The sequence below is a fragment of the Anabrus simplex genome, chromosome 2, assembly GCF_040414725.1.
Source record: "Anabrus simplex isolate iqAnaSimp1 chromosome 2, ASM4041472v1, whole genome shotgun sequence".
Lineage (NCBI taxonomy): Eukaryota > Metazoa > Arthropoda > Insecta > Orthoptera > Tettigoniidae > Anabrus > Anabrus simplex.
The window spans coordinates 197,470,334-197,542,422 of record NC_090266.1 but is presented as its reverse complement, the minus strand read 5'-3'; positions in this window follow the sequence as shown (position 1 = coordinate 197,542,422).

The window sequence follows — 72,089 nt, the reverse complement described above, 5'->3', positions numbered from 1 at the left end:
TAACGTAAGACCCCATCTGATCAAGTGTTGTTGATTCCATCTGAACATCTGTTTGAGGCGATGCATGTTTCAGCATCGTAATTTTCTGTAACTTAAGGGTGTCACGAGATGACAATACATGGTGGAATTTTATTTTTGATTGTGACAATTGCTGTTAACTTGTAACGAATATAATGCTTTCTAGTAATATCTTGCAGGCTATCCAAAGCAACTGATAATCGATTTGGTTCGATTTAGGGTATATTCGGGGGATGTTCCAATATCCGATAGGATAGTAGTCTGGTGGATAACCTTCATTAAATATAAACCTGGAATTCTACTTGTTGAATGTCAGATTTTCCACGGATCGTGTGGATTAACTCTCAGTTACCGTTTGGATCAATGGTGCCGGATGTTCAGGTTTTAATTTCGTTTTCTGGTTTTTGCTCTCCACAATTTTACACTACGTTTTCATTTTTCGAAATATAATGTTAAACAATAATAAAAAGATAAGACTCACGTTATATATTGTGACTGCGTTAAAACATGTTGTAAAAATGTTAAGTGATTTTTCTGGCTAATTTAATAAATATTTTTATCGTGATTTAAATTGAATAAATATTTTAGTAAGCACATTATTGCTCCTCATTTAAATTAGTTATGCTCTCCTCTGAACCCTATCGTTTGGTCGATGAAATGTCAGAAAAAGAACCCGCAACGACCCCAAGATCTAAGAGTACGTTATTGCTCTATTGAAGCAACCGAGCCAGACGACCAACGATGGAAATGTAAGTTGAAGGGTTCAGTACATTTTCTGCTAAACCTGAACTTTAGTATATTAAATCTACCGAAACTACTTCATTGCCCTCCTTGAAAGGGCCTATGAATTCAGGGGCTTCTTCTAATATAGTCTTCATTAAGTGCCAAAATATACAGTACATTGACTTTATCCCAAGAAATAGTATTTGTACTTTTAGATTTAATAGATTGAAAATCTTTTGCATCTGATCACCATGTGTGTCTCACCGACGAAGATACCTTGAGAAGACCTGACTACATGAAAGTGCTGTTGTACGTCAGAGTGTCAACTACTGCGATAAATTTGCGGTAATGTACAGTACATCGACTGCTGTAGACACATTAGTGTGAAGTTGTACAGCAAGATGTACATACCTCGATTGATGGACTCCATAGTGCTATGTAAGAGCAAACAAAGCAGTCTCCGTACAGTTCGTGGAGATTTCTGGAAGAGTAGGAGGTAAAGGTTTCCATTGTCCGTAATCTCGGCCCTAAATGGGATAGAGTTGTCAACGTTCAGCCCGGTTATCTCCGCCCCTCATTTTGGTGCAGGCTTAGTGATCTCTCATTACTCTTACTACATTTGCGGTTCTGTGAGACGCCAAGATACCGGAATTTTGTCCCTTAGGATTAATTTTAAGTGCCAGTAAAACTACCTACATGAGTCTGATGTATTTGAGAGTACCACCAGACTGCATCAGGATCGAACCAGTCAATTTGGACTCAGAAAATCAGTGATCTATTGTCTGATACTCTTCACCCGACGCTCTTCCTGTCTCTCCTTTTAGGCTTTTCAGCTGAGGCAACTACCTAGGCCTCAAATAATTTTTGGAGAGAAATTTTGCAATTTTTAAATCAGAAAACGTCGCTTGGGAGCAAAATGTGGTTGATATTCAAAGAGAGTTCGTACGTAGGGGTCGAAATCTAGATTCATGTATGATTATACTACTAGCTCAAAAAGTGAAATCCATTCACTAGATGATCCTTCAACTTGCACTAGAATTAAAGTAATTTCCAACTCGGCAGGGGAATAGATTCCTTATTAGACAATCAATATTATACATTTTGTTCAAGGAGGAGCTATGAAGTCACGAAATTTAAGGGAATCATATCTTAAAATGGCTGCGGATAATAAATAACTCCCTTTGCTTCTGCTCAAGAGTTAACGTCGCACTAACACACACAGGGTTTCGACGATAGTTGGACGGAAAAGCCTAGGATTGGAAAAGTGGTGGCCGTGGTCTTAATTAAGGTACAGTCCACGCACAATTTGCCTGGTATGTAAATGGGAAAGCACGGGAAGCCTCAAGGCTGCCGGCGTTGAGAATACTTACTTCTATTCCTCATGTTCAATGATTTTCGGAATGAAATGTGACCGGGAGGTTATTTGAGCTTAGGAATAATTTAAAAGCATAACGGTCTATAATGGCGTATGAATGGAAATTGTAAGAAAACAGCTGAACGGTTTTCAATTATTGCTCCCTAATTTACCAAGGGAGATGTTCAACAAATTTACAAATTCTTTGAAATTATTTCCGGGAAGTACCGAAGGGGGCTAATACATGGCTGGCTCATATTATTATTAATAATAATATATGTAACTTGATAAACTGTTTCCCGGAATGGAAATTGTAAGAAAGCAGCTAAAGAGATTTCAATGATTGCTCCCTAATTTTAAAGCGTGCAGTCTGAAAGTCGTTGGAAAATTAGTAGTTTTTATACGATTTGCGATTTTTCTACTTAATTTTCTTACTTTCTGCAAGTAGCTGAAAGGTGTTCGACTACGTGTCTTGTGGTTACTTGTTTAGTTCCAAGTCCCTTCTTAACGTACCCTGTTGCAGTTGTTATCATAGATAATTGCGGTATAGCGGGAGAATCTCCAGCTTAGGGCAATAGCGTGCAAGCATACTGTTAAGAAGGTAGCGTGAAGTTACTATGAGCTATGGCTTGAAGCTTTGTTGTTAGGAAAATCACTATATGAAATACAATGTATTAATCAATATACTGCCATATCTGCAAGGGGATCTCCACGTACATGTGACCAATCTTGCAGATACGCATCTTAGAGAAACTGAGTACAGAGAGATTCAACGGCAACAATTAGATCACAAAGACGGGCTACAGTTTTGCCCAGCTAGCTTGGAACCATGATTGTTTCTTTTCTTGCAGCATTTTCTGTTGAAGTCCATAATAATAACTGTACCGGGCGGTACACCTCCGCTCCGCTAATTCAAACATTCCGCCAGTTGAAACTCCTCTACTGGAGGAAACCTGAACTTTAACTACCAGGTTAATTCTCAAGTTTATCAGAAGATGTCACTACTTGTAAATTTTGAAGTGTTCTGAACTATGTCAATTTCGATTCAATGTTGTTTTCTCTGTAGCAAGAAGTGTGAACATTCTCTTCTAGATGACACTACTTACGAACTACAATTATGCACCCTAGTGCGAAGTGAAAGAACTGTGTTTTTGGAGAAATTTTGTGTTCATAAGTTTGTTCTTTGTTAAATTTCTTTCAGTCATTGTTTAGGTTGGCTGTATAACCCTTCACTTTCCGCCAGTTTTGAATTCGACCAATGAGTAATTTTTGTAATTAATTTCCCACCAATCCTGGGTTTCTTCTTCAGTTCTGACATGTAATCTTTTGGTCGTCCAATAAAAGGCTTGTAGGCGGGTGTTTTCATTCATGAAAGTTCTCGAATGTTCCGCGAGGGTATATAAACTGCTGATTTTCGGGTCTCCCGGCCACTTCAGTAACATCTTTCAGTGTGTAAATTATGTAGCAGGGGGCGGGTAGCGCCTCTTTCTTCGGGCAGCGGTTCACCAATAAGGTAATGGCCTTTTAATAACTTCTTTTCTTGCTAGCTCAGCAGTTTAACTCTCGGGGCAGGTCCGATACCTTTTACCATGTAACCTTCCTCTAAAATCTAAAAGACTCTTGGTATAAATTCTGTCTTTTTAATTTACAAATTGGGATAGAGAGTGCCTAACCCTCTCGAGCTCCCATGCATTTTGTTTTGAGGTGACTACGTTTTCTTAACAGTTTCCCTTCTACTCGTAATGTCATAAAGTTTTCTATGGTGTCACCTCCGTAGAATGGGATTAGCCCATGCATAAGTGGCCTAGGGCTAAATTAGGTTTTAATAAAGTATATTCGGAGTGCCAGTTTCGCCTCCACTCAAGTTTGTATTTTGGGGCCTTGTAATTTTCCTGTTTATTTACTAAATCGGCCTCAGTAGATTGGGTATTTTTACCCCTGTGTTTATGTCCTTAGAGGACAACTTGAAGGTGGAGTTTGGTGTGGCCTTTGATAGGCTGGAACTTTGAGAGCGGGTTGCTCTTCCCAAAAAATGTGTTTCTGTGTGCCTCGAGCAGGCTTTACTGTGTAATTGGGGGCAAGAGCTCCTGGGCATGATTGGGGTTTTCTGCCCCTTTGTTGAATCTTGTATATCGGTAAAGTTGGGCTTATAGCTCAAGAATTGTGTGTCTGGCTCTCGGAGCCCAAATCCTGTAACCACTGTAATTGTACATTATCGCTTTGTTGCTAGGCTACTAAGTACCTGTTATATTTGTTATTTCTTGATCTTGAAAAGAAATATAACCTTGTTAAATTTTTAAATTAACTGTAATTTCATATATTGAGACCTGTTCATCCCAGCACCTTCTTTCACCTCTAACTACCACGAAAAACTCCGTAGTAATAATAATAATAATAATAATAATAATAATAATAATAATAATAATAATAATAATAATAATAATAATAATAATTTGATAAGTATGTGTTGTATATATGTGAATGATTTTGAGGCAACTCAAGTCATGGAATATCATAACACCATAAATTACGGTGTTTTGTTCTATAATTAGCATTGCTGAATAATCGCTCTACGGTGCATTTTCCATTTTGGGAGACTACACCAGAAATGGATCAAAGACATTGTCCTCCACGCATCCTTGCAAAATTTCCGGAGACTGTGTACTGTTCGTACACTGCAAGGGTTGTGGCGTTATTTGAGGAGTTCAAAATCACACAAATCCATGGGACTGTCATCAAAGGTTTCACTCGTGTGTCTGTAAATGTCTGTTTCGATATTCATGTGTATTTAATGTTTGTGGGTTACTGTAGTCACGTCCTAGTTCGTGAACCATGGGCAACGGCTGAGTGGCCTAGTAAGTGGTCCTCAGAGTCGTGATACCAGTTGCTATGGAATGAGAGTGGGCATCTCGGACATATTCTGAGTCGTGGTCCTCCTTGTGCTCAGGCGGCTAGGACTATACAATTCACTGGTGGTCCATAACCCGTTAGAGGAGAGATCCTCACTTGGACTATGTGCAAGTAGGGCAGCATCCTGCTTCATGAATTTACCGAGCTCAGAACATTTTAAGCAAGCCTCGGAAGTAACGGAGTCCCACTCCCATTTGACAGGCGAGGGACTCCTTTGAAACAACTTGGCGAACGAAATGGAATTCGATGGGAGCTATCAATATTAATGGGGCTTATGGAAGAAAGAAATTATAACTGGCTGAGTCAGCATAGAGGATGCATCTGGATGTGCTAGGAGTAAGTGATATTCGGATAAGGGGAGATAACGAGGAAGAAATAGGAGATTATAAAGTGTACTTGACGGGTGTTCAAAAGGGAAGGCCAGAGTCTGGGTTAGGGCTTTTTATCAAGAATACCATTTCACGCAACATAGTTTCTGTTAGGCACGTAAATGAGCGAATGATGTGGGTAGATTTGTCAGTTGGAGGAATTAAGACAAGAATTGTGTCCGTGTATTCACCATGTGAGGGTGCAGATGAGGATAAAGTTGACAAGTTTTATGAAGCATTGAGTGACATCGTGGTCAGGGTCAACAGCAAGGATAGAATAGTGCTAATGGACGATTTCAATGCGAGAGTTGGGAATAGAACTGAAGGATATGAAAGGGTGATTGGTAAATGTGGGGAAGATATGGAAGCTAATGGGAATGGGAAGCGTTTGCTGGACTTCTGTGCTAGTATGGGTTTAACTGTTACGAATACATTCTTCAAGCATAAGGCTATTCACCTCTACACATGGAAGGCTAGGGGTACCAGATCCATAATAGACTATATCTTAACAGACTTTGAATTCAGGAAATCTGTTAGGAATGTACGAGTTTTTCGCGGATTTTTCGATGATACAGACCACTATCTGATCTGTAGTGAACTAAGTATCTCTAGGCCTAGGGCAGAGAAAGTGAAATCTGTCTGCAAACGAATAAGGGTAGAAAATATCCAGGACGAGGAAATTAGACAGAAGTACATGGATATGATTAGTGAGAAGTTTCGAACAGTAGACAGTAAGCAGGTTCAGGATATAGAAAGTGAATGGGTGGCATACAGGGATGCTGTAGTAGAAACAGCAAGGGAATGCCTAGGAACAACTGTGTGTAATGATGGGAAAAGGCGAACATCTTGGTGGAATGGTGAAGTGAGAGCAGCCTGTAAACGTGAAAAGGAGGCTTATCAGAAATGGCTCCAAACAAGGGCCGAGGCAGACAGGGAGTTGTACGTAGATGAAAGAAACAGAGCGAAACAAATAGTTGTTGAATCCAAAAAGAAGTCGTGGGAAAGATTTTGGTAATAACCTGGAAAGGCTAGGTCAAGCAGCAGGGAAACCTCTCTGGACAGTAATAAAGAATCTTAGGAAGGGAGGGAAAAGGAAATTGAGTAATTCAGGTGAACTCATAAAGGATCCCAGGGAATCACTGGAGAGGTGGAGGGAATATTTTGAACATCTTCTCAATGTAAAAGGAAATCATCCTGGTGGTGTTGTGAACAGCCAAGCTCATGGGGAGAAGGAAAATGATGTCGGTGAAATTATGCTTGAGGAAGTGGAAAGGATGGTAAATAAACTCCAATGTCATAAGGCAGCAGGAATAGATGAAATTAGACCTGAAATAGTGAAGTATAGTGGGAAGGCAGGGATGAAATGGCTTCATAGAGTAGTAAAATTAGCGTGGAGTGTTGGTAAGGTACCTTCAGATTGGACAAAAGCAGTAATTGCACCTATCTATAAGCAAGGGAACAGGAAGGATTGCAACAACTATCGGGGTATCTCATTGATTAGTATACCAGGCAAAGTATTCACTGGCATCTTGGAAGGGAGGGTGCGATCGGTCGTTGAGAGGAAGTTGGATGAAAACCAGTGTGGTTTCAGACCACAGAGAGACCGTCAGGATCAGATTTTCAGTATACGCCAGGTAATTGCAAAAAGCTACGAGAGGAATAGGCAGTTGTGTTTCTGTTTCGTATATCTAGAGGAAGCATATGACAGGGTACCGAGGGAAAAGATGTTCACTATACTGGGGGACTATGGAATTAAAGGTAGATTATTAAAATAAATGAAAGGCATTTATGTTGACAATTGGGCTTCAGTGAGAATTGATGGTAGAATGAGTTCTTGGTTCAGGGGACTTACAGGAGTTAGAGAAGGCTGTAATCTTTCACCTTTGCTGTTCGTAGTTTTCATGGATAATCTGCTGAAAGGTATAAAATGGCAGGGAGGGATTCAGTTAGGTGGAAATGTAGTAATCAGTTTGGTCTATCCTGACGATTTGGTCTTAATGGCAGATTGTGCCGAAAGCCTGCAGTCTAATATCTTGGAACTTGAAAGCAGGTGCAATGAATATGGTATGAAAATTAGCCTCTCGAAGACTAAATTGATGTCAGTAGGTAAGAAATTCAACAGAATTGAATGTCAGATTGGTGATACAAAAAGCTAGAACAGGTCGATAATTTCAAGTATTTAGGTTGTGTGTTCTCCCAGGATGGTAATATAGTAAGTGAGATTGAATCAAAGTGTAGTAAAGCTAATGCAGTGAGCTCGCAGTTGCGATCAGCAGTATTCTGTAAGAAGGAAGTCAGCTCCCAGACGAAACTATCTTTACATCGGTCTGTTTTCAGACCAACTTTGCTTTACGGGAACGAAAGCTGGGTGGACTCAGGATATCTTATTCATAAGTTAGAAGTAACAGACATGAACGTAGCAAGAATGATTGCTGGTACAAACATGTGGGAACAATGGCAGAAGGGTACTCGGAATGAGGAGATAAAGGCTAATTTAGGAATGAACTCGATGGATGAAGCTGTACGCATAATCCGGCTTCGGTGGTGGGGTCATTTGACGCGAATGGAGGAGGATAGGTTACCTAGGAGAATAATGGACTCTGCTGCGGAGGGTAAGAGAGGTAGAGGGAGACCAAGACGACGGTGGTTAGACTCGGTTTCTAACGATTTAAAGATAAGCGGTATAGAACTAAATGAGGCCACAACACTAGTTGCAAATCGAGGATTGTGGCGACGTTTAATAAATTCTCAGAGGCTTGGGGACTGAACGCTGAAAGACATAACAGTCTATAATGTTAATGTATGTATGTATGTTTAAGAAATCAAGTCCACCTCTGTGGTGTAGGGAATAGCGTGATTAGCTGCCACCCCCTGAGGCCCGGGTTCAATTCCCGGCTCTGCCATGAAATTTCAAAAGTGGTACGAGGGCTGAAACGCGATCCACTCAGCCTCGAGAGGTCAACTGTCTAGAGGTGGGTTCGATTCCCACCTCTGCCATCCTCGAAGTGGTTTTCCGTGGTTTCTCACTTCTCCTCCAGGCAAATGACGGAATGGTACCTAACTTAAGGCCACGGCCGCTTCCTTCCCTCTTCCTTGCCTATCCCATCCAATCCGCCCATCCCCTCACAAGGCCCCTGTTCAACATAGCGGGTGAGGCCACCTGGTAGAGGTACTGGTCCTCCTCACCAGTTATATACCCCGACTCAAAGTCTCACGCTCCAGGACACTGGCCTTGACACGGTAGAGGTGGGATCTCTCTCTGAGGCCGAGGGAAAACCCAAACCTGGAGGGTAAACAAATTAAGAAAGAAATAAAGATGATAGGGATCAAAATATTCAGCTGGAGTTACGTGGCATTCATTTTTATGTTCTAGCTCTTCTACTAATCAGCAAATTCACAATATAACGGAATTCTACAACAACCACGAACCCGAGAGAAAGGTGTTATTGTCTGCACACTTAGGTCGACAAAACTGGAGAGATGGCCATCGCTCGTTTCCGTGAAATAGAGAAACACTGCAACAAATTCAACTGCAGGGAAGAAGACCTACGCTCTAATAGAGTCTGGTTACCAGTATTGAAGGAACAGGGAGCAGTTTGGCTGTGGTATAGTTTCTCAAAATTTCGGACGGCGTAGTGAATTCTCATACTTGAAGAGCGTGGCGCACTTAAAATTTTCACCTCTAATATCTTCTGAGCAGATTAGATAGCGATGGGCGATTTTCACCTATGTTAATAACAATAAGAGGCACATGAAGGAACCACTTCGAGGATGGCTGAGGTGGGAATTGAACCCTCCTCTAATCAGTTGATCATTGAGGTCGAGTGTACCGCATTCCAGCCCTCGTACCACTTTTCAAGTTCCGTGGCAGTGTGTGTCCCGTGTTTTATTAAACATCGAGGCAACAATATCAATTTTGTAAGAGTTGAATTCGATCCATTTATGTCACATACAGAGTCGATCGTAGGCAGCCACGTTTAGCGGTACAACGTTTTCCACATTCAAACATGTAGCGCTGGCGAAAATCAGTGATGAATTATGCACATTACAAAAGTGACGCTGTCAGGAGTTAGTGTCTTGAAGGTGATGACGACAAAGTCTAGGTACGGCTCATACCTCGTATTGATGTCACCGGGCTGAGTGAACATACCCTCACAATATGTTCCTCGTTGATATTGAACACGAAGGTGGAATGTATACACATTTGATTTCATTAGGTATAAAAGACCATACTACCACTGCCTATGCTGCGATAACTCCCAGAAGCATTGACAACAGTGAGCAGATTGTTGATGGTGCTTCCAGAGTTGTGTTGCACTGCAGTACGGTCATCTCTTTGATACCGCTCTCTAAATATAATATATTTCCTACCACTCGCCATACACAGATCGAAAATACACACACGTTGGCAACACTTCTCTCCTCCATATCATACATGGTGGCCACTGTAATGTCTTTCTGGATTTCGTGTGTAAGAAAATGTACTAAGGCGGCCGGGTGGTTGGTGTTCAGGGTTCAAACGAGACATATCTCCTCCCTTGATTATCCTAGAATCCAATTCAGGGATTACTTTCCAATATTAGAAGCATTATTTTCCTGCAGATTTTGGATCCATGGTTTGGAAGTTCTATCACTCTCCAAAGGTAATGTTAATGGGACACGTTATGGTACTGAATTTGTTGTCGAATTATTTAACTCTTAGCTTATGAGATGCGGCCTGCTAGACTCTCAAGTTGAAATTCAATCCCTTCTGTCGTCGGTTTTTGTAGATTTATTATGTGTACCGTCCTAGCTTGTGCTCTGCTCAGCACTGCTTCATCGGTGTAAAGTCGCAAAATTGTCGTTCGGCATCTCACACTGAACACTTCTGTTTAAGCTCCACATTTACCATGAACACGAATTATTATACCGGGCGAGTCGGCTGCGCCTGAAGTTTTCTGTTGTATCCCAACGAACGTCAGTGGTGTGATGGTCGATTATTCTTTGCCATCGCCTTTAGCGTCCATTTCATACCTTAATGAGAGCTTATAATTGACATGTACTTTTTACGTAATTGTATGACTGTTTGATGCATTGTGTAAATACACGTCGCATAAATGTGTCTGCAGAGGTCTTGCCGTGACGGTGCAGTAAGTGGTTATAGGTAACTGTGGCTTGGTGAAGGGAAAAGAGAAATCGACCATTTCACCTCCACTGACGTTCGTTGTGTTGCCTAACAGCAGAAAACGCCAGGCGCAACGGAGTAACGCGGTATAATACAGTGGAAGATAAACTACTGATGCACAGAATCTTATTTAGCTACTGGTTAGTAAGGCGGTCAGTAAGAATTATACATTGACTATCACCGTGACGTTATCTGACGATATACGTCCTGGAAATAACATCTCAGGAACTCTTCCAACGTATGTTTAGAGCAAGAATAGTGTTCTGTAAAGCTGCATTTACTGTACGCATCTAGAATCTCCTGGGCAATATCTCGTCCAAAAAGTAGCAGTTCATGGTTTCTGGAATAGATTTGTCCTATCAGGACGAGAAGCCATAGAATGGAAAGCCACACTTCATCTGGCCACGGACGCTGTAGATTATAACGGATTGTGCTGAGTGTAGTAACAGATAAATCAAAGGGAAGAGAAACCCACACATTCTACAAAAATCTTTTCAAAAAACTAAGCCTCCATCGAATTGTTTGCTACAAATGTGTCACCAAGGTGTGGAAGTGCCTGAATTCTATACAAACTTGAAGGAATAAATGACGTGATGTAAGGTAGATAGCACTAACAAGTTAACGACAGAAACTGCATATTATGTCCAAGTTATTATGGAGTTAGCGAACAAACAGAGGAGAGAGTATGAAGATTGAACTGTAGGGATACCAGCGGAAAGGGAATTGGGGCGGTCGTTGGGAGCTAACTAGAGTTGGTCTTTGTTCCTATCATGAATGAACTTCTAACATGAATTGAACTTCGCTTCTCTATTCTCTTAGGGAGAGAGAAAGGCGACTGTGGAGTAGGTGAGAGATGTTAGGTCCAGAATCATGAAAAGAGAAAATGTGGCAGGGAACTCCCTTTATGAAAATATGAAATGAGAGCACGATATATATAGATGCAAATACTTGTACATAAAAGTTGATCACCCTAGTGTCGAAATTTAGAACATATGTAATGTCTGGACCAATTTGAATGGGATGTGAATATATAACTATATTTATATAAAATAACATGTCCTGACCAACTGACTGACTGACTGACTGACTGACTGACTGACTGACTGACTGACTGACTAATAGACTCATCATCGCCAAGCCAAGACTACTGGACATAAAGAAATGAAATTTTGGAGATACATTTATATTACAATGTAGGTGTTAACTAAGGGAGAATTTTTGGATATTCCGTCGCTAAGGGAGTGAAAATGGGGGTGAATTTTTAAAATGAATGTATCTATATCTCAACAACTTAAAAGTTTACAGATGTAAAATTTGGTACTTAGAATCTGATTCAAAAGTAAAGAATCACGTATTTTTTTCGAAACGTCCCATTAGGAGGGTTGAAAAAGGATGAAAAGTGGGCTGATTGCCTTTTATGAGGATACTTATATCTCAAGAACTGAAGATATTATAGTCTTGGAAATTTGTATTTGGTATCTCCTTTAAAAATAAAGAAACACGTACTTTCTTGTTTTTGGAAAATCCAATTAATGGGTGTAAACAGGAGTGACAAAATGGGTTAATTTTTAGAAAGAATATATCTACAATATATCTTAGAAACGCAACATGTTACAGACATAAAATTGGTATTTGGAATCTCCTATAAAAAATAAAGAAACAGAGGTAATTTGTTCTCAGAAAATTCAGTTAAGGGGAACTAAAAAGGATGTGAAATTTAAAATGAGCATATGTGCAGTATCTAAAAAACTTAGCACGTTACAGAAGTGAAAATTTGTATTTTTAATCTCTATAAAAGTAAAGAAACATGTATTTTTTGTTTTCGGAAAAGCAACTGGGTTGGGGCGGTTGAAATTGACTGAAAGGGGGGTTGAATGCTTTTTATAAGGATACTGATATCTCGAAAGCTAAAGATGTTACAGACGTGGAAATTGGTACGTGGAATATCCTTTAGAAATGAAAGAATACGCATTTTTTGTTTTCGGAAAAACCACTTAAGGGTGGGTGAATGAATTGAAAAATTAGTTGAACTATTTGTATGCATATAATCACATCTCAGAAACGAAATATGTTGCAGACGTGAAAATTGGTATTTGAAAACTCCTTTAAAAGTAAGGAAACACGCATTTTTGGGGAAAATCAACTTGGGGGTGGGGGCGAAAAGGAGTTGAATTCCTTTTATGAGAACACATATATCTCAAGATCGGAAGATGTTACAGTCGTGATAATTGGTATTTCTAAGCTCTTTTATTATTAAAAAAACACGTATTTTTTGTTTTCGAAAAATTCACTTAACGGGGGAGTGTGTACGGAAGTGAAGAGAGTGAAATTTTTTGAAGAGGATACTTATATCTCAAAAACGGAAAGTTACAGAAGTGAAAATTTGTATTTAGAATCTCCATTAAACATAAATAAACACACCTTCTTTTTTTCAGGCGGGAGGAATCAATGGGGGTGGTGTGAAAAAGGAGTTGAATTCTTTTTATGAGGATACGCATAACTAAAAACTGAAAATGTTACAAACATGAAAATTTGTATTTGGTATTCTCTTCTTTCGAAGTAAAAAAACACGTATTCTTCTGTTTTCAGAAAATCCACCTAAGGGGGGGGGGTGAATGAATTGAAGAATTAGTTGAATTCTTTGTATGAGGATACATATATCTCAAAAAGTAAATATGTTACAGACGTGAAAATTGTTATTTGGAACCACTTTTGAAAATAAATAAACACCTATTCTTTTCTTTTCTGAAAATCCACATAAATGGGGGGGGGGTGAGTGAAAAAATTAGTTGAATTAGTTATATGAGGATACTTATATCTACAAAAGCTTAAGTTGTAACAGATGTTGCGCCCTGGTGGGGGTGTGATAAGCGTCATGCAATTATGATGAATTATTGAGGAATATATATTTCATTTTCAGAATAAAGAATATCTTACTGTACATACAGTAAGAGCAGGCCAGGCCGAGATGGAATGGTGAAACATGCCATAGACTGTTGTTTCCAATAAGATTAAGAAACACAATGAGTGACAGAATTAGAATTCTTAGAAATTGTGACGACGAGGAAAGAGAGAGGATAATTTGTTGCCAAAGTTTTCATAGCCTCGGGCAGAATAGGTAGTGGCAACAGCGCAAAGAGCCGGGTGCAGATTTCTCAGAAATGACGTAGGGGTACCTCCATGTACTAGCGGGTGTTAAACGCGAGGTTGGCACTTGAAGAAGAAAATATTAGCTTTCCCGGTCCCGTGGTTTATGTGGACCAATAGTAAAATTCATCGACCAGTCGCAGATACGCCAACTTCGTATAGTAAGAAGCACGAGAAACCTGAACTCCACGGATTAAATTTATAAACGTGAGTTATACATTCGGAATAAGGTGGAATTTATAAGCCTAACCAAGCAATAAAAGTTATTAAAATCACTAACTGAGGGAGATTGATTGGCGAAATTCTGAGAATTAATGAATGCTATCCGCTGATTGGCTGGAGGCAAAGGACGCCACAATATAGCGCGAAATCCCAGGCCAGGATACGGCAGCTAAATTCGCAAATATATCACTTACCAGCGAACGATATTAGTTGAGAATTGGTATAGAGCCTTTGAGAACATAATTACATCATTGAATCCCATATTTAAGCCACTGGCAAAGGCGCAAATAGTCATATGAGGATATCGGGACTGCGCGTCCTAAAATGACCTCCCGTGAACTCGGAAGAGAGGGGATACAAGTATAAATATGAGGTAGTGGACAAGGACTGACAGCTACTTCCGACAAAGTGTCGGAGCTGATACCACGCAAGGGGTGCGTAACTTACTTGTGAATATTCCGTGCCGTTACTACGACAGGGAGCATATGTATATGTACTCGTGGAGAAGTGTTCGAAGTATTAGAATGTTACGTAGCACAGTAATTCGTGACGTGTAGTGGTTCATATTACAGTCTTGAACAGTCTACTATCAGGAAGAGTTCCCATATTCAGAACTCGTTAAATTAAAACCTACGAATAGGAGTGTGAGATTCTACAAAATAAATTAGGGAGTACGTGGTGTGAGAACGATCACGAGTGTTTGATGTATTTCACCTAGTAAACAGTCGATTATAAAATGATACCTGGTCAGCTGTGTGAACGCGTGACGGAAATTCAAGTGCGCGCACGGGCCGTTGTAAAGGGGATCCCGAGGTATCCCATGTTCCTAGTGTCCGGGAAAAGAATGAAGAATGTATATCTACATTAAGTGGGCTAGATACAAGGCCGAGAGGGTAAGATTTGTGAGTAGAATTTAGGGTGGAAATTATTCCAGAGTGCAACAGTTATTTTATTTGTTTTTATTCAAAATGTGTAAAGTTGAAAAGGATCAAGGATTAATTCTTCAAGCTGGCATGAAATCCAGTAGAATGCAGTGCTAAAAACCGGAGGGGCTAGGCTCCTTGTCCGGTTTTAGCAGACTACAAGGCAGACATGAGTAACCTTTTGAGATATTTGTAGATTGCTATCGTTAGGGGGAGGAAATCATATTAATTTATCATGTAACTTAATTGTGAAACGAGCCGTTTCCGGCTCGTATAAAGTCAAAGATAGACAAAGGGACAAATTAATATGTACATAATTAGATCAAGCACTCATCATAATTTTGATTATTAAATAGAGTAGAGTAGGGTTTATTTGTTCATTCAAGTGCTTGAGTTGTTTGATATGATATGGAGCACGTTTCACGTAATGTTAATATTAATATAGAAGAGCTTCCAAAGTGTTTTTCCGTTATCGAAAATTTTATAGATATTGAGGCATGTTGTTAAGATAATCCAGAGGTGGGGTTGCCAAGTGATTTAAATTGTTGTGGGACGGAATGAAGTCCATTGATTTGTTTGTAAATATCGCGAAGTTCGTCAGTGGACGAAATAATAATAATCTGTACAAGTGTTGAAGTATTACATTAATATTGGGTAATGTGTAAATGCGTGTTTAATAATAATCTTTGAGAATAAAGGCACGGGCCTAGTTGGATAGAATGATTGCAAATTAAAATAATTTAAATGTGGAGATATTATGTGGCATGAATAATTTATTTGGGCAGTGAATCCGATTTTAACACTAATTGTTGATTTAAAGTTTTTGGACTCTATAATAATCATAAATAATTTTGGTAGAAACGAGATAGGCATTTTGATAATATGTTCACGCTATGTTTGAGGCCCAGAGTGATTTGAGCCAAAAGTTGAGATTTGGAGTTTTGTGGGACAGAAATCCGGCCCGAAATGAAAGTGAATTGTACGGATGTTGATGAAGAAATAGATGGATCTTAAGGCCTACATAGAGGTTGTATTTCTATACCGGTGATACGAGTGGCAGAATAGAGTCCACACACCGAGGGTTAATTAATGAAAATGTTTTGAAGAGTTCCGATGGATAAATGGACTTCAAAATGGAAAAGGAAGGAATAATTTAACACTTGCAGAAATTGGAGGTATTTGCCCAACTGCGAGGTGTTATGGGATTTGAGAATTGTCTTAGGAGCATATGGTCTCCATGAATTAACGACAGTACGAAAATAAGGTTGCGGGTTCGAACACTATTATGTCCCGACCGATGTGAATTCGGATCTTGGTGATTTCTGTTTGGGAGAGAACGCATGTGACTAAATTATAAAAATGGGGAATAAAAATAAAACTTCTCGAGAGAATAATGATATTAATAATAATAATAATAATATTCCAAGTAAATCATGTCTGGATTGATTAGTGCCAATATAAATTGGAATTGTAAAAAGGGTTATGCGTTAAACATATATAGAGTGGACTACCGTGTAACAAGCGAAATAAATTAATAATAATAATAATAATAATAATAATAATAATAATAATAATAATAAATATTTGAAGAAGAAGAAGAAGAATTTACTTTTTATATTTTGGAGATAATGATGATGTTGGGAGTTGAAATGAAAAATATTGAAAATTTCAAACCACTTTAATAATAATAATATTTGAAGTATAAAAAAAACGAAGCTACTTTCTTATTTCAGATGAGAATAATAAGAGTGAGAAGTTGAAGTATTATAGCGAAGATGAATACGGGTTACGATAATCACGATCTCCACTATTAATAATAATGTTAATAATATTAATAATAATAATAATATTTTTTAATATTTTTATTTTATTATTTCGGATGCTGATGATGAATGATACTAGGGAAGTCAGCTGGCTAATTAACGTAATAATGTCAAGTGTTGTGAATAATAAGTTAATAGTTATAAAATGAAGGCAAATCCCTACATCTGGACCATTAGGTTATAGCCCCTTTGTCGTTTCCTTCAACTAACGATTAGCATATCTTGGTTAGGAACCTGGGGAGAGTTTGTAGTTTCCCGGGTTGGTCTCATCTCAATCAAAGTGGAGGCGATAACATGGTCCATGTGATCGCGCCCACTTAGCCAACAGGTAATTGGTCCATGACCAACTATGGTCATGGTGTTAACGAAGGTAAATCTGATACCTTCAGATATCAACGGTTCCACCACCCAAATGGATGGGTGGTCAAAAGTGATAAATATTATGTAATAATTTTTCAGGTATAATTTGCCAAATTACCGGCAAATCAAGGGTCAACAGATTTTGTTGTGTGTAAAAATTATTTTGTTTACTTAAATAAAATGCTCCTTTAGCATTTGAAAGGAAACAGTTCCAGGTTCTTGTTCTTGTAGAATAGTAAACCCTTGGTGACCGTTTAAATATCCGTCCCCATTCCTAGGACCGAGCCTTCATAAGTTCCCTTTGATCTGAATATATATATATATATAATTTGTGTGTTTTATGATGAGCCTTAAAGTTAAAGATTAGAGTGTCCCGTTCAACCCTGCAGTACTGATTGGATGGCGCCCTTACATTTAGTTTGAGATCTTACATCTCAAAGATATTTTTTATTGTGTATTAGTTGCGATAGATTCGGACCGTAACACTCCCTGAGATAAATGCTGGTTGGACTCAGGCTTTGAGCGGGTACAATGTGAAAAATGGAATTTGGAATCTCTTTTAAAAATTAACACGTATTTAGGCCTATTTGTTTTCAGAAAATCGAATTGGGTGGGGGTGAAAATAAGTAAAGGAGGAATTGAATTCTTTTTAAGAGGATGCTTATATCTAAAAAACGGAAGATGTTACAGACGTGAAAGTTGGCATATTGAATATCCTTTAAAAATAAAGAAACACGTACTTTTTGTTTGCGGGAAGTCCACTTAAGGGAGGAGGATGTGGAAAGAAGTGAAGAAAATGTTCAATTCTTTTTATGAGGATACTTACATCTCAAAAACTGAAGATGTTACAGACGTGAAAGTTGATACTTTGAATCTCCTTTAAAAATAAAGAAACACGTATTTTGTTATTTTCGGAAAATCTACTTAAGGGGTTGAAAAGAATTGAAAAAGCTTGCGATTGCTTAAAATAAGTACCGCTATATCTACAGTATATGTCAAGAACTTAACATGTTACAGACATGAAACTTGGTATTTGGAAAGTCCTTTTGAAGTACAGGAACACGTATTTTTGTTTTCGGAAAAGACACTTAATATGAGTGAAAAGAAATGAAAAAGTGAGTTGAATAATTGTTATGAGGATGCTTACATCACAATAACTGAGGATGTTATAGACATGAAAATTTGTATTTGGAATCTCCTTTAAAAATAAAGAAGCACATATTGATTGTTTTAGGAAAATCCACTTCGGTGGGGTTGGGGGTTGGGGAGGGACTGATAAAGTAATCGTTCCACGGTATTGTACTAAGAAATCATCTGAAAATTCCTAAAGTTTAAAAACTCACCCAAAAAATTAGTTTCATTTACCCCATAAATTCTTTGTAAACCATGTTTGTGGAATTACCAATTCTCTTGAATTTCTTACCTACTGACATCAATTTAGCCGTCGAAAGGCTAATTTTCATACCATACTTATTGTGCCTAGTTTCAAAGTCAAGGATATTAGACTGCAGGCTTTCGGCACAATCTGCCATTAAGACCAAGTTGTCAGCATAGGCCAGACTGATTACTACATTTCCACCTAACTGAATCCCTCCCTGATATTTTATACCTTTCAGCAGATGATCCATGTAAACTAAGAACAGCAAAGGTGGAAGATTACGGCCTTACCTAACCTCTGTAAGTACCGTGAACCAAGAACTCATTCTACCATCAATTCACACTGAAGCCCAGTTCTCAACATAATTCCTTTGATTGATTTTAATAATCTACCTTTAATTCCATTGTCCTCCAGTATGGCGAACATCACTTCCCTCGCTACCCTGTCATATGCTTTCTCTAGATCTACGAAACAGAAACACAACTGCCTATTCCTCTCGTAGCATTTTTCAATTACCTGGCGTATACTGAAAATCTGATCCTGACACCCCCTCTGTGGTCTGAAACCACACTGGTTTTCATCCAACGTCCACTCAACTACTGATCGTACCCTCCCTTCCAAGATGCCAGTGAATACTTTGCCTGGTATACTAATCAATGAGATACCTCGATAGTTGTTGCAATCCTTCCTGTTCCCTTGCTTATAGATAGGTGGAATTACTGCTTTTGTCCAATCTGAAGGTACCTTACCAACACTCCATGCTAATCTTACTACTCTGTGAAGCCATTTCATACCTGCCTTCCCACCATACTTCACCATTTCTGGTCTAATTTCATCTATTCCTGCTGCTTTATGACAATGGGGTTTATTTACCATCCTTTCCACTTCCTCAAGCGTAATTTCACCAACATCATTTTCCTCCTCCCCATAAGCTTGGCCGTTTGCTACACCATCAGGATGATTTCCATTTACGTTGAGAAGATGTTCAAAATATTGCCTCTACCTCCCCAGAGATTCCCTGGGATCTATTATGAGTTCACCGGAATTACTCAAAACACTGTTCATTTCATTTTTCCCTCTCTTCCTAAGATTCTTATTACTGTCCAGAAAGGTTTCCCTGCTGCTTGACCTAGCCTTTTCAGGTTATTATCAAAATCTTCCCACGACTTCTTTTTGGATTCAACAACTATTTGTTTCGCTCTGTTTCTTTCATCTACGTACAAATCCGTGTCTGCCTCGGCCCTTGTTTGGAGCCATTTCTGATAAGCCTTCTTTTTACGTTTACAAGTTGCTCTCACTTCATCTTTCCACCAAGTCATTCGCCTTTTCCCATCATTACACATATTGTTCCTAGGCATTCCCTTGCTGTTTCTACTACAGCATCCCTGTATGCCACATATTCACTTTCTATATCCTGAACCTGCTTACTGTCTACTGTTCGAAACTTCTTACTAATCATATCCATGTACTTCTGTCTAATTTCCTCGTCCTGGAGATTTTCTACCCTTATTCGTTTGCAGACAGATTTCACTTTCCTAGGCCTAGAGATACTTAGTTCACTTCAGATCAGATAGTGGTCTGTTTCATGGAAAACTCCCCGGAAAACTCGTACATTCCTAACAGATATCCTGAATTCGAAGTCGGTTAACATATAGTCTATTATGGATCTGGTACCCCTAGCCTCCCATGTGTAGCGGTGAATAGTCTTATGCTTGAAGAATGTATTCGTAACAGCTAAACCCATACTAGCACAGAAGTCCAGTAAACGTTTCCCATTCCCATTAGCTTCCATATCTTCCCCACATTTACCATTCACCCTTTCGTATACTTCAGTTCTATTTCCAACTCTCGCATTAGCACTATTCTATCCTTGCTGTTGATCCTGACCACGATATCACTCAATGCTTCATAAAACTTGTCAACTTCATCCTCATCTGCACGGCTGCACCCTCACATGGTGAATACACTGAAACAATTCTCGTCGTAATTCCTCCAACTGACAAATCTACCCACACCATTCGCTCATTTACGTGCCTAACAGAAACTATGTTCCGTGCAATGGTATTCCTGATAAAGAGCCCTACCCCAGACTCTGCCCTTCCCTTTCGAACACCCGTTAAGTACACTTTATAATCTCTTATCTCTTAGTCGCTATCTTCCCTTACCCGAATGTCACTTATTCCTAGCACATCCAGATGCATCCTCTTTGCTGACTCAGCTAGTTCTACTTTCTTTCTTCCATAAGCCCCATTAATATTGTTAGCTCCCCATCGAATTCCATTTCGTTCGCCAAGTTGTTTCCAAGGAGTCCCTCGCCTGTCAAATTGAGTGGGACTCCGTTACTCCCATAGGTCCGAGGCTTGCTTAAAATGTTCTGAGCTCGGTAAATTCATGAAGCAGGATGCTACCCTACTTACACATAGTCCAAGTGAGAATCTTTCCTGTAACGGGTTATGGTCCACCGGTGGATTGTATAGCCCTAGCCGCCTGAGCACAAGGAGGGCCAAGACTCAGAATATGTCCGAGATGCCCACTCCCATTCCATAGCAACTGGTATCCCGACTCTCAGAACAACTTTCTAGGCCACTCAGCCGTTGCCCATGGTTCCCGGACTAGGATGTGACTACAGTAACCCACACCATGAACCATCAGGAACTCCATTTATATATTTATTTGTGAAGCCGGGTCATTTAATTGAAGCCCTGGTATGCCTGCGATGTGTACAGTTTAGAGCGCTTAGCTCTATTCCCAGGCATATATCTCACAAGAAATTGACCTGGTACTCATTTATTGTTGTAGACTGAGTGAACCTCAATGCCGCGTACCTCTCCAGAAGTAGAAATTTCGTTTTTTAACATTTTCGATTTCCTGACGGGTAGTCGAACCCACGTTCCTTCAGTTCAACCGAGCACGCCTTTACCTCCTCGGGTAGGCAGCGCCTAATTCTATATTAAGGCATCTTAAGGAAGGTGATCAACTTACCTAAACAAGGACAGATAGCATATTTAATACTATTTCTACTATTGTTCGTGCTGTGAGAACGACTACTTAGTTGTTTTACCTTGCAAGGGCTTTAGGTCGCACCGACACAGGTAGGTCTTATGGCGACGATGGGATAGGAAAGGCCTAGGAGTTGGAAGGAAGCGGCCGTGGCGTTAATTAAGGTACAGCCCCAGCATTTGCCTGGTGTGAAAGTGGGACACCACGGAAAACCATCTTCAGGGCTGCCGACAATGGGATTCGAACCCACTATCTCTCGGATGCAGGTGTTCTTTATAATATTTCCCGAATTACAGAATATAATTTAAAGTGCAAGTGTTCTTAGTTCAAAACAGCCATTTTAAGATGTCTTAGGATAGCGACATATCACATGTTCTCATAATTTAATATCTGACGAAATCATCATACTAAATTCTTGCGATGGATCACCGCAACATATTCGTTATAGTATAAATTAGGTTACTAGGTTACAAACTCGCTTGCTTGTGACGGAATTCTTCATTCTCAATTCACCGTTAGTAATTTTTCCCTACGGCATTTTCCCCAATTTATTGGGGTCGGTACTTGGGTCAATTTTACGGCCAGATGACCTTCCTAATGCTAACCGTATGTGATGGGATACATTCAGTTTTGTGTGTTCCTTTGGTGGTTGGTAGTGGGTGTGTTGTATGTAGATGAAGGCGAGCACACTCAATCTCGGAGTCAGAGGAATTAACCACACGTAGTTAAAATCCTCGGTAGGGCCGGGAATCGAACCCGGAGCCCTCTGAACCGAAGGTCAGTTCGCTGACCATTCCACCAAGGAGCCGGACTCATTCACTATGTGTAATAATAATAATAATAATAATAATAATAATAATAATAATAATAATAATAATAATAATAATAATGAAAAACCTACAACCTGTTTTCAAGTCTTTGACCGGGTCAGGGATGTAATGAATGAAACATGTATAGGCTGTTATTACAATGGGGTCGCCACTCCCAAGGTGATTTATTAATGAGTGATAAATGCCATGAAATGATAATGGAGAGTGTTGCTGGAATGAAAGATGACAGGGAAAACCGGAGTACCCGGAGAAAAACCTGTCCCGTCTCCGCTTTGTCCAGCACAAATCTCACATGGAGTGACCGGGATTTGAACCACGGTATCCAGCGGTGAGAGGCCGACGCGCTGCTGTCTGAGTCACGGAGGCTAATAATAATAATAATAATAATAATAATAATAATAATAATAATAATAATAATAATAATAATAATAATAATGAATATTTTATTTTAAAAAGCAATTCATTTTGCAATTGGCTTTACGTCGCTCCTACAGTGATAGGTCTTATGAGGGATAGAAAAGGCCTAGGATTGGGAAGGAAGCAGCCACGGCCTTAATTAAGATACAGCCCCAGCATTTGCCTGGTGTGAAAATGGGAAACTACGGTAAACCATCTTCAGGGCTCCGACAGTGGGGTTCGAACCCTAAAACCTGCATCAATTTTGGGAAATGAGACATAGCTATCATAGTGCATTGGCACTGCTGGTGGCTTCAGGTAGCCTATGTAGTGGCCCCCACGGTATGCCCTACGCGTCTTGGGAGGTGTGCTAAGTCCCAAATGACGAGCCCAACTTAACACACGAGGGCGAAACGCAGGCAACCAAGAATGAGTTAGCTGGAAAATTTATAATGTCCAATAACGGACCATTATATTGGTATTATAAATTTACTCATTCAGGACAAATATTTCAAGTTCCCTATGGGAATCAACATCTATATCAACAGAAGATGAATCAGTCAGTCAGTCAGTCAGTCAGTCAGTCAGTCAGTCAGTCAGTCAGTCAGTCAGTCAGTCAGTCAGTCAGGACATGTTATTTTATATATATAAAGATAATAGTCATATAGCATTAATTTATTTTAACCGCCCAAGACCACTCCGTGGCACCGCGTTAACAGAGAACTATGTACGCTTTAACTCCAATCCTTCATATTGAAGAAAGACGAATTACAACCTTGTTCAGCGAGCGATTTAATCCACTCTTTAAGTAAATTAAGAACTAATAAAAGGCCTGTAAACGGGTTTAATTATCTAGTTGCTTTTAGAATCTCTTAGTGAATGAAAGTTTAGCCGGCGACATAGTTTTAGATAAAGTTTCATGTCCTAGCTATTGGAGGTGGATCTGCTTTATTCAGGTAGAATATTCGTACTTTTTTCAGCCTGTACCAAGAACCCTAATATTTCATGATCGATAGGGCCGAGAATTGAGTCTGGATCTCTAAGTACGGCAGATAAGAGAGCTAACCATTACTCTGCCGAGGTGATCAGTTTTCAAGAGATCATTTTGTTGTCGTGTGTCTGTGTCTGATTGCGGAAGAGATGACCGTTCATTTTTTGTACTATACTCTGCGTAGGATCATGCTTTCCATAAATTCAGAACTCTTCAGCACACCGACACTCCTCCTTACGAAAAGTCGCTATAGTGCTGTTTTCCAAAGATAGAACGTAGGACTGAGGCCACGGTCGTAAATACAATTGAAAGCCACCCAGCATTGAGAGCTTGCTGCTATTAAACAATGACCAGGTATTTATTTAACGTATGGCATACAAATACATTATTATAAATGAACAACAATAATCAATGAACTAAACTACAAACATCTAGACCATGTATGTACTCAATACATTTAGGGGTTGCTGAGAAGTCTTCATATGGCCCTCCATATGCTCTGATGCTGCAGTTCTCCCTGATGTGTTCAATAGTTCGTCGCGGTGCACCACAGTCGCATACCGGTGAGGACAGCACTCGCCATTTAGAAAGTGAATCTCCACATCTTCCGTGTCCCGTCCTGAGGCGGTTGAGCATTGACCATACCTTGCGAGGTTGATCAAAGTCTACTGATGCATGGCATTGCCTGCTATATAGCTGGAGCTTTTTGCATCCATTCTCCAGTCCAGGAATCGGTGATGTTGAACCCGATGTGATTGATGTCAGCTGCAAGAGGTGGATGTCTCGAACAGAGTCAGTTGATTCTGAGGTCCGAGATGTCAGGTTGCCATGTTAATAAAACTGTACCCGTACGTGGCGAAATAAGTCTTATCGTTTGTTCATCAGGTGCTGTACACATTGTGTCAAGTACGCTTAACATTTTTCTTTCTTTGTTAGTTTTATTATTTCTATAGTTATGCGTACGTATTTGTCGCAGTATCTTTAGAATTGGTTTATATATTTTGTTTTCTATTCTGGTTTATTTTTAGTTTAAAGTTGCCTTATCCTTGGTTTCCGATGAATATATATATTTTTTATTTCTTGCAAGAAATGTCAAATGATGATCGGTAAAAAAAGAAATGAAATGGCGTATGGCTTTTAGTGCCGGGAGTGTCCGAGGACAAGTTCGGCTCGCCAGATGCAGGTCTTTTGATTTGACTCCCGTAGGCGACCTGCGCGTCGTGATGAGGATGAAATGATGATGAAGACTACACATACACCCAGCCCCCGTGCCAGCGAAATTAACCAATTAAGGTTAAAATTCCCGACCCTGCCGGGAATCGAACCCGAGATCCCTGTGGCCAAAGGCCAGCACGCTAACCATTTAGCCATGGGGCCGGACATGATGATCGGTAAATGTTATGTACAATTATCCAATGGCGTACTGTATTTTTTTGTCTCAGTATACCCATTCAGTTAAATGTACTTTTCTCCAGACTGCATGCGTGTTCTTCGTCTTTTAAATATTAGTTCTACTTTTTACATATTGTGTTGTAAGTAAAGGACCTGGCGAGTTGGCCGTGCAGTTAGGGTCGCGCAGCTGTGAGCTTGCATCCGGGAGATAGTGGTTTCGAACCCCACTGTCGGCAACTCTGATGATGGTTTTCCGTGGTTTCCCATTTTCACACCAGACAAATGCTGGGGCTGTACCTTAGTTAAGGCCAGGGCCACTTCCTTCTCACTCAGAGGCATTTCGTATCCCATCGTCGCCATATGGCCTATCCGTGTCGGTGCGACGTAAAGCAAATAGTAAAAAAAAAAAGTCTTCCACTCACACTTCACCATCTTGCAGTCCAGCTTAACTGGAGTCCAGAACAGTACAATGGTACAGTACAGTTCAACAGTACAATGGTCACACACACGCAATGCTCTTGCAACCCAACCCGTTGTCCATTTTGGTTGTAAAATGTGCTAGCCAACATCTTCAACTAACCTTCACTTCACTGACCATGCGTGAGACTGGATTGTACGACATCCGTCCCGGTTTTCGACACGGACGACAAATCTTGTTCAGCTGAGAGACCAGATGTAATGTTCACGGAAATTGATTTCCACACGATGACATTCATTACGTCTCCGGTCTCTTCCATTCAATAGATGCACTTCGCACAGCAGGTAAATGACGGTTCATGGAGCACTATCAGCATGCTCTGTAGCTTCCACATTCACAAACATGGTCTTGTGAAAAATGATTGTGTATGGCAGGGCGGGCCAATGTTTTAGACTCTGAGAGTTTTCATTTCGGAGACTTTCGGCAGTCTACTAATAAACTAACGACACAGACAAAATAAATACGGACTGTGATCGCTCTTTCGTGGTTCCAGTGAGACTCTGATGGTTCTTTCATACAACACTCAAATTTCAACTGTGTGTTTCACGGACGCGAATCATTTATGCGTAGTCATATTTGACATGATGATAGACTCGTATACTAGTTATCTACTGATAGTAATAGTCTATATCTTTTTTCACTCTTTTGGACCTTGATCTTTTTCCTCCTGTACCCTTCAAATTTATTTAGGAAACAGTAAGGATCAAAACCGTAAAATGGATATCAAAGCAACCAAACAAACCCCATGACACAACAGCTCTGGAGGGCCTTGGCTTACTAAGTTACCGCTGTTCACCCCGGGATCCCGCAGATTGCGAGGTGACATGAGATCAGCGCGGCGATTTCTCTCGGTCGTTATTCTTGGCTTTTCGACTCATCCAACTGCAACGCAAACCATTTAAATTCCTTAATATTTAATGTAAGTGTCTTCTGCCACATCTACTATTCACCATGAGCTCTATCATTAGACAAAGCTATGCCTTTCATTTTGCTTGTTGCAGCAGTCAATGACGACTTAGATTTTCCCCAACAGAGTGTGGTTTCCCACATTTAGCGATTTACAGGGCTGTTAAATAGGATAGCGTAATATCAGGGTCTGAAGCTTGTAAAATAATTTTCTTTCTTGTTTTGAGGGTATCCTTTTACTTTTATAGAACCCAATGGGCTTATTTACAAACTCGGAATGTTTTGTGGATAAATATCGTGTTAATCGTGACCCTTTCATGGCTTCTTCACCGAGATCAGTTGCAAAGATTACGCACTGAGGCTTTGGTAATTATTCAAAATCAGGGCCTGTGGGTTTGTGTTCGTCCCAACACTCCCCTCTTCATATCTGTGGCGGGTCGGGCTGAATTATGTTGGTGGTTCTACTCTGTGACGCCCAGTCCATTGCACTAACTTAAGTGTAATAGACACAAATCTAAACTAGTATTTTATACGGGAAGTACCAGCTGAGCTCGTGTGCATTCGTCCTCCAACTCCGCAGAAACGCCTTACTCCAAGTACTATCAACTTTGAAGTTCCAGAAAATTTACAGAAAAAATACAGGTAAACGTACATCTCAATTTATATGACCCCGATTTCGAGAGACATCGACGATATAAATAACTCTCTTGTACAAAAAACAACTATTAAAAGTTTCAAGGAAGCCTTTCTTTCGACAGACTCATATTCAGAGGTTCCGAGACCTTCATACATCTTTGGGAGCAGGCTTTCTTAATGGAGGCGGAACACCAACTAATGGCACTAACGTTTCTGTTTTCATTTTCATTACTAACTTTTCATTTTCATGACTACCTAATTCGGAAGAATTCACTGCTATTACGGAGAAACATATTCATGATTACTTGTAGGGTAAGAACTCCCTCATTCGCTTCGTACGAGAGAGCATAATTTCGGTCTTTGGATAGAATTATGCTTAAGTCCTGGCCATTTACACAACATGAAGTGAAATATAAGTACCCCAATCTCATAATAGCTTGTTTGAAGACTCAACATGAACAGTAAATTGATTTTTTGTGTTATTTAATCACAACTGAGCACCGTCCTCTTTTATCATGCATTTCTCTTCCTTTCTACAGAAGCATCACAACTATAATGTAGTACCAAGCTCAGTAGCTGCAGTTGCTTAAGTGCGGCCAGTATCCAATATTTGGGAGGTATTGAGTTCGAATCCCACTGTCGGCAGCCCTGAAGATGGTTTCGGTGGTTTACCATTTTCACACCAGGCAAATGCTGGGACTGTATCTTAAGGAAGGCCACGGCCGCTTCCTGTCCCATCGTCACCATATGACCTATCTGTGTCGGTGCGACGCAATACAACTTGTAAATATATATGTGCTGTAGTATCTGAGAATGTTGAGATGGAAGAATTTTATACCGTATCAATATCCACACAGTTTTAAAAGTTCTCTATTTACACTGATGATTACAGCGGAGAGAGCTTTTTGTCAAACAGCTGAGATTTCAACATGCTCTGCTTGCTGAAGTGATTTTCTCGCAGACGGTGGCGCTAGTGCTACCTGTACTGTATTATTTACTAACTCTATGGTCTTAGTGACAGCTACTCCAATACACGCTAATAGGCCAGTGGTGCTGCAAGGCGTGCAGTTCATACAGAATCTTATAGGCGACTCTTAGCCATCTATCGGAGAAAGCTGTTATAAAGTGCGCTCTCTCCTGCTTTCAACCTGATGATCTGCCGTTCACAGATCCTAACAAGGTTGCTAAATCACCAGTACCTGAATGGGTATCGATCTTTGTCTCGATAACAGCACTCAATATGAAGGATGGGACTGCTAACCGCTGTATATTATATCTTTCATTCTGATGGTTCTGCAGCTCTGCAGATCGTATTATGAAGCCGCGCCTGCTTCATATACACACAACACTCCATACTGAAAATCAGCAGAGAAACACGCAATGGTGATTACATTCCTACGCACACGGTTTGCGTCAGGAAGGGCATCCAGCAGCAAAATATTGCCACATCCACATGCGCGGCACAGATCGCACCCGCGACCCCACAGGTGAGGGAAGACCGGTATAAGAAGTATCATTACATTGAACGTTATAAAATAATTATAAATAGTAACAAAACACTGCATCCACGTCGCAAATTCTCGACACATGCTTACACATGCACACGCACTGCTAATGATGATCTGTTATATTTGACGAGGGCATAAGGAATGAAACACTTTCTGATCTGTTCTTTGACCCTATGCAGTAATCTCAAAAACTGAAGATATTACAGACATGGAAATTGGTGTTTGGAATCTCCTTTGAAAATAAAGAAACACCTAATTTTGTGTTTTTGTATAATCCGACGAATACTGGGTGAACAGGAGTGACAAACGGGGTGAATTTTTAAAAGAGACTATCTCTCCAAATTATCTCAGACAGGTAACATATTACAGATTTGAAAACTGGTATTCGGAATTTCCTGTAAACGTAAAGAAACATAAATATTTTTTTCGGAAAATCCACTTACTGGGAACTGAAAAAGGGGGTTAAATTATAAAATTAGCATATCTACAGTTTATCTCAAAAACGTAACATGTTGTAGACTTGAAAATTGGTATTTAGAATCTCATTTAAAATAAGAAATCCCGTATTTTTTATTTTCGGAAAAATCCTTAACAGGGGCGGGTGAAAGAATTTAAAAAATAGTTGAATTATTTGTATGAATATATATACCAAAACATCTAAATATGTTACAAATGTGAAAACTGGTATTTACAATCTCCTTTAAAAATGAAGAAACACGCATTGGGGTGGGGGAAGGGGGGATGAAAACAGAGATGAATTCCTTTCACGAGGATACATATATCTCAAAAAACTGAAGATGTTACGGTCGTGATAATCGTATTTCGAAGCTCCTTTAAAGAAACGGATACTGTTTATTTTTGGAAAATTCACTTAATTTGGGAGTGTGGAAGGAAGTGAAAAATTGTACTCTTTTTCTGGGGAAACTTTTATCTCAAAACTGAAGGTTACAGACGTGGAAATTGGTATTTGGAATCTCCTTGAAAAATAAAGAAACACGCATTTTTGGGTGGAGTGAAACCAACTTAACGGGCGGTGGTGGATAGAAAAAGGAGTTGAATTATTTTCATGAGGATACTTATATCCCAAAAACTGAAGATGTTACAGACATGAAAATTTGTATTTGGCATTTTCTTTCAAAGTAAAGAAACACGTAACTTTTGTCTTTGGAATATCCACCTAAGGGGGTTGAATTAATAGAAAAATTAGGTGAATGCTTTGTACGAGGATACGCATATCTTAAAAACTACAGATGTTGCACACGTGAGAATTTGTATTTGGAATCTCCGTTAGAAATAAAGGAACGCCCATTTTTGGAGGGGGGGATCAGCTTAACGGGATGCAGTGAAAAAGGATTTGAATTCTTTTCATGAGGATACTTAGGCCCTATATCTCAAAAACTGAACATGTTAGAGGCATGAATATTTGTATTTGGAATCTTCTTTCAAAGTAAAGAAACACGTGTTCTTACGTCTTCGGAAAATCCACTTAAGAGGGGGTGAATGAATTTAAAAAAATTGTTGAGTTCTTTGTATTTGGATACTTACAGCGCAAAAACTAAAGATGTTAAAGACGTGAGAATTGGTATTTGGAATCTCCTTTAAAATGAAAGAAACACGGACTTTTGGGGAGGGGGGGGAATCAGGTTAACGGTTAAGAAGGGGTGTGGGTGAAAAAGGAGTTGAATTACATTTATGAGGATACTTATATCTCAAAAAATGAAGATGATGCAGACGTGAAAATTTGTATTTGAAATCTCCTTTAAAAATAAAGAAACACGCATTTGTTTGTTTCTTCGGAAAATCGACGTGGGGTTGAATATAAGTAAATAAGGAATTGAAATATGTTTAAGAGGATACTTTATCTTAAAAACTGAAGCTGTTACAGACGTGAAAGTTGGAATTCTGAATTTCCTTTCAAAACAAAGAAACACGTATTTTTGATTTTTGGAAAGTCCACTTACGGCGGGAGAGGGGGAAAGAAAGGAAAGACAAGAAGTTGAATTATTTCTATGAGTATATATTTATCTCAAAAACTGAAGGTGTTACAGACGTACAGACATGAAAACTGGTATTTGGAAACTTCTTTAAAAAATGAAACACGTATTTTATTGTTTTCGGAAAATCCAATAAGGGGCTGAAAGGAATTAGATAAGCGGATGAATTTATAAAATAAGTACCGGTATATCTACATTATATGTCAAAAACTTAACATGTTAGAGACAAGAAACTTTGTATTTGGAAAGTCCTTTAAAAATACAGGAAGATGTACCTTTTAATTTTCGGAGAACGCACTTAACGGGGGATGAAGAGATGTGAAAAATAGTTGAATTATTTTTATGGGGCGACTTATATATTAAAAACTGAAGATGTTACAGACGTGAAAATTGGTATTTGGAATCTCCTTTAAAAATAAAGAAACATGTATTTATTTTTCCGACTTGAGAGAAGACTGTTTCCCACATGTACAGTTCTGGTCGTGCATGGTCGTCTTAGCCCCAAGAGGCAATACCACAAACAAGGTTTACAAGGAATTTCTGGGGTAAATGAAACTCGCTTTTTGGGTGAGTTTTATACTTTAGGAATTTTCAGATAATATCTTAGTACAATGACGAGGAATGATTACTTTCATCAAACTACGAAATCCACGCGACGAAGCCGCGGGTAATTGCTAGTAAGGATATATTTATCTTAAAACCTGTCCCTTTCTACCCCTCACCTGACGACGTCAAACGTCTTTACTCCTATCCATTCTGCAGGTGCATATAACCCCTGATTTATACACTTGGGGATATTTTAGCCTGGCAGATCCTAATCCACTGCAGACTTTCTACCTGCGCTCTATGAAGTTAAACTGGTAAATACCTAGAAATTTGCTACTTACCAAGGGAGATGTTCAATAAATTTCCAATTTCTTTGAAATCATTTCGGAAAAGGCTAGGAAAGCAACAGATAGGGAATCTGCCACCTGGGCGACTGCCCTAAATGCAGATCAGTATTGATTGAGGTAGAATAGGGCTCGTGAAGGCGGCCTTGAATCTCCACACCGAGCGAGTTGGTCAAGCGGTTAAGGTCGCGTAGCTTTGAACTTGCATTTGGGAGACAGTGGATTCGAATCCCACCGTCGGCAGCCCTATAGATGGTTTCCCGTGGTTTCCCAAGTTCACATCACGCAAATGCTGGTACTGTACCTTAATTAAGGCCACGGCCGCTATCTTCTCAATCCCAGCACTTTCCCTTCCTTGCGAAAACCTTCTATATGTTGACGCGACGTTATACCACTAGCAAAACTGTTTTTAAAATGTATCTCCACCGTCGCGTCGTAAGCAAATATTTACATCCGAGCTTGAATATTTTTGCTATTTGCTTTACGTCGCACCGACACAGATAGGTCTTATGGCGACGATGGGACAGGAAATGCCTAGGAATGGGAAGGAAGCGGCCGTGGCCTTAATTATGGTACAGCCACAGCATTTGCCTGGAGTGTAAATGGGAAAGCACGAAAACCATCTTCAGGGCTGCAGACAGTGGGATTCGAACCCACTAACTCCCGCGTGCAAGCTCACAGCAGCGCGCCCCTAAGGGCACGGCCAACTCGCCCGGTCGAGCTGGAATTAAGTTCAGCATATTACTGAACTTTCCCAATTTCAGATAATAGTTTTTTTTGAAAGTTGGCAATATCACTCTAGTTAATGTTTATTGAGAGATCATCCCGTGGTTCGGTAGAATTCATCCCATGGTCCGGCCGTTGAGAAACACGGGCCTACAGGTCTTTGACTATGCTGGGACAGGAATGATTTAGGACAAGAAATGAATGTTTCTTAAATGGGAATGGAAACATCATGAAAAGCACGTCTTCTAACCCAGAATACGCCGCAAATCTTGTTTGAATTATCAAACAAACAGAACCAGGATTCGTCCGAAACTACTATCTGCTGCCATTCCTGTCCCCAGCGACTTCGTTCCATACACCATTGCAGTCTATCATGCTTGTGCACATTAGTCAAAGGTAGGCGGAGATGTGGACGACGCGCCGGTAACCCAGACCGTAATAAACGGCGGCGGACTGTCACTCCTAATAGTGTACGATATGTTACACCGTTCCACTGTTGTGCCAGAACCGAGGAGGACGCATATCTGTCCTGCAATGCCATTCGGATAAGGTGTCGATATTCTCGGGGGTGGTCTGTGTAGTGCGAGTAGAACCATCTCGTCGTGTTCTACGGCCTTCTGTGAACCTTTCTGTACACACCCGTTGCACTGCGGACGCACTTCGTCCCACACGAGCAGCAATTTCCCGGATGGATGCTTCACGTTCTCTCATGTCAACAATGCGCCCTGTTTCAAACTCACTCATTTGACGGTATGATTCTCGCATACGTCTGCGAGGCATCCTGAACGTCTGCTAAAGTCACACTGATCCATTACCTTCGATTTATTGCGACAACAAGAGCCGCAGGCACATTTTACCAGTCAGTGGTGGTGCCGATATATCGATGTGGACCTTGAACCTGAGGGCCGACATGATTCAAATGCTAATCATTTCTTCAGAATTTACTAATGCACATGTCCTGTGAATACGAACTTCCTATCTCCAGTCTTTCAAGGTGTTCTGGTTTTTATGAACATGAGGGTAGTACAGGACAGGGTTGGGAAAGTGCCATTGGTGAAGAATTATTATGCTTTGAGGCTGTGTGTTACGTTTGGAATCGGTCTATAATAGCCTATAGTTAGTGTATTGCAGCATAAATTTTCTCTCCCGTCTGTGTTGGTTGTGAAAATAATGAACATATGAGAATAAATCAGCAAGTATTGCCCTATTTTGATGTAATCTCTAACAGTTTATGTGGCTAATTAGGGAGTCCCAGAGCCTGCGCACTATCTTCGTCCCAAGACGACGATTTATTCTATACGATTTTTAAAGATTAATTAAAATGTTATATTGGAATTTTCAATAACGTGGGGGCGGGCGAATTCTTGAAACAAAATCAATGAAAACAGCAACATCGTTTTGTTTCCTAGCCAATGAATTGTCGTTCCGACTTTCAAGTCATGTTCTGTATCAATCCAACTCAAGTCAATCATTTAATCTAATAATAAAAGTAAAAATAATAACAATAATAATTATTATTTGGAGAGTGGATTGGTGACCACGGGGCCCTTAGCTGAGTCCTGGTATTTCTTCCACTTACTTGTGCCAGGCTCCTCACTTCCATCTGTCCTATCCGACCTTCCTTGGTCAACTCTTGTTCTTTTCCGACCCCGACGCTATTATTTTTCCGAGGGCTAGGGAGTCTTTCATTTTCATGCCCTTCGTGGCCCTTGTCTTTCTTTGGCAGATACCTTCATTTTCGAGGTGTAGGGTCCCTTCATTTTTTCTCTTCAGGGCTAACAACCTTGAGTAGACAAACCGTCACCCGCTAGGGTGGCCTCATCTACATACTCGTTGGACTCAACATGAAAGGAAACATTAATACAAAGAATACCCCAGGTGGTAACAAATCTACCCCCACTTGTAATGGGGCAAGCAGGTCATCGGATTCTGGGGAGCCTGCACCTTCATGTACTCCACTATGCAAACAACAGCAGAAAAGAAAGATAAATATTACCTACTTGGATACAGTGAACATCAACTCGTTGCTAAAGACTGGTAGACTTAAACAGACTCTGGACGTGCTGAACAATATTGCAGCACTACAAGAAACACGATTCACGGACGAAGATGCATTTGAATCCCAAGGATACAGAATATACAAGGGGAAACCAGGCATCAGGGTGATGAAGACAGTCCCATATCTTGGCACTGGCTATGCTGTTCTTCATAGCACGATTGATCACATAATAGGGTTCACTTCACCTAATGGTAGGACCTCCTCAATATCATTGAGGTTCCGCAATAGGGCATATACCACAATGAACTTCCATGCACCCACAAACGACATAAATAGAAATGACCTGGAAGTAGTTGAACAATACTGGGGCATTCTAGAAGACGCTCTGGACAAGATCCCACAACATCATACCACCATACTGATGGGTGATTTCAATGCACAGGTAGAAAAGGAGAAAAAATATCGCAGGATACTGGGACTCTACCCAGCCCATAAGAGGACAAATAAGAACGAAGAACGTCTTATAGACCTATGTGACAAATATGGTCTTGTCCTAAAATCAACTGCCTACATGGAAGAGCCCAAATCCACTACTAGATGAATTCCAGATAGACCCTGTAGCCATGGACAAAAAGCATCACAATGAGATTCAGGATGTCAAGGTGCTAAGGGGTGCTAACTTAGACTCGGACCATTACCTATCTCTGGTAAAAACCATCCTACAACCACAGATGAGGCCACCGAATATCGGCAGAAAGGCTAAAATACCGAAGTTCAACATCCTCCGACTGAGTGATGAAGACTGTGATTTCAAAGTCACTCTGAAAGAAAACACACAGAAGCAAGGGTGGCCAAACCTACAAAAAGCTCTACTGGACGCTGCTCGGAAGATCATACCTGCTTCATGCAACAAAGGAAAACATCCACGGTGGACTACTATATGTGACCATGCTATAGAAGATAGACGCAGAGCTTGGGTCACGTGGAACCAATGCAAAAATGAGGCTAACTACCAGGCCTTCCTTACTCAAAGGATAATAACTGCCAGTATAGTACGACAGGCTAAGAGGAACCATAACAAGGCTCTAATACAACAGGCGGAAGAGGAGTTAAAGAGGCACAACTCAAGAGATTTCTACAGGGAACTCAAAAAACAGACAACGATGTACACAGCTCCCACCTTCATCTCTGTGGACCTGATGGGAAGCTTCAGTTCAACAACAAGAATTGTACCAATACTCTTGCAGGGTATTTCAAACAGCCCCTCAATGCAGAGGAACCTAAAGAGAGACTCGCATTCTCTGAGCCTCTTTTCAGAAACCGAGACTCCACACCGCCAACCATTGAAGAAATAAGGGCGATTATCAAGATCCTAAAGAACAACAAGGCCTCAGGTGAAGACGGTATAGTAGCGGAGATGTGGGAACATGCTGACGAACAATCCATACAAAGCATCCATGAGATCTTAGAGGATATTTGGGCAACGGAGACCTTACCTGAGGAATGGACCTCAGCGGTGATCCATCCTCTACACAAGAAAGGTAGTAAGACAGACCTCCACAACTACAGAGGCATCTCTCTAATATCGGTTACGTACAAGATCTTTTCTAAAGCCCTCCAAACCAGAGGGGTCAGTCAACTGGTTTCCAATTAGGTGAATATCAGGCCGGTTTTCGTGCAAATAGATCCTGCACAGAGCAGATACAGAACCTCAAGACAATCCTGAGGTACAAGAATCGTGGCGGACACCAATGGGTAGTCATACTAGTGGACTTCAAGAAGGCATACGATTCAATAGATAGGCAGACCCTCTTCTCCACCTTATGGGAATTAGGCCTGGATGAGAAGACCACCAGACTAATCCAGGCTACGCTGAAGAACACCACCTCTAAAGTTTAGAGGTGAGCTCTCAGAGAGTTTCTCTATTCAAACGGGAGTTAGACAAGGTGATGGAATTTCTTGCATTCTCTTTAATTGCATTCTAGAGAAGATTATCAGGGAATGGACTGCCACATTACCCCCAGGAAGTGGACTGAAAATTGGCTACAAGAAAGATAATCTCAATGTACCTTGCCTGGCCTTTGCCGACGACCTTACCTTATTAGCCAATAACATAGAAGAAGCTATTCACCAGCTACAGAGCCTCTATACCATAGCAGCTAAAACCGGCTTGAGGGTCGATATAAAGAAAACTGAGTCCATGACTAACATAAAGGGAGTCCCACCTACTATGCCATTGGAAAACACCACAATTCGTAAGGTTCCTGCAGTGAAGTACCTAGGGGAGTGGATTTCAGAAACCAAGAATGAGACATTAGCAATAGACACCAGATGCACCAAGTTGTAAGAGCATCTATACATCCAAGTGCCTCTCTAAGATTCTTAAACTCCAACATTACAATTCAGTAGTAAGACCGTCCGTACTGTAGGCCTCTGAGTGTCTTCTGATGAACAGAAAATGTCCACTGAGGAAGCTAGAGCTCAAGGAACGAAAAATACTAAGGAGGATTTCAGGACCAATAAGAGAAGGGGATGATACTTACAGGATAAGGCACAACAATGAGATATATGACCATCAAGAAGACATAGTTACATTCATGAGGAAGAGGCGATTGACTGACTTTCTATGGGCATTTGACTCGTATGAGTACTTACAGACTTACCAGCAAGATCTTTACCACTACAGGCAGAGGGAAAGCGTCCAAAAATAAATGGATCACAACAGTGAAGTCCGACTTAGAACAGCTCGGGATTTCAGAGCAAACCATACAGGATCGTGTATTATTCCGGCGGTTGATCTTTCAAGGTGTCATTCCAGAGTCTCTCGCCAGCAGACAGAGTACAGACACCACCCGACCGAAGTGGACCGAGGAAAGGAAACAAGCATACAGCCAGAAGATGAAAGCTTTGTGGGCGAAGAAAAAACAGAATTTTCATACAAGGAGTCGAAACGAGCCCCGTGATCTTAAGTAGGCCCAAACGACAATAATAATAATAATAATAATAATAATAATAATAATAATAATAATAATAATAATAATAATAATTTACGGGCGAGTTGGTCATGCGGTTAGGGTCGCGCAGCTGTGAACTTGCATCCGGGAGATAGTAGGTTCAGGCTCCACTGTCCGTGTTTTCCCATCTTCACACCAGGCAAATGCTAGTGCTGTACCTTAATTAAGGTCGCGATAGCTTCCTTTCCACTCCTAGGCCTTTCCCACCCCATCGTCACCATAAGAGCTATCTGTTTCGGTGTGAAGTAAAACAAATTGTAAAAAATATAAATATAATAATTTACTTACTCATTATTTCCTTCTGCGAATCACTAGTAGTGCCAAACCCGGTAGGTGTAGTGTGATTTCTGAAGGGCGAAAAGAAGAGTCCTTTCGACACTTCATGTCATACGATTTCGGTCTCTCGCATCACGTTTGCTATTTACCCGACAAAATTAATTTAAACTAAGCGAAATTCGTCCATCAGAATATCGGTTTCTCTACCATTTGATAGAATATGACTGAATGTTGAAATTGGCATGCAGATATCCTAAATGACGTTAAATCAAATTCTATACGGTAACTGAACAATATTGTTATTATTATTATTATTATTATTATTATTATTATTATTATTATTATTATTATTATTATTATTAAGGTATAGATAGCATACAGGAAAGGGTGAGTAAATCCATGTTAAGAACAAAAATAGGAATTATTGGAAAATAAATAAATGAGAATATGAGCTCAGATGATACATACGTGAAGATTTGCAATGCAGTTAACAAGGCAACTAATGAGACGAAGGATACAAAGAACCAGGAAAAAAAAAGGAAAGACACTCAACCGTGGCTGACGGGTGCTATAATAGAAAAAATCAAAGAAAGGGACAGACTTTTCAAATGACGGAAAAATGCATCAAATTTAAATCCAGAAAATAAGGAAAATTTAAGAATTTTATATAAAAGAATGAGGAATGATGTAATAGCTGATGTTAATAAAGCAAAAAGAAAGTATTACAGATTGCCGTTTGAAAGTTGTAGAGGGGACATGAAGAAAACCTGGGAAGTATTAAATGATGTGCTAAAGACTAAAAAGAAATGGACAATAGAAGAAACGGTATGACATTATTTAGGAAGGCAAGACCCACTAGAAAATATAGTTGATAACTTTTCAAAAACATTTTCAGAACAGCTAGAAAAGGTAGTACATGAATGTAGGGTACAACGAAGACCATTACCTAATACAGACAGACTTTCATCATTTTACCTACCACTAACAAGTACAGCAGATATGTATGTATGTATGTTGGGTAGTCAGTCCGAAGGCTGGTTTGATCCTCTGCAGCTCCGCCAACAGCTGTCATAAATAGCCTAGGCGTCACTGAAGAGGCGTACTAGGGAAATGAGGAGTGAAGTAGTTTCCCGTTGCTTTCCTCACCGAGCCAGCCGTTGCTATTACATATCAGTCTGCCAAGTCCACTGAAATGCATGCACGAACCAGCCCTATGAGCGATATTTTCACACCATTCATAACAGGGACTGGCTGCATAAGGAATGGTATTATTAGCATCACTCATACCTCAGTCACTTTCATATTGTCTAAGTCAAGGATGAGACTGAGACAGGTCAATGAAAGTAACAAATTTGATATAGCCCATACCAGAAGACATAGTGCACTGTGAACACTACATCTCGTCAGCAAAAGCATACAGCAGATATAGCAAACATAATTGAAGGAATGGACATAAATGAATCAACAGGCATGGATAAATTAACACTTAAACATCTGAAGGATAACATAGACATAATAACACCAGTAATACAGAAGCTAATCAATAAAATAATAGAGACAAGTATTTTCCCAAAGGATCTGAAGACTGCCATAGTGAGACTTATTTACAAGCAAGGTTCACATTTACAGTATGAAAACTATAATCAGATATCTATTCTTCAAACTATGGGTAAAGAAGTTGAAAGATATATTGCTGATCACCTAATCTCGTATTTAGAAAAAAATTAAATTATTGATGAACATCAATTTGCTTATCAAAAACACAAGGGTACAAGTAATCTTCTTCAGGAATTCTCCAATTTGATCAATGGGACGCTAAATCAAGGTATGCACATTTTAGCTATGGTTATTGATTTCTCAACGGCCTTTGATTCAATTTCCCATGAAAGAATTATTTCGGCCTTAAGAAAAATTGGGGTTAGAGGAACACCACTAAAAGTTTTTGAAAGTTATCTGACTGACCGAACATATAGGGTAAAAATTGATAATATACTGTATATGGAGAAATAACTTCTATTAAAAGAGGTGTTCCACAAGGAAGTATCCTAGGATCCATTTTGTATATTACTTTTGTCAATGATATAAGCTCATGTTTTAAAAACTGTAAATATTTCATGTATGCAGATGATAAACTAATTGTATCAGTACATAAAAACCCAAAAGTGGCAGAGAAGCGTTTACAAATGGAGTACAACTACTTTCAAGAATGGTGCCATGATAAGGGTCTAAAAATTAACACTTCAAAAACAAAAGTCTTGTACATTACTACCCCAAAAACTGCAGAGAGAAAACATTAAAATAACAGGCCATTCAGTTCAGTGCATTCATGATGGTGAACAGAAATCATGCAATTGTGACTATGTAATAGAGGAAGTTGATAACATGAAATACTTAGGTATAATAATAGATAGATATTTTTCATGGAAGCAACATATTACTAAGTTGTGTGAAAGACTAAGGCTAAGCTTGTTCGAAATGCAAATGGTTAAGTATATACCTCGTAGTACCTCATGATAGCTTAAAAATGGTTCATCACTCACTTGTTGAGTCACTTATATCATATGGTGCAAGTGTATGGGGATCAGCTTCTGTTACTGACATAAACATGGTACAAATTTTACAAAATCGTATTGTCAAACCATTCTTTTGGTATGAAAACAGAGGAATACTTAGCTTAAGTGAGGATATGTTAACAGGGATTTACCAGAAAGAAAGGTTCTTGAGAGTTAAACAACATTATATGTACAACATATTTCAAGAAAATTACTGGAAGCCACAATATAGAATTGTAAATAAACATACACATGGAACAAGACTGAGGCATATGTTATTTTCAGGTCATCAGGTACTACAACAAGTATGGATCCAGAACACTGCAAGTTGTAGTTCCTAAATTTTTGAACAAGTTGCCCTCAGAATTGACACACACTAAAACAAAATATCAACTAAAAACATGTGAAACTATGGATCATAGATAATAAAATTACAGTTTAAATATTTGTTCATGAATGAAAAATGTACCAAAGACTTATCTAATTTGAATGATACTTTCAGGGATTGAGTAAAACTCACACCACAGTACAAAATTACAATGATAATGTAAATACCTTATTAATGTTGTAAACAGTAAGGATTGCAACAATGTATACAAATGTGAAACAACTACACCGGCAGATAAGCACATCAAGTGCTTTGCAGTTGTAAATAATGGAAAGACAATGCATAATATCCTACTGCATATTTGCAAATGTATTTTAGATAAGTTATAAATAAATAAATAAAATCAATAAAATTATTATTATTATTATTATTATTATTATTATTATTATTATTATTATTATTATTATTATTCTTGAAAATTAAAATCCACGGCCTATTTCCAGTCATTTGACTGGGTCAGGAATGGAGTGAATGAAGCCCCCTTCTAGCGGCGAGGATGGGAATTGTGCCGGCTGCCGAAGCCTGTTGCACTCCTCTGGGGCAATGATTAATGAATGGTTAATGAAATTAAATGATATTGGAAAGTGTTGCTGGAATGAAAGATAACAGGGAAAACAGGAGTACCCGGAGAAGAAACCTGTCCCGCCTCCGCTTTGTCCAGCATAAATCTCACATGGAGTGACCGGAATTTGAGCCACGGAACCCAGCGGTAAGAGGCCGGAGCGCTGCCGCCTGAGCCACGGAGGCTCTTCATTATTATTATTATTATTATTATTATTATTATTATTATTATTATTATTATTATTATTATTATTATTATTATTGGCGCTGTGGAACATTCTCTCGGGTAGAATAGACAATAAAGAGTTGGATACAACATGACCAAATGTATTGTAATAAAACACTGAAGCAAAAGTACAGGTATTTCTAACACACAGGTTGCATTGTTGTCCAGTCCCTAAGCCAGTAATGTGGAGCGCCCGCTGCGGCTCGTTATGAGAAATGTACTGGTGCGTGCTGTCATCTGGCGTAACACAGTTCTCTAAGGCGGTTGCAGACCACAAGGGGCTGAAATATGAGACGCACCGAATATGCCACCCGCCTAATTCTTTACAAATTAAAATTAATAAGTTTCGCTGAGGTATATCTGTCAGGTCATCGGCCCCAGAGGCTGGTTGGATCCTCAAATAGCACCAACATGTTATGTGGTTATAAGGAAACTGCAAAAACTGTTGGCAGTGCCAAAACGAGGCGTACTAGGCCAGATAAGCAGTGAGGCAGTTTGCCATTGCTTTCCTCGATGGGCCAGAAAGTGCTATTGGAGCACGACTGACAAACTGAGCAACACCTTTCATTACAAACAGACGCTCTGTCCGTGCTCTGAATGTCATTACTCAGTACCACCCATACCCCAGCAGCTTCTATATTGTCACAGCCGTGGATAAGACTGGGACTTCGGTGCAAGCTACACTTTGCTCTGGTCTGTGCCAAGAGACAGATGTAAAAGTATTGCATCCATCAAGAAATGGCCGTAGGCGGCATTGAGATATGCAAGGAGAATATACAGTATGTAAAAATTATCAGTTCTAATATCTGAAAATGGACATAACCTAAAACAAATAAAATACAACGGCAAACAAAGGGAAGGAATATTTTCAGTCACATGTTGCACTACATTATTTCCCAACACTGATGGTTGGTTTTCACACTATATACACTGTCTAGATTCTTTTGTAATAGGCATTTTGTTAGACCCTCTGCTGGTCGGTAGGTTTACGAAACGAACCCGACCGTCCATCCCAGGATGAGTTTCTTCAATGATTGCAGCAGGCCACATCAGCGGCGGGATGTTGTTCTGCTTGAGGATCACAAGCCGCCCCGTCCGAAGAGGGGGCTGTTTGAGGAGCCAATTGGATCCCTGTGGAAGCTGGTCAAAGTAGTCCACCGTTCCCAGAGAAGTTGACGGCACCGCTGTTCCAGTTACCATTTTGACAGGCGTAACAATGAACCTAAGAGACAATCTGGTTTAAGGAAAGAAATGAAAGGCTCTCCAATTAAGAAGCGACTAGGGGTAAGGAATGCATACTCATAAGGACTGTTGGGTATGAGAATAATTGAGCTACAGTTCGTATATGTCTCAGTTTGAGTGAGCAGTGTAATAATCTCTTCAAGGGTATTCCTGGCTATTATCCCGTGGTTTCTCTCCGTGGACTTGATGCCGACTTCCCACAGACCGCCAAAGTGAGGGAAGTGAGGAGAAATGAGGTGCCAGTTCGTTGAACTTCGATACAGCAGATATGTGTGATCCTTGGAAAAGTGATGGCGTGATATTACACTCATTTTCTTCCTCGCCCCAGTGAAGTCTCATTGCCGCTGTCTACTGTCGAACTGCAAGAGTCTTTATGCGCGTTGTACAATATTTGCCTCATGCTCATGAGTTACAAGACTTGCAGCATGGAAAGCCATACCCTCTCACAGCAAAATCCTCACCTTAAATCCATTCCTGGATGGGGATAATCTACTGAGGGTGGGCGGTAGGTTGATGACGAACCATTTGACCAGAAGCAGTCGCTGTTGATGTGGCTTCACTATTTTGGTTTAATGGTTTAATAATGTGTCTTTTTAAAGGTATATTATATTTTGAACTTGTGTGTTTGATAGACTGAAAATCTCTTAAGTTACATTTAACTAACTGGAAAGTATGGCTTCCTTCTTAACTACAGCAAAAATAAGAATAAGAAACAGAAAACAGTTTTTAGATCTCCTATAAGTCAATTCATTATCTAATTTGAAGTTAATTTTGCTTGTAATTCGAAATCGGCTACAATGAAAAGTACTTCGCGTTTGTAATGGTATATTTGGTGCCTACCAGAAAACAGAAAAGTGAAAAATCCTTCTATAATGAAACCTATTTGAAGTATCTATTCAAGCAATTTCTTCAAGTGCCAAGAACTACTTGAAAACGTTATTGAGCATTACAAAAATGCACTACTAACAAAATAGATATCGCAAAACTAGCATCTCAAAAATTTTGTAATTCCATGTAACGGTTCGCAGGTTTATTAATTTCCATTAGACGCAACAGCTGTGAACAATTATAAATTGTGTGAAACGAAACAATATTTAACCACACCAGGTTTACTGAAAGCCTGTTAATTGTAAGTCTGAAAAACGTGGGAAGATTTTATTGTTTTTTTCGGCATTTGCATATGGCCTTTCAGCCTATATACCAAAATAATTAACAGTATCTACTTGCATCTTTCCGGAGTTTACCAGCGCCGAGATCTGGTTGGCTTTAAGATGATGACGGTTTACCGATCGCACACATAACAACTCCAATTTTAGAGGAATGAATATATGCCCTTTGAGAACATTACAAATGATGATGATTGCCACATTGCCGACATAAAATTACATGACCAGTTACATGGCGAACAATCGTGGAGGTAAGTCTGCTAATATCCAAGTTGTAAAGAATGCTGCTTATGTCTACAAAACGATCAGAGAATCAAGTTATTTCAAGTTGCGACCTCAAACTAAAAACATTTTCTTAGAAAACTCGAGGGCCAAAGTTCAGGCACGATTGTACTTAGAGTGCATTAAGTAAGTTCAGCTTAAAAAGGTGCCGGGGATATTGAGTTTAGGTTCTCCACTCGCTCCAGAGAAATTATGATATGTACAATATTCTACATTAGCATTTCTCTGAAATAGAGTGAAAAAGAAAGACCAAATACCCCGCGGATAATGCTTTCCTCATTGTTAAGCCTGTTTTTCATGCATAATTTATCTTTGTTAGTACTCCGTTCTTGTTTATTGCGGCTGGCGATAGGAACGCCTTACCTAAAGACGCTGCCGCAAGCAATTCCCCGGCTGCTCTCATCTCGGTCGCAAGAAGAATATTATTGAGGGTCTCCACAATTCCTTCTTTCGCTTCAAGGTACAGAATGTGTGTTGAAATTTTATTGATGTTAAAAGAATGCATTTGCCCACTACTGAATGAGTTACAAAATCTATTCTTGTTTGAATGTCATGCCAATTAGTTGTGATTAAGGGATGGTTATCATAATGGGAATTATTATTATTATTATTATTATTATTATTATTATTATTATTATTATTATTATTATTATTATTATTATTATTACTATTATTATGATTATGGAAAAGGACGAATATTAATGATAACGATTATAAATCTCCATTCTTTGTGACTCCTAGTGCAGTTAGTATAGAGTACAGTATTTTGAGCTGTGCGAATTTTGGAATTTTTTATTTTATCCCTTCGAGTGAGACACTTCGACAGTTTAATTTAAGGCCAAATTGCTAGTACGTTTTTCTCGGATTCGAGGCTCAGTCTGACTGCTAGTCCGTTTGAAACCATGACGGTCCGGATGAGAATTCAACTCACAGGGAAACAACTTTATTTTAATCGTTTCAAACCGAGTGTCCATAATAATATGGCGTCGTTGCTCTTAGAAAAAAAAACACTGATAATAACTCAGCTTAGATATAAAACTTACCAGAAAGGTCCTGTCATCTAAGGTTCAGTATCGCATGAACTATATCAACTAATTTTCGTTCTGTGATACATGTGCGGCGGGTCAGTATTTCTCCCCTTAACATTGTTTTTTGCTAGTTGCTGTACGTCGCACCGACACAGGTAGGACTTATGGCGACAATAGGATAAGAAAGGTCTAGGAGTTGGAAGGAAGCGGCCGTGGCCTTAATTAAGGTACAGCCCGAGCATTTGCCTGGTGTGAAAATGGGAAACCATGGAAAACCATCTTCAGGGCTGTCGACAGTGGGATTCGAACCCACTATCTGCCGGATGCAAGCTCACAGCCGCGCACTCCTAACCGCACGGCCAACTCGCCCGGTCCTTAACATTGTCACATAACGGCATTTCGAGGCGCAACGACGATATACATAGCATATTGAAACCTTTCATAATAGTTGATATGTTTACAACTTTTGAAAAGGACTGTATGCATTGACTGACTTCTGCGCTCGTAATTTGGTGTATAGTGCGAACTGCCTGTCTGGCTCCATGGATAAATGGTTAGCGTGCTGGCCTTTGTTTCAAGGTGCCCCAGGTTCGATTCCCGGCCGGGTCGAGGATTGTAACATTAATTGGTTCTTTCCACTGGCCCGGGATCTGGGTGTGTGCGTCGTCCTTAAACAGAAAATACAAGAAAAACTAACACAAGATAATTAGATAAATAAGAAAAAATATATCAGTTAAAGGAGTCTAAAATATATATTTTAAAGAATAAAAAACTGCCAGGCTTGCTAGCTTCCCTGAGTTTGCAATGAGTGAAGCGATCCCAATCTTCTCTACTTTATAAGTAAATAAAAACTACTTACTTACGTCTTGTACGTGAACATGCACATACCAGGAAGGTAAATACAAATTAAGAAGGAGCTTTCTTTAAGATTGGAGCTCGTTTTGTATCTTCTGTATGTCTGAGTGTGATGAGTTGGAATCTGATGATGTCATTTGAAGAACGAAACATGTCATTTTAATTTAAGTAAGTTTCTTTTTTCACGTATAATTCTGTTAGCATGTTTTCTCTTTCAGATAGTTTACAAATTTAGGTACTCAAAGTTAGTTTTGGGAGACTGAAGAGCCTAACAGTTATAAATCTTCCCACGGGGTCACATATCATATTTTGTACCTCTGGGTGGTAATTTAGGTAGGAGAGATTTAAAATTCCTCATGATTTAACCCCGGTCTAGTGGTGAGTCTGGCCAGGAAATGTCCTACTATGGTGATGGAGTAGGCCGTACAGCTAGTGACTCAACGCCGAGTGGCAGGCGGCGGGAACTATTCTGACACCCTAGTGCAGACGTCATCACGTAGTAGCTCTAGGGAGCCGGTGTTACTTGCTCCGCTCTGGACGGGTGTTTGTCACGTGACAAGAGAGCAGCAAATTTCTATAAAATAATTTTCCGCCTTGTCAATACTTTATACACTTTATTCTATTTAATTCTGTTTAATTCTATTTAATTCTATTTACGTAATTAACATCACATCATTTCAATTTGCGGATAAATTAAAGGAATGAAGTAAGTAGACCTAAATGAAAATTCTCCAAATATCTGAGTCGTCGTTTTCTTTTTCGTAAAAAGTCTCTAAATTTTAGTTTGTTTGGTTTTGTTTATTTAAGGAATTGGAAGAGAGTAAGAGGAGAAAATTCTGATTCATAAGAAGTCTAGAAAATTAAAGCAGACGTTAAGAAAAAAGAGAGAAGAAATATTTTTAAAAAATGACTAACTTCATAAATGTAGTTTATTAATTTAATTTACAAAGTGGCTATTTATTATTCGTTATTTTATAATTCAGGATAGAGACAATTTTATAGATTTTATAGAAGATGAAGAAAGAGTTACTATTTTCAGATATTAAGAAGGACGTAAATTAACATAGAGAGATTAATTTAACTAGATTTTATCATTTATGATTGGTAAAATTCTGGTAAAATATGTGACAAATGTTAATGTAAATGGGCAAAAGAAAACCTTAGAGTAATATTGTAACTAATTTAAAATTCGTATATTTTAATATATAATTGGAATATGATACCGATGAACCATAGTCCCAAGATAATTAGTATTTGGCACCGCTGAGGAAGAGAGAAAGGGGCTCTCGAAACATGTACATGTACGGTAATTAAATAGAATAAAGTGTATAAAGTATTGACAAGGCGGAAAATTATTTTATAGAAATTTGTATATAAGTCAATACGGACCAAAATGGTGAAAATAGTAAATTCAAGAGAGCAGCAGTCAGGCGGGTTGCATACCGTGGCCGTACTGTACTTGCGCCACCGGCCTTCAGTACATACTACGTCATGCACTTCCCCTACTTCTTCCCCTACTTGTTCGCTAAGCTGCTCTCGTTCCTCGAGAGCGGGGAGCAAACTGGCTCAGAAGGCATTTCGCTCTCGATTGACGATGCCTGCCCTAGTGCGACAACGGCTTTGGACGGAAGAGTTTCCCCAGGAATGATTGTGCATCTCCAGTGGAGGAAATGCCACTTAAATCCACACTATCCTTGCTCCGGGATATGGCTGAAGTCCACGTTGGCAGCGAAGGTGGAGAAAAATACTTCGGTTGACGCAAATGGCATCCCTGCTTCTAGGAATGATTTAAGAAAACAAGGTAACCCTTTTACCTTTAAAGCTGATGAACCAGCGATGGTCAACGGCACACGATCAGGCTCGATATCGCCTCACTTTCTTCCCATGAGAGCATTATGATAGACACTAATGATGGGAATCTACGTGAGCTATGCGATCAGATTGGCGGTGCGGTGCTGGTTCCGGGCCAGCCGGAGTGAAATTGGCTGCCGGGCACAATGATGTAGGTGATCAGGCATTTTATGCGAAATATTTGACTGTATATTTCTTTTTTTGATACTTGTTGAACGTCGCAGTAACACATCGCGGGATTTCGTCGTAGGCCCTGTGCATTTGTTTGCAAAGAATTCGGATTTTAAAACTCAGTATCTTTTTAAGGGACTCCAGAGCACAGGAAGATGTACGTTAGGCCGGAGTCTTGTAGGGAAAATTCAGACTGGCATTATGTCTATTCAATTATCAAAGAATGAAGCGAGTATGTAATATTTGTAGCTGTGTGAAATTGTCTTGTTTAATAAATATGATTCTTTAACACATCTTATGAACACCATACACCGGCTCCCTTGTCATATAATGTTCTTTTTTCTCTGTTCCAATATGCGTTACTCTTCGAGGTAACATGTCATATACTGTAAACGGATCTGTAATTTTTCAGAAAAGGATATTAAACGTGGATCAATAACGCCATCAGCAACATTCACTAAAATCAAGGCACAGAGATCTACTCGATTCCCGTTATCACTCTCTTTGTGAGTGCCATTATACGGTTTCAGTTTTAACAATTTAATTGCTCACCACGTTGAAGTTATTGAACTTTCTGTTTCATTTGTAAACTGTAAAAGAGATGTTTGAGAACGGTGTTTTTTTATATTTCACAAACTTAGTGGCGAGGGGGAGTAGTTGAAATAACTTGTCTGGAAACTATCTGTACCAAGCGAGTTGGCCGTGCGGTTAGGAGCGCGCAGCTGTGAGCTTGCATTCGGGAAACAGTGGATTGGAACCCCACTGTGACAGCCCTGAAGATGGTATTCCGTGGTTTCCCATTTTCACAGCAGAGCTGTACCTTAATTAAGGCCACGACCACTTCATTCCTACTCTTGTGTCTTTCCTCTCCCATCGTCGCCATAAGACCTATCTATGTCAGTGCGACGTATGGCAAATTGTAAAAAAAAGCTATCTGTATTCTAAAAAGCTGTACTGTACTAGTAAGAAAAATCATAAACAAAAAGCAGTGTCAAAAATTCGTGCTAAGTCTGAAGATGAACGTCATAGGAAGGCCAGTTTCTTGCCCATCACTGCACGCGACATCAGTTAACAATGGACAGCGGAATAATTTTTGCGCATTAAATTATGTTCAATTTCGCGAAAAGGAAACCATCTTTCGCGTTATTTCGCGAAATAGGGCTGACCCCATCGCTTTAGTTTCGCGTTAATCCTTTCGTGAAGTTAATCACAAAAAGTTTAATACATGAGATTTGTGAATATTTATCTGAAAAGTAGACAAGTAAAGAGAAACAATATTCATATTCAATATCCATTAGCCTGTGCTGGAGAGATGTAATGTTTACAGTGCACTTTGTCTTCTGGTATGGGCTAGAGCAATTTGTTACTTTCATTGACCTGTCTCAGTCTCATCCTTGGCTTTGACAATATGAAAGTGACCGAGGAATGAGTGATGCTAGTAATACCATTCCTTATGAAGGCAGTCCCTGTTATGAATGCTGTGAACATATCGCTCATAGTGTCAGTTGGTGCGTGCATTTCAGCGGGCTTGGTCGACTGATATGCAATAGCAACTTCTGGCTCAGTGAGGAAAGCAATGGGAAACTACCTCACTCCTTATTTCCCTAGTATGCCTCTTCAGTTGTACCTAGGCTATCTATGACAGCTGTCGGTGAAGCTGTGGAGGATCAAACCAGCCTTCGGGCTGAATACCCAACATACATACAATCTTGATTAGAACTATAATAGATCTCTAATCAAAATTACATAACAAATTACTCTTTCGCCCTACATGACCGTAGCTTTCACCTTATATGGCCATACTATTAATCACTTCAAAATATTTCTTGTAGCGCTTATAGTTAATGCAAAAAGTCATGCCTCTAACAATGGAGTACAATAACCGATGTTAAAATTGTTTGTGTCCCTTAAGCTTCGCGTGTGGTTTTGTAAAATGTATATAAAGTGTAAATAATATTACACATACTTACTGCAAGCTTAAAAGATGATTCTGAACCGTTGTACCTCCACCGTGCATATTGAGTGGAAACGGGAACAGTTCGCGAGAAGAAAGAAAGGAAAAACAACAGTACAAGCACCATATCTGTGGAGAAAAATAGGAGATTGATAGTACAATTTAATCTTCTAGGAAGGTAATCTTCTGATGGTTCTTCGTTATCTGTTATAATAGTAACAATAATGTACAGTATTTGCTTAACATTCCTTCAACTCTGTCTACTATAAGCGTTGCTGAACTGCCGAAACTTTGTCCTGCAAGAGTCCTGTAGCGTGCTGGGAGTCAACGACACAGAGATGTAGATTTAAACATCACTAAATACCACCAACCACAGCAGACTTCACGAGCTGCCTATCACAGGCGAAAGGATGTGCTATCGATTCCCCGTAATGAAGTAGAAAAATTTATAAAACGAAATTGCGATTTCTGGAGATGCGCGTGGCCCTGAGGTTTAAACAGCTTACACCAAGAAAGAGTGCCAGGTTAATTTCTGGGGACATAGGGCTAAACACTCTTATCCGACTTAGTGGCAAGGTTACGGAAAGTGGAAGATTTTATCTTTCACTCTTCGAAGGGCGTGTGTGGCCGGTACGGAGAAAACAGAAGGTTTCGAACCCACTATCTTGGAAACAGGAAGACAACGACTAACCGATTGGACTGCTGAGAATGACGATCTCTGTTACTAGAGCTGGTTGTTTTGTGGACCTAGTCGAGGTAATAAAAGTGTATTTTGTTCACCCGGGAGAATGTGGGTTCGATTCCCCGTAAGGAAAATGCTGCAGCTATATATTAATTAAGACCACGACTGCTACATTCCTAGTCCTAGCCCTTTGCCATACTTCCATCGCCAAAAGAAGTTTGATGAGTTAGTGCGATATTAAGTCACCAGCGATAATAATAGTAATAACTAAAGTAACTTCGTGGGAGCATGTATTGAAGGCTGCATGATGTATGATCCATGTTCTTAAATATTCCACTGAAGTTGGCTTGATTCTCTTCATGTTTACCTGAAGAATAGCCTGAGTTTGTGTCTCTATTAAATATTTCTGGTCATTCAGCTTCTTTTGTACGAGGCCGGTTGAAATAATTAATGATCTTCGAAAATACTGTACCTCGCAAATACGAAGTCTTAGTGGTTTCTGTTAAGTGATCATGTATAATGGTTTCCTTCCTAATCAACTACCATTTGCCGTACATTTCTCAACAATTAGTCATCATTCAGCAGCTGTTACCTCATGGGCCTGCTAGAATGGGAAACGAGAAACTTCTCTCTTTAGCCGAGCCCCGAACATTCTAGTACTCCACCATCAGGATATAGAAGGTGGCGAAAGTAGTTACGGACTGCGTCAGTGTCACACCGGCGTCAGAGCAGAGTAGCGTGTGTACTGCCTTGGAGTACGGACCAAAGTACCGTATGTCTACCGTGAGTGATTGGAGCTGGACGGTAGAAGGTTTGCTTCTTGTCAATGTCCCGCTGGAGTAAGAGTATCGTCCTGCACTGATAGGAGCACTGCCTTTGTAATGCCTTGGAATACTGTGTGAGTACTACCGTGACCGTAGACTGCCTTGGAGTCAGTGTGTGGAACAGTTGGCAGGAGTAGTATTGGACCAGTGTTAATTGCCGTTGTTGTGAAGAATATTGTAGTGTTGGCTAGCACCGTTGAGTTGTTGTTGTTGTTGTGTGACATCTGTTTAGTTGTCAGTGTTAAGTAATTCGCTGTGTGGAGTGGTCATGGTAACTGATTTTGTTGGCTGTGTGAGTGGCGGAATTTCTCTGGAGTCGAACCAAGGAGCACTCATGTGTTGTTACGGCCAGTAGCGCTGTGTGCGGGCCTGTTTGGGAGCAGCTGTTGTGTGTGAAGTGTCTGAGCGTGCAGGAGCGAAAGAGAAAGTTGGGTTCTGAATTTGGATTACCGCCTTCCAGGTAATACCGGAGAGCTAGACTGCTTGCTGTGAGGAAATCGAACCCTCACTCTACTCAGTTGACATTCCGAGGCTGAGTGGACCCCGTTCCAGCCCTCGTACCACTTTTCAAATTTCGTGGCAGAGCCGGGAATCGAAGCCGGTTCTCCCGTGGTGGCAGATAATCACACTAACCACTACCCCACAGAAGTGGACATTGGGCAATTTCATGTAATGAAACGTGGATTATTATTTTATGTTATTTTGTTGCATGAACAGTAGATTAAATATTTTCGTTGTCAGTCATAAAGTAACTTATCCTCAAGAACACGTGTTCAGGTGTGGGTGGGTAAGGCTTATCATCGGAGATGGATTAGTGAACCATCGGGCACGACTTGAAATCGATTGTGAAATATTTATGTGTATTTTCGAATGTACACTTATTTAGAATTTTATGTTACTGGTGCTCTACAATTACTTCATATTTTGCTCGGTCACACATCCTCGTTAAATATTGGCACACACTCTGCCTCATTGTGAACTGTAACATTACATATAACAACCCCAATCTACGTTTGAGAACCCAGAAGGGATCTAAGGAATATTTTCATGATAGGTTGACTTTTCTCGTATGAACAGGTGGGTTTACATTCATTGTCGGTCAGTTAGGACAAGCCTAGTGTAATTGATCGTACGCCGCGAGGAGGAGAGGTTCTTATGAGTGTCGACTTACAAAGGTAGATAAACAGTGCTAGCCGAGCGACTCGGTGAACGTGTGTGAACAAAAGTGTGTGTGCTCATTTTAATTCATTATCAAGTGTCAGTAAAACCAGTGTACTATTACAGAATTATAATTTATTCACTCATCTCCAGCAATGGAGAAACCTCCTGATACCGGTCAAGTTTTAAACATGGCATTACAGACTTGTTATGGGGACCCTCAACAACATCCCGTCAACTTTCAACCAACTGCTACCCCATTGTGTGAACAACAGCAACAGCCCCAGCAGCAGGAATTCCCACAGCAGCACCTCCAAGGCAACTTGACATACGGACCAGGTGTGAGTATGTCAACTATTCTACCACTACAGTCTCCTAACAACACAGGTATTGAGAACAATCGATCTTATTTTAATACTGAATTAGATCCTCAAACTAAGCGTTTCTGCTCAAATGACCGTCATGAGATCGAAAGCAACTTAATGTTACTTGATTCGAATTCTAGCTCTGAAACTACAGAAACCTCGGAGAGTATAGTCATCTCAAATTCGGATGTCCGACCCAATAATATGCCATCTCAGTTGTCTATTCAGTCTCCTCCTCATCCAAACAACAACAATAGCAGCAGCAGCAACAACAACAACAACAACAAAAACCTAAGAAATAATACTAACCGTTACAGCCGCCTAGATAATGGCCCTTACTACGTAATATTAGAAAGTTTAGAACAGTCCATTGGAAATTTGCACCCCATGTCCGTGGGAAGAATGATATTTAGTGAACGTCTTGCCTGCAAGCAGGACATAGTTAATATCACTCCTATAGGGAAGAATAGGTTACGTATTGAAACTACCACTAGCGTTGCAGCGAATCGCCTTGTGGAATCAAAACTCCTACAGCAGAGGAATTTAGATCTTTACATACCGCATCACACCGTGCACAGACAGGGTATAATCAAGGACGTTGACGTCACACTTAGCGAGGAGGAAATAATACAGGAAATACAGAGTGCCTTCCCTGTAGTAAAAGTTAAACGTTTTACAAAGCAAAATGTTACTAATGGGCAGACAATATCAAGACCAATACCTGTCTGCTTATTTACTTTCCGCACTCAGTGTCTGCCAGAATATGTTTATATACACGGAACAAGATGTGCAGTATTACCATATGTTTTACCTGTCATTCAATGTCAAAAATGTCTCAGATATAACCACGTTGCTTCAGCTTGCCGTTCTGCAGTACGCTGCAGTCGGTGCACAGGGCCCCATTCAATTCGAGAGTGCTCGGACAGCATACCTCCTTACTGTGTACACTGTCACGCTGCACACCTGTCGACAGATAAAGACTGCCCGGAATACAAGAAGTGGACTTACGTTAAACACGTCATGGCTCACAATAACATCACACAGGAGGCCGCTCTTCACTTGTTCCACAACAGGACATATGCGTCCACAGTAAACCAATCTGTCCCTCGTTGGCAAAGTCAAGAAGAATTTCCTTCTTTACCTACATCTAACTCAAATGTATTACAAAAGACTGGAATTTTTCATGATGTTTCCCCTACCCAAGAACAGCATTTACATAGCACGGGTCATACAGCATCAGCGCCAACTGTTCATATACCAGCACAAGTGACCTCCACAGCACAGGCTACAACTCGTCAACTTACCCTGCATAACCCCATCGAACAACCACGGCGACCTGTTCGTGCCCCGCCTACTCCCGCGCGCCATCCAATATTTCCTTCAATATCCGAACGCACTTTTATACCCCAACACCTACCAGTAACGCCTATCTCTCACAATCCCTACCCTCCAGCACCGCACCTCAAGCATATTCCGCCCAACCAAAAGCACTCCCAACTAATTGAACAAATATTTACCATAATCATAACGATACTATCCCACATACAGTCCTCACCATCAAATACTCTACATCCAGATGCAATACGTCAAATGATCACTAACGTTTTCAAGTGTGAAGATGGCCTTTAAATTTTTACAATGGAATGCGAGATCTGCTAATGCAAATCGAGAGTCCTTACAACGAGAGTTATATACCCGAAACATCCAGATTGCTCTCATCAGTGAGACCTGGTTTCGGCCCGGAGTAGTAGTGACATACAGAGGATATCACATTTTACGCAACGACAGAGAAGATGGAAAAGGAGGCGTAGCAATATTTATCCAATCTGCAATACCATTTAATTACATCCCAATAGATCATGCAAACATAAAAAGTTTTCAAGTAGTTGCAGCCCGAGTGGAAGTGCTTCAGAGACATCTCACGGTCGTTTCAATCTACTGCCCCCCAAGGACAATAATTAGTGTAAGAGAATGGAACTACTTAATTAGTCACCTAGAAGCTCCATACCTAATTTGCGGCGATTGCAACGCACACAATACTGTCTGGGGTTGCGAAATAAATGACGTCTATGGGAACACTCTTTTAGATCTAATTGAAGATTACAATTTATTTATCCTCAATGACGGATCGCCAACCCTAGTACCAGTCCCAGGCCAAAGAAAATCTGCAATAGATCTTACATTTTGCTCCTCATCAATAGCTACAGATTATCAATGGAAAACTCTACCATTTACTATGGGATCCAACCATTACCCAATAGAAATTTCCACTATACAGCCACACACACCGGCCTTACATCAACCTACTTCCAAGTGGAATGTTCAAAGAGCAGATTGGATTAAATACAGAAATAGTGTAGAAGCTAATTTAGATACAGTACATAACATTCCAAATCCATTAGAAAAATATGAAGCATTTATACGCATCGTCAACATCGCAGCATCGCTAGCCATCCCACAACGACGGCAGATTGACCCTTCTAAGCGCGTACCGGCCCCGTGGTGGACTGCAGAATGCTCAAAAATGATTGCCAGACGTCGACGGTCATTTAGTACTTATAAACGCTACCCAACGTGGGAGAACTATATTGCATACAGGAAAATGGACGCCGAAGTGAAGCGTTTCTTAAAACGACAAAAAAGAAATAGTTGGAAGGGATATTGTGAGAAGATGAATAAAGAAACACCGCTCCCCGAGGTATGGTCCATGATAAACAGATTTAAGAGGAAACGAACCTTCCCAAAACCACTGCGCTGCTGGATAGATGACTTCGCCGATTCCATAGCCCCACCTACAACATCATTTGATGACCCGGAATTCCCACCTACAAGCTCTTCACAAATGCCACACCGTATTCTTCTGCAGCCTTTCACCTTTCGAGAACTTACAGCAGCCCTTAAAAATACATCCAATACTGCTCCAGGAATTGACCAAATCCAATACGCCATGATAGCCCACCTACCATTAAATGCTAAGATTATTCTATTGCAACTTTTTATGGAGTTCTGGTCGCAAAGTATTTTCCCTAATGACTGGACTACACAGATCATTGTACCGATCTTGAAACCAGAGAAGGATCCAGAGGAAGCTGCTTCCTATCGAGCGATAGCTTTGTCATCTTGCGTCTGTAAGACCTTTGAAAGGCTATTAAAATTTAGATTAGAGTGGTGGTTAGAACACAACAACATCTTATCTACCTCTCAATATGGATTTCGTAAATCAAGAAGCACACTAGATAATTTAAGTCTCCTCACAACAGATATCGAGATGACCTTTCTTAAACAAGGATTCCTTACAGCTTTATTCTTAGACATATCAGGAGCCTACGATAGCGTCATTATACCAATTCTTGTTCGCAAAATGCACAGACTGGGTCTGCCCGAAGTTTATCTTCGTGGGATTCATGCCTTATTTCAACGACGCACGATATATATCCGTCGACGTGACAACTCACTCTACGGACCACGAATAGTAACGAAAGGCTTACCACAAGGTGCCATCCTTAGTCCGTTACTATACGCTCTGTATACGGCCGACCTAGACACCATATTCCAACCAAACATTAAGATCCTCCAGTATGCAGACGATATCTGCCTCTACGCGTCCTCATCCTGCTTCTGGGTCACACGATTATGGCTTGACGATGCAGCAAAGGCTCTCTCCACATGGACATTTCAAAATGGATTCAGTCTCTCGGAAGCTAAATCTTCAGTGGTAATATTTACCAGGAAACAACAGTCAATTGCATCACCTTTCATTCGACTCGGTCCATATTCATTTCCTCTTCAGACAACAGCAAAATTATTGGGTCTGTATCTTGACAGGCGTATGACTTGGAGTCGACATATCAACCACGTAACAACAAAATTCGGACGTGTGCTCAATGTTCTTCGAGCTGTTACTAGCACGTGGTGGGGAGCAGACCCGTCCACTATGTTAACACTCTATCGTGCCCTTCTTCGACCGGTCCTGGATTACGGAAGCATTTTCTTCGGCAACGCACCAAAATACGTTCTTCGCAAACTTGATGTCCTTCAGTATCGGGCGATCAGGCTCTGTTTAGGAGCTATGAACTCTTCACCCACGAACGCTCTCTTAGTCGAAGCCATCGAAATGCCACTTTCAATCAGACGACAGATGCTATCAGATATATTCTTCCTACGCCGAGCTACCCAGATCAACCATCCACTTTCTACTAAAGTACTTACCCTCAGTAGATTAATAAATTCATTTCAGCACTTACGAAATTGTCGCACTCCACTGCTGGTGACGAGCTACCATGAACTACGGTATATTTTCCCCCTTGTGCTCAAGGGCGCCTCAGTACCTGCCTTTTGCTACGATTATGAGCTCATATCCTCACCACCGAACACTTTCTCTATATCTGATACAGTGACTGCAGGGACGAATATGAACACTTCAGTCAAGGTACTCTTACAAACAGCTTGGTCAGAGTTCACATGCATCTACACAGACGGCTCCAAAACTTCAGAAGGAGTAGGATATGCTTACTATTGCCCATTAACAGCAGTTACTGAACAACGGTCCCTACCAGAGCCAACTTCCATCTACACAGCGGAAATGCTAGCAATTCAAGCAGCTATAATTTATGGTACCTCACAACAATTCCAGAAAATTCTCATCCTAACAGACTGCTTCAGCGTATTACAACGTTTAAAACAACCTGACTGGACCACAAAGACTAATAAGTACATCCTTGACATTCTGCAATTAGTGAGAAACGCAGAACTCCGAGGAATAACAGTTCACTTTCTATGGATCAAGGGACATGCTGGTATCGAACACAATGAAACAGTAGACCTCCTCGCTAAACAAAGTACAACTGCAACTAACTTACGAGCCATCCAACTCCCTTATACAGACTTTCTCCCCATCATCCGTATGAAAGCTCAAAGAAAATGGTCAATGGAATGGAATACACAGGATCTGCACAAAGGACGATATTATGCCGCACTTCAAGCTAATATCCCTAACAAACCATGGTTCGACAGCATCAAACTGGCCAGACGTCACATCACATCCCTCATACGCATGCGACTCGGACACGGATGTTACGCCTACCATCTCTACCGTATAAAAGTGTTGGACTCTCCCACGTGTGAGTATGACCCTCCGTGTGTCGCAGATTTGAATCACGTTGTATTTGTTTGTTCAAAGTACAGTACTGCACGATCAGTAATGCTCTCAAAATTGATAAAAATTGGAACTCCATTTCCAACCAGTGTGCCAGCTCTTCTTGCTTCTGCCAACCAGAGAGTATATGCGATTTTAGCCGAATTTCTCAAGAATAGTGATTTAAATATCTAATCAGTGTCCTTTTAATTTTTATTTTTACCTCTCTTAATAAAAAATTTGTAATGGTTTTCGTCATGTACAGAAAAAAAAAGTGTAAATCATGAATTGTGAGTGTCAGAATATCCAAGGCATATGTGTGTGAAGGAGACTATCTCTAACCAGCGTGCCAGTTTTTCTTTCTCCTATCAAACAGAGAATGTAAGTGACTTCAGCACAATTTCTCAAATATAGCGTTTTAAATATATAATTTGTACCTTTCTGACCGCTCTTAGTTTACCAGACATTTATATTGATTTTAGTCATGTTAAAAAAAAATGTAAATTTCAGAACATCCAGGAGTTTGTGAAGCGAAAGAGACTTTCAGGCGATATTTCTGTCTGCCATTTATGTCATTTCATTCCTGTGTCTGTCATATGTATATATATTACTGTGTGACTTGTGAATTTGTAATGTTTTTTTTTTTGCTGGCTGTATGGTCGACGGACCAAAAGCCAAATAAAATTTAAAAAAAAAAAAAAAAAAGGTAGATAAAGGCTTCAGCTAAACATAGCGACTGTAGTGTTACAGCAATGAAAGGATTTCCTCAAACTCTTTGTAATTGACCTTTCTACATTTATGAATAGGCCCATTCTCTTCATGAAGAAGTTGTGTAATATTTCCCGTTCTTTTTCATCCAAACGGTAGAATATGAGAAATGTTCACTCAGTATACTGTGGAAGTAACTGGAATCCTGACTGAGCTAATAAGATGCCCCTTTTCAATCGATTTTCAACTGAACCCAAATAAATTTAGATAGGATATGGTTGTGCTGGTCTCATTTTAGATACAGAGAAATATTTGGGCTATCAACCACATGGACTGTGGTGTGTTCGGCCTGTATCATAGTCTATTGTGATGTGGTATGTGCCTAAATTATTTTAGAGCAGGGTTTGGAACAGGGGCTCTTGGATCTGCAACAAGTTATATATCAGTCATTACCAGCGATGAGGGCTGAAGATTGCGGAGAGAACATATACCAATGAAAATTGAGGTTATTGAGTGCTAGATATTTCGACTTTCTTTCTTAATACGTTTACTCTTCAGGGTTGGTTTTTCCCTCGGACTCAGCGAGGGATGCCACTTCTGCCGCCTCAAGGGCAGTGTACTGAAGCGTGTGACATTTGGTTGGGGATATAACTGGAGAGAAGGGCCAGTACCTCACCCAGGCGGCCTAACCTCCTATGCTGAACAGGGGCCTTGTGAGGGAGGGAAGATTGGAAGGGATGGAATGGAAGCGGCCGTGGCCTTAAGTTAGTTACCATCCCGGCATTTTCCTGAAGAAGTGGGAAACCACGGAAAACCACTTCGAGGATGGCTGAGGTGGGAATCGATCCCTCTCTACTCAGCTGACCTCCCGAAGCTGAGTGGACACCGTTCCAGTCCTCGTACCACTTTTCAAAATTTGTGGCAGTGCCGGGATCGAACCCGGCCCTCCGTATGTGGCAGCTAAACACACTAACCACCACACCATAGAGGCGGGCGAGTGCTAGATTCGAACCTATTTACTAGGCTTCCTGTTTTATTATCTGAGTTTGTATTTGAGCCCTGAGCAATGCAGGTAGATTGGGATACAAATATATTTCTACAAAATGGGCACCACCGGTCTCTTCTACTTACTTCGAACGAACACGTTACTCACATATTTCCTAGAAAATTCAATTCACTGGAGATACAGTCATAATTTTATCGTTGTCTCGGCAGGCTAAGTGGTTATTACAGTAAAGCGCTGGTTTTCTGGGCCGAAGTTGATGGGTTCGGTTCTTACTCAGTTCGGCAGTATTCCCTCAGTTTTAAAATAAATCATTATAGTAACGCTTTATGCTATGCAATAAAACTAAGGAATTACCGCTAGTACACTGCCCTATAGATGTTAATTTTTGTGTGATCATGTCATAGATTGGTTTGATGCAGTTCTCCACCTAATCCTATCGCGTGTAAAGCTCATCTGTACGTAACTATTGCATCCTTATCCCTTATCTGTTCATCATGTTCATATCTTGGCCTCCCCTTACCATTCCCAACACCTACACTTCCCTAAAAAACTAACTGCGCAAGTCCTGCATGTCACAAAGTATGCCCTATAAGCCTAACTCTTCTTCTGGTCAAATTTAACTGAATCGTTCTATCCTCACCGCCGAGATTCACTATATTTTCTTTTGTAATCGAATCTTCCATCTCACTTTTCACGTCTTCTGTGACATCAAATTGCGAAGGCTTGCAACGTCTTTTCTTTTCACCAGTTATTACCCATGTTTCACTTTCATACAATGCAATGCTCCAGACACACGTCTGAACAAATACATTTCCATTATGCATTTATTTTCTATAGGAAGGCTGACCTTGATTGGGTAGCTTCTTTTGTTATGTGTTATTTACTTCTGCCATCATATTCAACTATTTCTTTCCAGACTTCATTTCCTAACTCGATTTTTTCTACGTCACCTAACTTCAGTCTACTGCACCCATTACTTTTGCCTTTGTTTTAGGCTTGTGAATATCCATGCTGTTCTCCTTCCCGAAGACTGCGTCCGAATCATCCAGTAATTTTTGAAGAATCTCTACAGATTCAAGTAAAATATCGATATCATTCACAAATATCAGAAATTTTATTTGTTGGTTTTCCTTTTGTTTTGAATAATGTTTTCAAATTTCACTTTGATTTCCTTCATTGCTTCTTTTCTTCCTTTCCTATTCCGTTTACACTCCAGGGTTGATTTTTCCCTCGGACTCAGCGAAGGATCCAACCTCTACCGCCTCATGGGAGGTTTCCTGAAGCATGAGACTCTGGGTCTGGGATACAACTGGGAAGGGGGCCCAGTACCTCGCAGAGGTGGTCTAACCTCCTATGTTGAACAGGGGCCTTGTGGGGGAATGGGAAGGTTGAAAGAGGTAGACAAGGTCTAACGTCGCACTAACACATCGAAGATTTTCGGTGAAGCAAGGATGGAAAGGGCTAGGATTGGGAAGGTAGCGGCTGCGGCGTTAATTAAGGTACAGCCGTAGCATTTACCTCGTGTGAAAATGGGAAACCACGGACAACCACCTCCAGGTCTGCCGATGGTGGGATTCGAACCTACCATCTCATGAAAGCTTTCTCATAGCTACGCGACCCTAACCGCATGGCCACCTCGCTCGCTTACTGAGGTTTTAAGCAGTTCCATGTTCTAAGTGCTTTAGAAGTCATCTGTGTGACTGTGGGGTCAATAATGGAGCGTAATTCTGTATTTTCTGTTTCATGGCTATTTGTCAGGTAATTATTATTCTTATTATTACAATTATAAGTTATTGTTAAAATTTGTATATATATTACACCTTCTGAAAGGAATTAATTATCATAGACTTGTAGTAATAATAATATTGGTTTCAGGTCCTACTTAACTAAATTTTAAGGTTTTCAAAGACGCCGACATGCCAGAATTTAGTTCTCCAGGAGTTCTTTGATATGCCTGTAAATTTTCCGACACGAGGCTGACGTGTATGAGCATCTTCAAATACCACCCGCTTGACCGGCTGACAAAGGCAGTACAGTTTAACAAACGGTCATAATTTTAACATTTTTATTCTTATTTTTGTTTGTATTATTATTACTAGTAAGCACAATTATTAATGTTTTTGTTATTATTATTTCTGCAAAACTGTATTATGTAGTAGAGATTAGTCTGTCACCTTCTGTTTTAATGGGGGAAGTATTCCTGTTATGGACGCATATAAATAAATAAAGGAAAATGTAATAATCGCAGTTAGCTCGTGGTTTGGATGTTGAGTGGTATCTAGACATTCGCTTGGAGTTGAACAGTGAAACCACGGAAAACCACTTCTAGGATAACCGAATGCCCAATTTTTTTAACTTATTCTCTTGTCATGTATGTTACTTTGAGCTGAGTGAACTTCATTCCTGGCCCTACAACTAGCTATACATTCGTGACAGCACCAGGAATCGAACCTAGGCAAACCAGGCGATGAGCAATTACGTTAATGATGGCGGGTCTGCTATTCTCTAAAACAAAGAGAGGCTTATCACCTCACTACTCAAAAGGAACGTGCAAATGAGTGAAAGAGAGTCTTAACTGCCTATATCCTGTAAATAAGGCTCTGGAATGTTAAGGTCCCTATGAAACTCATGGACTGAGATAGCACTCTCGCTCGTGTTACGTTACCCGCGGTAACACACTACAGTATATGGAACGTGACGAGGATCACGTGATTGCAAAGTCCGATGGAGGCGAGATTTGGACCCGAGAAACATGTTGAAGTGTGTGATAACGAAAGGTGATAAGTTGAAGACAATCTTTAACATAATATATGGAGTTGAAACGCGTTCATTAAAAGATAGCGGCATCGCATTGCTGGTGTTGTGGGATCGTGCTGGTCCCGAGATCATCTCTAGTAACCATCAGCAATTATCTCCTGATTGGAACTTTCTTATAGACTGACTTAGTGCTCCATATTCAACAACCAAGGAGGATTTATTTAAAGAAGCGTCACATAAATGGATATGGTAAATGATTAACCTGGACATGTATTATTACCCGACAACTATTTATCCGATATACGATACCTTATTTATGTATCGACATTCGTGCCCCATACTCCCGCTACAGAATGTTCTTTCCGTATTTATACATTCACATTTTAGGCATTCCTTTTCCAAGGATAGCGGATAGCCCCAGGGTCTCTAGTAAGGCATTCTTAGGTACGTGGCTGCTGTCTGTTCCCTAGGATCACGATGTTGGATGAAGGTAAAGCAACGACTAACTCTTGTCTACATTTATGTAACAGTTGGACAGTTACAAAAAATATGAGATTAACTATTAATATATTAAATATCCTGTTCTTCTTCATCCAATTGCGCTACAGGAAATAGTCATTGTTCTGAAATTCATTCAGCCGAAATTGATTTAAGCATATTAAGTATGTTTTTGATAAGACACATATTATTATTATTATTATTATTATTATTATTGTGCAAGTTGGCTTCATGATTTTTTCACTGTAAGCTTACATTCGAGAGATGACAATCCTGAATATGGTTTTCCGTGGTTTCCCATTCACAACAGTTAAATGCCGAATCTGTACCTTGATTATAGCCACAACCACTATCTTCTGAGTCTAGTCCTTTCCCATTTAGTCACCGCTGAAAATGTGACATTTAACCACCGGCAATATGTGCGTATTCTAATAATAATAATAATAATAATAATAATAATAATAATAATAATAATAATAATAATAATAATAATAATAATGTTATTTGCTTTACGTCCCACTAACGACTTTTTCGGTGTTCGGAGACGCCGAGGTGCCGGAATTTAGTCCCGCAGGAGTTCTTTTACGTGCCAGTAAATCTACCGTCACGAGGCTGACGGTAGATTCACAATTCAAATATCACCGGACTGAGCCAGGATCGAACCTGCCACGTTGGAGTCAGAAGGCCAGCGCCTCAACCGTCTGAGCCACTCAGCCCGGCTGTGCGTATTCTAGAGGTAGCTGTGCACATATAAGAAAAATTGTCAACGATCCATCGAGTTATTGAGATTTGAGGGCGAAATATATTCAGTCGAATTATGTACTGTATATACATTACCTTAATCCTGTAGACTTATTTAACATTTGTATTACTTTAAATGTCAATACATGTGTTCAGTTCTTTGGCATGTGTGCCTTATACCTTTGTAAAACCTAAATAAGAAATGCTTTCCGCGGGGTGAAAGAATATCTGTGCTTGCGTACCGATGCCGCTTTGCTTCTGAGCCCCAGTTTCGGACACCCGCCTCTCTCCCCCAGCTCAGCCTACCCGTGAATTGCTTAGAATTTTCGATTTATTTAGGGGATATCAGGTCCTCTAATACCGAGTTTTAACTTTCTTTTTCAAGTGTGCCTGAAGCTGTCTCATTAATTCGTATCTATTTTCATTTTTAAACCTGCCTTTATACATCATTATACTTACACTTCCATTTATTAATAGAGATTATTTCCCTAATATCTTGAAACGTTTCCTCAACAGTTTATCAGGATTTGATGTTAAACATTAATTTGGAACGTCAGGAAACTTTAAGACCCGCGAAAACTTTCGAAATAAAGTTACCCACTGGGTAACTAGTGCTTACGTTTGCGTACTTATGCTTTTGTTTTGCTTCAGAGCCCCAATTTCGAATCTCCCGGCCCCCATACCCCCCATCCACCTCAGCCTACTAGCGGTCGATTTATTAGGGACCATGGAAGTAACAAATTATCTACGGTAGTACCAAGTTTTAGGTCCATACGAAGGCTACCTTCAGGTTTTATATCTACCTTTTAAGGACCATTACACTTCGACTATATAATTTCTTCCCACAAGATTTAGTTATTAGGACTTCCTACAGAGCAGCAAGGAACCTAGTGCACTAAGAAATCTCGAATGGATTCTCATTTCATACAGTATGCATATTATCACTTGTGTTTATAACTACAGGGAGTGTTTTCACCAGTGTTTCGACATAACCCTGTACTCAAAGTGGGCGAAGAAGGGAAGATTGGCCCTTTCCCCCCGGCCAAAGTCACACGGTGTGATGCGTGAGCTTCATTCCTGACATGATTTGGGTTGGTATTTATTTTACATCTCTTCATTTGCTATACATTTTGAAGAAGTGTCAGAGTGTTCAAATGACTGCTACCTTAGGCGGGATCGTACTTGCTACCTTCAAAACAGATGTACAAGGAATAACCGATTGTGTCTGGGTGTCATTGCAATATGCGGTTTAAGTGAAGATTTATTCGGTTCTTTTCTCATGTGCTCTTAATGATATTGCCATATATACGTAGATGAACACTAGAACAAAGGATTGCCTTTTATGATAAACTAAGTAGAAGTCGACTTCGAAATGTCATTATAAGTGCCCCTTCAACAAATTTAAAAAGTATCTCCAACAGGTTCATTTGGGGACAGACAACTTTGTAAAGAGACGCCTATGCTAATGGAAGGAGAAACTAAGGACCTCGGTGCCTGTCTTGAAAATTCTGCCCCTAAATTCTTTCGGAAGCTGTATCAAGAACTAAGTCATGGAGGGCCACAGAGGATGTACTGGTTGCTTCACGTACATACTCCGCAGTATGCTGGATTTCTGCGCCTCGCATTCTTTTGGAAAGTAAACGAAACGAAAGTGAAAAAATGTCTAAAATAGCCCCTAACACACAGTGCTACTCTTCTCATTATGCTCTCTGCCACCCTTGTGATAATTGCTGTTGCTGTACGGAGCAAAGGTTACTCCTGTCTTCAGGCAACGTTCCATGGAATTAATCGCTCAAATGACTCCATAGAAAGAATTCATTTGGTATTAAATCGGGTGATCTTCAATATGTAACATGGTCAACCAAAACAACACGAGACACTACACACATTAATTTACGCAATTTAAGTACCTATCGTAACAACGTAATTTATACTCGTGTGTGCGTTACTCATTTATTCATTGATCCACTCACGCAAAGCATCACGACGGGCATGGTCATCTGGTTACAGGCACTGAGTTGTGTGCCGTTTGAACGGGTGCAAGTGTAGATTATGTTTAATAATTCTACGAACTTTAATACGATATATTGTCAATTTGTGTGCCACAGTTCTAGTTCTTGCGTGAGTGAGTTGTGGCTCGGCACCACGAGGCAAACGAAGTCACTCCCTTCCCCCGCTGTCTTAATTACACGGGGGACTCTATGTTGGGTGGTTTTAAAAATGGGTCAATGTGCCCTGCAATGTGGGTGGCGTACCTCGCAGGCGCTCTTATCGTCACCATGTTTACTTCTTACTGATCTTCTGCCATGTCCTCAGTGGACGAGTTGCCATACGTGCCACTGTGTTCTCTAACATAGCGCGATATAGATGCCTGTCTGGATATTTCTGTGCATAAAACCCACCTGTTTGTAGTTAATTACGATAACACTCTTCAGATATAAACAGCATACATAGAAGTTCGTCATTCGTATAACGTCATCGTTCCAATGGTCTGAATTTCACTAGACTGGATGTTTGTATACCTCACCTGTATGTTCACCAGTGTCCTCACGTGGCATTTCGGCAAATTGAATCCCCGGTTTGTCCGACGCCCCTGCAACATTCAGTAACTTCTCCGAATTTGCACTGCTGCGTGTAGCCACTTCGTGCATCAAAATTAAGCCTCCTACTGCAGACAATGGTAGACCACCTATTGTAATGTGGTATGTGTATCTGAAGCGAGTTATTCCGTCCGCGAATAATACATACATCTCTTTCTAAAAAAGGAACGTATTTTTAATTTATAAGCTATTTTTGTGGCAGTTAATAAGAATATTATGATCTTGATATGAAAATTCACATTTGTTTTTCGGGGGGCCTCCCGAAGCCCGCTCCCCCCCGCGTGACCATCGGCTCAATCTACATGGCCTCCGACATGCTATTAGTTCTATGAAGAGAAATATAGCAGAGAGGAGTGGAAGTGTGAGACTACAGGAGTATCTGCCTGTCCCCATGCTCAGCATGCTACCAGGCCAGATGTGGTGGTGGGTATCAATAGTGGTGTAATCGGGTAATAAGGGTCAGGACAAAACCACATAGGCGGAAATAGAAAGATCCCTACATGTAAAACCTGACATTTTGTAGATAGCACATGCAAGGATGTGGTTCTGGAGAGGTCCAGGTAATTGCGTTAGTTGGGAATAGGTATCATGCTCAAGTCATAAGCCAGTTATTCAGGGGATCAGTCTTTCTGGTCACTGCTGTGGCTAGCGCGGGCCTTGCCGGCTGCGGAGCCATGCGTCGAGTACCACTAGGGCCCGCCGCACAGCGCCTCCTCCTTGGGGTCCCTCGTACCGAGTCCCCGATCCCAGAGAATGAGGCCAAGCCCGCCGAGGCGGGGTCTACTGGAAGGGGGTGGGTCATGGCGCCGGGCTTCTTTCCTCTCTGCCCGCGCCATGGTCCGGTATACTGGGCAACTGCGATCGGAGGCCGGGTGGCCCCCCGCGCAGTTGGCGCACATCGGCGCCTCCATAAGTGTAGCGCAGGCCGTGTAATGATGATCACCACCACAGCGGTTGCACCTCACTTGGAGCCCACAGCTGACCTGATGATGGCCCCACCTCAGACAGCGGAAACACTGCAAGAGCTGTTGAGGGGGACGTTTCAGTCTCACCTGATTGCCACTACCCGCTGAGGTCCTCTCCTGATTGGCTCCTCGGTCTACTGCTGTCCTGGGGGCAGTCCCGGGTTTCGGTTGGGGCGCCCTCTCCTGGTGGGCCGTCGTCTTTTTCTTCTTCCTCCTTGTCCTGGGGCGGCGTTTCCTTCGCGGGGTTCTCTTCTCGGCAGGGGAAGAGGCCTCGTCCTGGTGGCCCTCCTCCCGGCCTGGTGACCTCGGGATAGCGGGTGGCCCCACTGCGTCGCCGTCTTCTCCCTCCTCCCGGCTGGCGGCGGCGTCGCTCGTTGCTGGCATCTCTGTGCGACCCCTGTCCTGTGGGACGCATAAGGATGTCTGCGTTGTGAACGAGGTGCTAGCAGGCCCTAGAGAGGAAAATTATCCGTATGGCTACTTCTTACAGGAGAACGGAACCCTGTTTATAACGATGCCACTTACTCAACAATGGTGTAGCTAATAGATCGTAATATCTGACCTACACGATTCCTCGATGTGAATCTTGGCGATTTTTGTCAATAGGATAACGTTGTACTTTACAGGAATTAAAAGACAATATACGCAATGTGGTCGCTGGGAAGAGTAATGATCAGTGTCACGTCACGTGTTCAGTATGATTGAACTTTGTCAAAATGCCGAAGGGAGACACTTCCATCATCTTTTGTGATGGTAAGTACTGAAAATATGCACTTAATGTTTATTATTTATGCATCGGCACATTCAGCTTTTTTTAGTGGGAGGACCAAACAAATTATAATCTTCAGAGTATATAGAGATTACAAAGTTTTATTCTTAAAGGTGTTATAAACACATTACAATATCTATATTTATTTTAACAAGTCGATAAATCTATATTCTATCAGAAAGTCAATCTACTGAAAACTTTGAACTATTAAAAAGTTAAATAACTATCAAAAGTAAAGGTTTCCTTTTAAATAGGTCAAAATATTGTTCTAATTTCAGACCTATAAACAGTACAGCCGCTTTTGAGGCTCTACTGAGTAAAAGATATTTTTGTGTGTGTGACACAGTGTTACGTGAATAATAATAACAAAAATAACGTTAATGGCTTTACGTCCCAGTAACTACTTTTACAGTTTTCGGAAACGCCGAGGTGTCGGAATGTAGTCCCGCAGGGGTTCTTTTATATGCCAGTAAAGCCATGGACACGAGGCTGACGTATTTGAGCACCTTCAAATATCACCGGACTGAGCCAGGTTCGAACCTGCCAATTTGGGGTCAGAAGGACATCGCCTCAACCGTTTGAGCCATTTGGCCCGGCAGTGTCACATGATTAAGTCTCCTTTTTAAAAATGTAGAATGTAGGTACGACTTGGGCCTTTGTAAAGATATGAAGCTCCTCTCAGTCTCAAATGATGAAGTAGGCAAAAGAAGCCGCAGCCGAAGAAGATGATCAACATTGGAGAATATACCTTTCTCTTCTGGTGACATCTTGAAAATCGTCACCACATCTTGAACACAAGTAACACAGCGGTTTTTAAGAAAACGTGTTTAGTTCCAGTTCTAATAATGATGTGTCTGTCTGTGGGCAGTCATCAATTTGATAGCAGTTGTAACCAGACAAACACTCGTTCAAGTTGCAAATGTTTTTTGATGCCAGGTTGTTTGAATATTTCTTTGTGACGACAGACTGCAGTATCAATGATCTGAAACATTCTCTTCCGTAAAGCTCTTCCTCAGATGAGGGTGTGTGGTGTGCTGCAGATTCTAAGAACTGTTTTGGCGGGTATATTGACCTTGCACATAAGAGTGTTTGGAAATTAAGTTCTTCACTGAAAAAATTACCTCTGGAAGTGTCCGTATTGTCTCATTCCGATAAGAGTCTTTGATACCATTTTTAATTAATCCACCAGTCCTCCAAGTGTTTCTTTTTGGCCTTGTATGTTTTTTTCAGAAATCCTAGATCTACAATAACTTTTCTTTCCAAACTAAACCTAAGATAAGCGGTGCTACTCTGAAATGTGTGTAGGAGTTCACATGTAATTTTAAGTTTTTGAGAAGATAACTAACTCATCCAGTGCTTCGAGCTTTAGGTTATAATTATCAACGATCTCGTCGTTCTGTGATTTTATATAGATCCAACGAGTAAGGTACAAATGTTTTATATTTATTATACTGTTCACAAGAACTTCGGACCATAAAATAGGAATAAATATTGATTTTGCCTTTTTTGATTTATGAAGTTATTTGCCAAGTTCATGACTCCGTGATGTTTCACAAACCTCTTTCATTAACAATTTAGTGCAATAGGTACCACCATGAACAAATATATCCAATGCCCGCTTCTCTGTTATTCCTGCCTGAGTGCCTTTTTGTGCACCACACATGTTTCCAGCTCCATCGTACGTCTGCCACGAATGCAAGCAATGGTTAACTGGAGTTTCAGTAAAACGTCCTGTATTAAGAATTATATATCCTCACCAGAGGTGAATGATGTATAATAAAATCCCAGAAGCTTTCCTCGGGATCAAAGTTTTCACTGTCACAGCGGACACAGATGCTTTCTTGTTCCAGTTCTGACTCATTCCTTGTTCCTTCACAGAGTACAAACAATACCAAAGGTTCAATCGATTTAGTTTTGTCACACAGGATTTTGATTACTTTGTGGCCAAATATTTTTAGAATGCTGACCTACTTTTGGTTTCGAGAATTGGTTTTCAATGGGTGCTTTTATTTGTTATGAATTCAGAACTGCTAGACTGTATGATGAAGTCCTTTAATGGATTTTGAACTTCAGAACCAACTTTTTACAGCATTCGAAACCTCTTCTTGTGTATGCTTCATCCGCTCTTGTCACCACGTTCTTGTTCGGTCACGATGTTGCATAGCGGTGCCAATAATAGCAGCAAACTCCATCAGTACCGTTCGTTACCTGTAGCCATTTGAAAATTCGACACTAAGTTGTATGAAACCTAAGGGAATATACCTCTGGATTTTCTTGGCTAGAAGAACTAGAACTAGTAGAAGATTTCTTTATTGGTGGCGTTCGAAGGTCAAAGTCTGGGGCGACCGTTTCTGTTTAGTTATAGTGGAATTAGCTGTATCGGTTCAGTAGCTGCAGTTGACTGAGGGCGTTTATTTCCTCTTATAAAGAATTTACCCGTTGCTGGAGTATAATATATCAATAATGTGATGTCAGCACTAGAACAAAACATAGTTTACATTCACGCCATTAAATCACTTACCACTATTATTACGTATCGCATTTAATCAACGTTAAATAAAATGTGATAAAAAACACGCTATAAGAAGACTGATGTTTGACACCCACAGACGAGATGCGGGACCCAACGGCACGTCCGACATCAAAGAAAGGAGTGAGAAGATAGTGGCAGTGTTTCATCTACACGTGCGTAAGCATAATGTTAATGACTAGGGCTCGGAAGTTGATGACCTAAAGATGTACAAATTATGCAAGCAAATATGCCGTAAAATTGCTAAATATGACGTAAGGAAGGTAAAATATTATTTCATTTTAGTGATGGGTAGCAAGTGTCCGACTCGTTGGCTGAATGGTCAGCGTACTGGCCTTCGGTTCAGAGGGTCCCGGGTTCGATTCCCGGCCGGGTCGGGGATTTTAATCGCTTCTGATTAATTCTTCTGGCTCGGGGACTGGGTGTATATGTCCGTCCCAACACTCTCCTCATCATATTCAGACAACATACTACACTACCAACCACCACAGAAACACGCAATAGTGCTTACATCCCTCCATAGAGGGTTGGCGTCAGGAAGGGCATCCGGCCGTAAAACAGGGCCAAATCCACATGTGCGACACAGTTCGCACCTGCGACCCCACAGGTGTGGGAAAAGCGGCAGGAAAAGAAGAAGTGGTGGGTAGCAAGTATTAGATTATTACTAACAATAAACATGCCAAAAAGTGATCAGCGATAATATATCAGACACAAACTGGCAGAGCTACAGTATGTACGTTAAAACTTGATACATTCATTCAGTTCAGCTCTGAAGCGGAGTTCTCACCTGTTTTCCTAAAGAAACAAAAACCCAAGTAGGCCTATTAGAATGCATTTCGGTATCTGTCAGCGAACGTTCGTAAAGCATCTCTTTCTCGAAATCATGTCTTGTAAACCTGTTACCCGTCTGTTTCGGGAAAAGAAAGAAAAATACATCTACTAAAATATACCTTTTTTTGCTAGTTGCTTTACGTCGCACCGACGCAGATAGGTCTTATGGCGACGATGGGACAGGAAAAGCCCAAGCCTTGGAGGGAAGCAGCCGTGCCCTTAATTAAGGTACAGTCCCAGCATTTGCCAGGTGTGAAAGTGGGAAACCACGGAAAACCATCTTCAGGGCTGTCGACAGTGGGATTCGAACCACTATCTCCCGGATTCAAACTCACAGCCGCGTGCCCCTAACCGCACGGCCAACTCGCCCGGTACTACAATATTTAGAAATCCTGTGTTTGAAACTCGACGCAGATAGCAAACAAGAATGGTCAAGATATAGCCACATATGACCTTATATCACTAAAATAAACAGAGTAGACCGAAACAAGAAAAATGGCCTAAATATGTATTTATATGCAACATAAAGCGGCTTTAAATTGGGTCAGGGACCCATCATTCACAGTCATTTTTCAGATTTCGGGTAAAATGAGTTCAGGAAAGAAATAGCCTATCACTTTCCCTTAACATCCGAAGGTTAAGGCCCACTCCCACTTCACTGAATCGAATCTAACAATCGAATTTCCCTCTCCCCCACCAGTGGAGGCTTGTGAAGCTTCTATATGAAGGATCACGTTGTGGTTTAATTAGAGACCCGGGTAATATAAGTCTCACACATATTAGCATATGCAAGTACAAATATTAAAACTAAAAATAAAA